Source organism: Typopeltis vanoorti, chromosome 1, assembly GCF_054136105.1.
Source record: "Typopeltis vanoorti isolate ZY-2024b chromosome 1, IOZ_Tvanoo_1.0, whole genome shotgun sequence".
Classification (NCBI taxonomy): domain Eukaryota; kingdom Metazoa; phylum Arthropoda; class Arachnida; order Uropygi; family Thelyphonidae; genus Typopeltis; species Typopeltis vanoorti.
In genome coordinates this window covers 176,317,315-176,389,403 of record NC_143549.1, presented here as the reverse complement: position 1 = coordinate 176,389,403, position 72,089 = coordinate 176,317,315, and positions in this window count along the sequence as shown.

The window sequence follows — 72,089 nt, the reverse complement described above, 5'->3', positions numbered from 1 at the left end:
GTCTGCCAGGGAGAGTCAAATCTCTTAATCTTTCCAAAGTTTGGCGAACTTGGGCAAGATTTTTAGTTTCTTAAAAAAGAAACTGTTTGTATAATCCAAGGGTGCATACAGATATTTCGCATATAAATCTAACAATAATATTATATATTCGAATTCTTTGTTAATTAAAATGCTAGAAAAATCCTTCATCAAAAACAATTCCATATTGTTTCTACTTCAGTAGAAACAATATGGAATTGTTTTTACATATACCTTTATGCTTCATAAAGGTATATGTATATTATATTCAACATTATAGAATGTATCAACAAAATGTTGATTGGACACTGCTTAAATTACCACGACACGTGCCAGTTAAATCGATAGAAAGCAATACCAAACTACTTTCTCCTTTCCACGAAAAACATTCATGTGCACACATGCGCACAATGTACTTTTCTTTATACAGAAGAAAGGTCTTGTTAAGGAAATAAGACTATCCCGCTGCTGACAATGTCGCGAAGTGTTCCTACGAAGATGTCATCCATTTCTCTGTTCAGATGCTTCCACGTCATCGCTTCTTTACATGCATTATCTGGAGTTTCTTTTTTCCAAACGGTATTGCCGAACGATTGCGGCAAGCTCCATAAGAAATTATACTGTTTGCAGGTTACCTACGGTTTTGTCACAATGGTACTTACTTTTCTCCGAATCTGCTTTGTAGCTGGATGTAAGGTCTTTTCCTCGATGCACAAGACAACCATTGATCCAATAGCTTGTATCACCTTTGCTACGTTCTTATTTTTTACCTTCTTTTCGAGATTCTTTATGTATAGAAAGACTTCTAGTTTGAGTTCATTAATCCGTAGATGCAGCGAATTAGAAGCGCATGTTAAAAAATACGACCATTTCAAGGGACCTTACTTGACAACTCTATTTATTGTAACACTCTATATTGGATGTTATTTACTTGGATTCATGTGGACATTAGATCCTATTAAACCATCTTGTGGAGACTATTTCCAACTGTCCCGCTTAAATTCCCTTCAGAAAATATTCTTATTGGTAGTTAGTTCTGGCTTTGCAGAATCGTTTGGTTGGGTGTCATTCACAGTTATTCCGTCGTGGACTGCTTTCCTCTCTTCTTTCTATCAAAGCGTATTCCGAGTTATTAACGAGGAAATAAAAGAAGAGAATGCGTTACGCACACCAATGCAATTGAAACGGATTACGAAACTGATCGATCTCTATGAAGAGTGTATTGTTCTTGTAAAAGAAACAGAAAGAATTCTTTCTTCAGGATTGTTTTTTGTCTTTGCTGTAAATACTGGTTTTTGTTGCTTCTCAACTTATTATATTTTTGCTACGGATGAAAACGCTCCCTTAAATTTGTTTGGGAAGATAATGTTTACAGTATCTGTTACTTTTTCATTTTTGATGATGCTTTTTACTTCCACTGCTGCTGGTGTAATGAAAAATGAGGTATGTAATATTACTATCTTATATTGCTATCTTATATAGTTTAAAAAATGAGTACGTGAGTAAATTGATCATGCACTGTACTATGCAATGTATATGTGCATCATATTTGAACACAGTCCTCCTGCACTGAGTTAACTTTCAATCAGGAATTCCCCCCCCCCCCCCCACACGCACACCGATTTACGTATTCGGAGCGATAACGAAGTGCCACGTGATATCAACGTCACGTTCAGCTACCATAAATGGGCATATCCTCTGTACGTAATCAGCAAACGTTTTCCAGTAATGAGGTATTCTGGTGACTCCATCTGACTGCGGGCAGATAGTTGGAGCCTGGAGGGCAGGTGCTAGTATTTCGAAAAGAGCCGAACTTGTTGGCTGCACTCGTACTACTGTATTAAGGATGTAACAGGACTGGATTAGCCATGAACAGACATCCACCAGAAGGGCTCACATTGGTCTGTCACGCATGGTTGATCCTAGAGGTGACCGTCGGGTGTCACGACTAGTATCTCAGCAACGACCTGCAAGAGTCACCAACCCTAGCTCACCCACCAGTACAACAGCTGGGCAATTTTGCCCATTTCCACTTGCACCATGCGCTGTACCTTGCATCGCCTAGGGCTTCACAGCCAGAGACCAACAAGGATACCCAGGATAACGGGCAACTCATCGCAAACCAGCCTGGCATGGACCAAGGAACGTCGGCAATGGAAATTCCGCAGATGCAGAACGATAATCTGGAGTAATTAGTCCCGTTTCCTGCTGCACCGTACTCTAAAAGGGCATTTTTTCCCAGTCCGATTCAACACTCCACTAAGCAGGGTAAAAATCTCGCGATGGACGATTTTTATCGTCCATCACGAGATTTTAACTAACACATAAATGACTCACAAAGCAATTTGCCATAGTGGGATTTCAATCTACAGCTGTAGTTTGAAATATAGACTATGCACATTAAGCTGCATGATCCTCTTCTTCCTCTCCTTGAATCGCAAAGAGATGATTCAAATTTAGACACTTCACCCGAACGATCATTTGTTGAAGTGTCAAAATTCTCAGTTGTAGTGATGAAACGGCATGCTTTCAAACGAACAATATCGCGTTGTGGCCCTGACTGGGCTACTGAGGCATCACTAGGTGGTTTCTGAAATGTCGTTAATCGTGTTAATCGTATCTCTTTCAGAAATACCATTGCACAATAGTTCAGTTGTTCTTCAGTTGGAAGTCATGCCGCATAGCTCCAACAATTTACTCTCTATTGGCAATACTGTGCTGCCAAATTTTAAAGTATCTGTTCACAAATTCAGTTAAAAATTCTAATGAAAAAAATCTTTATCCTTACAGCTGATCTTCATTTCCTCCTCATTTCTCCCAACCGTAAAATGCAATGAAGTAATAGTAATATAAAAGCAATGCGAAATTAAATGAACACGAGGAAATGGACCCAACTAAATTAAGGTGAGGTAACCTGAATAAATCATAAATTAAAAGAACTCACAAGATAGGCGACTGAAACGTTAGTGATAATTTTGTGTAATTTTTCATAAGTCAAATTTTTTATTAAGTTTCGATAGAAGTATCATAACTCTCTCTCTCTCTCACACACACACACACACACACACACACACACACACACACACACACACACGCACGCACGCACGCACGCACGCACGCACGCACGCACGCACGCACGCACGCACACACACACTCACACACGCACGCACGCACACACACACACACACACACACACACACACACACACACACACACACACACACACACACACACACACACACACACACACACACACACACAAATTTCTCCTCTGGTTAGATGGGAACATGTCAGGGATACTCCAATCGGATCTGAGGTCCTCAGACGAGTGAGTTTATTAAAGCTGTTAATCACATCTGAGCTATGCTTTGTTTTCCGAATTTTTTTATTATGATTTTACGGATGGATTGCACGTTATGTGTGACAATTCTAATCTCTCTTAATTTTTCATACTTTTCTATTTCTTTGGAAATAAATGTTAATACTAATATTGGATATGAGTTCAGCCGTTAGCGCAAAGTATGAGCCTTATATATTATAGATTAACTGCAGTGTTTAAATTTTATTCGGTTAGAAAATAATAAGACGCTGACAGTAATTATATTTCCTGTGCTTGAAGAGCCAAAGCTTAGACTTCGCTCTAGAAATCGATAGTAGGTCAACATTGAACAATAATCGCAACTCGCAAATGACACACACATGCGCATTGCTTATATTACCGATGAAAAAGAAAGAGCACAACTTAAAAATGAAATATTTAAGTTCTGGCACTGGTGGTGTGATGATCTCACTCTCTGTCATTTTGCAGACATGACGTCCAGTCCATTCTTTAGAAAATTTCAAGTGATTGCTTCTTTGTATGCATTTTCTGGATTATCCTTTTTTAAAGGAATTAAATCTAATGATTGTAGTGCGTTAGGCCTAAAGCCGAGCAGTTTATTAACATTTTATTCTTTCGCTATAATGTTAGCTATTTTCGTTCGTTGTGTTGAAGTGTCTATGTGCGATTATTATCCTTTCGGAGAAAATTTTAATGCTTATTTAATTTTCTTCAGTGGTCTTGCTATTTTTGTTTTCTTTGCTATCTTGGGAAGATTTTTAATGTATAGAAAGACCACCGAATTAAGTTTTCTAATTCGTAATTGTTGCGAGTTAGAAGATTCTGTGAAGAAATATGTTCACTTCAAAACATCATACTCCTCGACCATAATCATCATTATAAATCATATTGTATGTTTTGGAGTAGGATTCATGTGGACACTAGCTTTTATCCAAGCACCACCACACGATTGTTTACCCACTTCCGGTTTATCTCGTGTTCCCAGTAAGATATTGTTGATATTTTTTTCAGGATTTGCTGAATCATTTGGGTGCGTGGGCCTCACAGTTTTCTCTAGCTGGACATCTTTTTTCACTTGTTTCTACCAGAGTATATTCCGAATTATTAATAAGGAAATCAAAAAGCAAAGTGCTGATCGTGTATCGATGCATTTAGATTCCACTAAAGAGCTGATCGATCTATACAAAAAATGCTATTTTCTTGTAAAACAAACAGAAATAATTCTATCTTGGGGGATATTTTTCACCTTTGCCAGTAGTACTGGATTTTGTTGCCTTTCTTCTTATTATGTGTTCGTTTTGGATAAAAATCAGTTTTTCCATTCCCATGGTAAAGTGATGCATGCAATGGCTGCTGTTTCCGCGTTCCTGATTATGCTCTTTCCTTCAGCTTTCGTTAGTTATATGAAAGAAGAGGTAAGTGACTCAGTTTCATTGATTAAATGATAAATGATTATTTTCCATATTTTTTTAAATTTTACTAAAAAAAAAATAAAAGTTTTGACCATTATATATATATTAATATTAACTGACTTAAAACCCGAGAATTATAACAAAACGAGATTTATTTGAAAACGCAACATGTTTCGTCGAGAATCTTCACAGGTTTCTCAACCACTTAAACAACCTCCATCAGGATATAAAATTAACCATGGAGATTGAAGAAAATAGTTCCATCTGTTTCCTAGATGTTAAACTCACCAAGACGCCTGAATCAATAAAAGTCTCTATATTTAGAAAGCCAACTCATACAGACAGACATTTGCATGCGTCATCCCATCACCATCCAGCGCAAAAGTTGGGTATTATATCAACTCTTGCGAATTGTGTAAGATCTGTACTGTCAGATGAAGAAGAACTAAAAAAATAACTGCAACATCTTAAATGGACCTTTAAAAACAATGGCTACTTTTTAAAAAGTATTAATAACTAATTATCCCACCGTCAACGTAGCAACGTAGAGACACAGGACGACTCCAAAGGTCATATCGTCTTGCCATATATCAGCACACCATCCAAAAAGCTGAGTAGAATCCCAAAGAAGTTTAACATACAAACGTGCTTCTCGACTCTGCCAAAAATAAGATCACGTTTCAACAACTATAAACAATCTCACAACCTTCTACAATTCTCAGGTGTATACAAGGTCACATGTGAGTGCGGAAAGCCTTACTATGGGCAAACGGAGAAATCTATCCTACTGCGACTCGAGGAGCACCAGAGAGACATTGCTTATAAGAGAACCAGAGTAACTGCTCTGTCGGGCCATGTCCTATTTTCAATAAACACAAACAACGAAAGCCGCCAACATGAGATAAATTGGACATCAACTTCAAACCTACACATTTGCCATGATGAGGTGGAACGCCGCATTGTGGAGTCAAAAGAAATCACCTTGGACCCGCTTCATATGAACAATAATCTCAGCTATAATTTGCCTGACTCTTTCAGCTCTACTATCAGATACTGGAGATCGCGTTGTTCCACACACGCACAAGTGTACAACAATAGAACTTTAACACGGACTATAGCTCAAGTTCAGAATAACTGTAATTCACAGTCGAATATTATAACTTTATAATTGTATAGCTTTAGAGTGTCTCAATGTTATTTTCAGTGTCTTTTAATATCTTTCTATGTTCTTTACGCCTGATGAAGTCAATCTCGACGAAACATGTTGCGTTTTCAAATAAATCTCATTTTGTTGTAATTATCGGGTTTTAAGTCAGTTAATATTAAAAATTAATATCTCTCTCTCTCTCTCTCTTTCTCTCTCTCTCTCTTTCTCTCTCTCTCTCTCTCTCTCTCTCTATATATATATATAGATATATATATATCTATATCTATCTATATATATATATATATATATATCTATATCTATATATATATCTATATATATATATATCTATATATATATCTGCGTATATATATATATACGCAGAGAGAGAGAGAGAGAGAGAGAGAGAGAGGGAGGAGGCCAGGGAAAATTCATTCAAAATAGAGCACTTAAAAATTCCACTAGTAGAACGAAGTAGTGTTTTGATTATTAGGCAGTCATCTGCATGCAGTACAAGGAGGACCACGCAAATTATTCTTTCCACAATTCCTTTCATACTACTTAATGACTTTTTCTCACGGAAACAAAATGAAAACAAAAATGGGTAAAACTGTGACATTCATTGAATTCACACTTAATATGTAATGTAGATGCAATAAAGTTTTAAAGGCTTTGCCGAACTGGACAGCGAAGAATGGAACATGTTTTAGTAAGTGCGGATATCATAGTGATAGATTTTATAATATATCATTGATGTTCAGAACATAGCATTAGAATTCTTCTACGAGATAAATTTAATGACTTAGAGAACTTCGCATTTTTTAAGCAAAATTCCTTTCCACAAGAATGAATAAGCAGTGATACATTGGTGTCCAAAACCTAAGGACAAGTTACATTTTTATCAATATATGAAAAAATGACTACAGCCAATTGTGGACATAAATCTGCTGCCGGTAGGCTAATAAATTATATTACACAAAAATGCGTTTCAAATGTCGTACAAATTAAAGTGCAATACGTTTTTAGCAAAAGTTACAAATTTTCTAATGATATAGTTAAGGGATTAATGTACAGTGCTTACAGAAACCTATACAGGAGACATTTCAGTATGGAATAACGTAGTTCTCACAACGTTGTACCATGCTTAGCACCGAGTGATGCAGGAGTCCTTTTGGCAAACTGGCCCACTCCTCCTTCAGTGCAAGGATAAGATTTTTCTGGAGGGGAATTTCGAGTAGTAGTGCATCTCACTATTGCGGCCCAAACGTGTTTTTATGGGGTGGAGATCTGGGAGCGTGCTGGCTTTTTTGATTAACATCCTCGCTGTCTAGAAGTATCTCCACTACTTGTGTACGATGTGGTGTAGCATGATTTCTTCGCCTACAGCGCCAAGGAACAATCGAACGTGACGTTGAAAAACTTTTTTGCAATATCGTTCACCAGCACTTGTAGCTCGGTGCATCATTCGGCATAATGCCTCCCCACACCATGATCCCCAGCACCGCTGTATCTATCCCTATTAAAAACATTCTCGCAATGGTAAGCAGTATCACTTTCAAGCCACATCAAGTATTGTCTAGAATCGTAAAGACTAAAACGACTCTCATGGTATAAAGATTACATTAGCCCATTGGTATCTCGTCCAATTTTGATGGATACAACACCTCAGAAATGTGCTATATAATGAGCTGTGAATAAAGGGATGCAGACTACAGACCTTCGGGAGTATAGGCGCACTTATCATGACGTCTCTGTCACAGTTTTTCGAGATATCCGCGTACTTGTACGTCAATGGAGCGGTCTTGCCGTGGTGCATCGATTACATTTTGCTGTTATAATCAAACATCTGTCTTCATGCTCGGTGGTAGAGCGAGGGCGACCTCTTAACAAATGCATGGAATACATTGCATTGGTTTGAAACGTTGCCCTGAGCCTGGATACAACTCTATGTGAGATTTCAAACTCTCCGGCAGTGTCAGTAATTCTGCGGCCTTCTTCAAGCTTTCCAAAGAGTCTTCCCACGCGTGAAATCGTCAAAATGACGTCTTTGAGATATTACAAGACATCCAAGTTTGCAACTTTATTCCTTCACGAAAAGTGCTTCCTACAAACAGAATTCTCTTAGCACAGCCTTTTGCCTATTATACTGTTGAGTGCTACCACGTGACCCTTTTGTGTGCGATTCGAAAATTTGAACCTGTACACGCTTTTTACTCGAAATCACTCAGTTATACAAACTGCCACAAGCTGATTCGTCTGAATTTTCGGTTGGAATCTTCAGAAATAATGTTTCTCCTTTGGGTTTTTAGACTCTGTCTTTAATGAGCTACATGTGATTGTATGAGAAACTTTTCGGATAATCGACTGCTTTCATTGGTTCCGGTTAATAGTATCACTGATGGAATCTTCGTTTACGCCTCATTTCAGAGGCGTGCAGTTTACTCTGTTGTTTTATTTATTTGTCTAGGACAAAATACTAAATTCATGATATTCTAAAGATCCGAATGTTTAACTCATTGATAATTAATTTTGTGGTGCCAGTAACCATTCTTTGCAGTGTTCAACTTCCGAGATTTCTCTACTGTTATAAAATAAAGAATGCCGTAATTTGTTATTATAGATATTTCCCGCTGTTTTTTAATCATATTCAACGAATAAAAGTCCACAGTGAGAAATAGTTGATTAGAATATCAAGCATAATGAAATAATAAAATTTTTCTTAGATTCCATAAGCTGCTTTAGTTTTTAATGCACGCTTATCTGAAACTTGGAAGCTTTCACACGAAGAAAAATAAAATAAAGAGAAAGGTTGGAGTATACAAAGAATTTTTTGGGGAGGCTCGAGGGTCTAAACTTGTCCGAAACTTGAAGTGTACTTGGAATATCCCTGGAAGTTGCAATTGTAGAGAATTTTTAACTAGAACTTCGAGTAACCTTGAATTCATTGTCCTTTCATTATTACTATCGTATGAAATTAACCATAATTTCATATGCATATTACAAGCAAACGTCGCCAATGTTGATTCTTTGTCATTTTATGAAATTCAGCTGATCCATAGGGTTTTATTTCTTAAAACAATCTCAAAAGTATCTCAATACTTTTTTTATTTTTATTTTATTCTTTTCTTTTTCTTTTTCTTTTTTTTTTTAATTCTAAGTAACGAATGTTATACTTAGAACGAGCAAAATAATTCAAGGCAAATCGCGACACCCGAACTGATGCGCATGCGCCATTTTGCTTATTACATAAAAGTAGAACGCATTTAATTTTTTGAGATAACTTCATTGGCTGGTGCATAGGTGATCATTTCTCTCTCTCCCTGCCCAGGGTAGTTAACATGTCTTCTAGTTCCTTCTTCAAAGGTTTTCGACTTATTGCTTTTCTGCATGCATTTTCTGGAGTATCGTTTTTCAAAGGAATTATATCCAATGATTGTAGTACATTAGAAGTGAAAACATGCAGTTTACAAACGCTTTATTGCTTTGCCACGATGGTATTGATTTTTCTTCGTGTCGTTTTTATTGCCCACTGTAAATCTTATTTTGGCTTACAGAATTCATATATTTATCTCATGGTTTGCATTCATCTGGCGAATTTCACCTTTATAACGTTCCAAGCGAGATTTTCGATGTTCAGGAAGACTTTAAAATTGATTTTCCTGATCCGAAAGTGTTGCAATTTAGAAGAATCTGTGAAAAAATACAGCCAGTTTAAGGCATCGAACAAAGCTATCATAACAATTGCATTAATAAATATTATGTGTTTCTTACTTGGATTTCTTTGTATTCAGGATATTGTCAAAAATTCTGTCAACTATTGTTACTCAGTTGCAGGAGTGTTTTCTGTACAGCAAACATTACTTTGGCTGTTATTTTCAGTTGCTTCTGGTTTTGCAGAGTCGTTCGGATGGGTTTCCTTCACAGTTTTCTCGTGCTGGATAGCTTTCTTTGTGTCTTTTTACCAAAGCGTATTCCGACTTATTAATACGAAAATAAAAGAACAAATTTACTTAAACCAACCACTGCGATTGGAATCCATCAAAGAGTCGATCGTTCTTTACAAAGAATGCATTAGTCTTATCAATGAGACAAACAAAATTCTCTCCTCAGGAGTATTTTTTGTCTTTGCGACTAACACTGGATTTTGCTGCTTTTCCTTTTATTATATATTTACTGGTGATGAACATCAAGGTTTATATTATGAAAAAATTATGCACACGGGGTTCATCCTCTTCTTATTTTTCGTGATGCTTTTTCCATCAGCTATTACTACTGACATGAAACAAGAGGTAAGAATATTATAAGACTTTTAAAAATGTAAATAATATGTAAGAAAATATTTTGGTTGTTATTAATAGCATCATGGCTTCTTAATTTAGCTGTAAATATGTACGTAATGAGAATTTTAATAAAATTTAAAAGCGTATTCTTTATATTAGAAGAAAGAGAATGAAAATAGTGACATCATAGACGGAAGACCGATTCACTGGGAGATAAATTAGCTTTTTACTGGACAGCAAGCTTTTAAAAGCAGAAACTAGCAAACTGGAGGTCTGTAACTTGAGCATAAGTTAAATACCAAGTATTTAACTTATTTATGATATAACAATTTTTTGAAACACGGATGCATTCTATAGGAAAACAGACTGTAATTGTTAACAGACAATGAGTGCGATATTGTCCAATATTGTTAAGCTTAATAATCAGTACTTTGGAGATTAGAAATAAATGAATATGCTAGCTTGGTGAAACTTTATAGCAAAAAAATAAAGGTGAAATGGAAATCGACTTATTAGATAACTCTTGTTCTGGGACATAGCAAGAGCGGTGAATAAAACGTAGAAGGCAGGTACGGTAATGATGAAAGAATATTGTAAATAATTTTATTTTTTATTCACAAGTGGTGCTAGTGAATAAAAAATAGGTTAATAGGTTAATATACACAGGAAAGATCTGAATTTGAAGAAATAAAGCATCAGGCTATCATAATTATGGGTTTACCTTCTTCATTTTGCATCTAAAGTACAATACGTTACGGATGATGTGCTTGAGTAGAATGAAGCTGTTTAAGACAAATTATATACTATGATGGATCGAGCGGACACTTCGAGGTACACCTTTTGATTTCAGGGAGGGGGAAAGAAAATCAGATTCATAATTATCACTTCAGGGTTAAAAATTGTTCGTAGTCATAAAAGTTGAAAAGAGATATTATCTCCAAAACCCCCAGCTGTTCTGTAGTCGAAGTAATGTCGAGATCTGCAATTTAATATAGGAAGAAGAAACTATTCAGAAGCTAACTTATTGAGCGAGTCATAATGATAGACCAAGATAATACAGATGGACTAAGTTTTGGAGAATTTATTAACATGCTCTTTTTTTTTTTTTCTTTTTTATAAATCAATAAAAGTAAGGAAAACTTAGTTACATATTTAATTAGTCTTAATGCTTCCTAGGAGTGCTGGAACAAAAAACCCTGCATACTGAAGTATTTTTTCCTCAGCATGGTACCGCTGAAGGAAATGAATCCTTAATATTTAGGATTTCAGATTGTACGATGATGGAAACATGTGAATCCTCTTTCGCATTTTAATGGGTTTTCCCTTCAGTTCTTACTGTAATGAAATGCAAAATAAGTGATTGAAATTAACTTATTTTTAATGAAAAATATCAACGGAAAGCTTTTTCATTACTTGGCTTCTGGCTGTATTTTGAAGTATTGGTATTGGTATAGCTTTTGGATGGATGCTACAACAGAAACACACTCTGTATGGAGTGGATTAAAAAACCGCACAGTTTCATAGAAAAATGGAATAGCCTGTGAAGTGGGAAAGATTGCTTTAGACGAGTTCTCTTCTCCATGCTGTCTACTTCGACTGGTACATGTTACTTTCAACTGACGATATTCATTGTCAGTAAGAAGAAAGATATTCCAAGTAACAATCGTGAGTGATTTGATTTCTTTTAATTTTATGTGCAGTGACCTAATTTTCGGTTATGAGTATTAATATGTTCTTTATGTTGAGAACTATTTCGAATAACGTAATAGTTGTTACTGTAATAGTAACAACTATTACGTTATTCTGTTCAAGGATCAGTATATCCTCTCCTCTGCTTGTGAGTTATTTAGAGGAAAAAATGAGACATTTTTGGGGAGTCAATTGTAGGAAAAGGCACTCAGTCCATGTAATGCTGATTTTAGGAAAAACACACAAACACATGGGTACGAGGGATCTTCATTCCAAGCGTTTTTTTAATCTCATGAATGATCAGAAGTTATTCTCATCTGGAATGTGGCGCAGTCGGATTTTAGTTTGCTGATGAAATTTTCTGCAGTAATGTAAACAGATATTCAGGGATTAAAATAATAACATTTGGAAAGAAACTATACTGCAACCTGGAGTTCAACTTATAGAAATAGCCAAAAGGAACTCCTTGGCCTCTGAAGATATTCATCTTAGAAAACCGATAGTTCTTTTAGGATGTAAAAAAAAAACAACAACACAAAACAGCATTTTTTCATGGCTTTTTCAATAAAAGGTCGATCTTCCACGAGGTACTGCTCTTCGTAGTTCCTTCTCCAAAGAATTTCTAATAGAGTAATCAACATAGCATTTGAACAATCTGCTTTTACAGATTGTTCAAGTGCTGTACAAATAATAGCTAAATTGATATATCGTGTCTTAAAAGAATAAAGGGTTGTAAAAGGTACTACCCACAAAGAATACAAACTCCTTCTCTTAGCAGTCGAAAACATTCATGTGTTTGTTTTGCAACGAAGAGGTAATGGCGCTGTCTGTTTGAACTGCAATGACCTACACTTCAGCATTAAAAACAATATGATTCGGTGTCATTTTAACGACAAACAAACTGCGTTTTGTTTTTCATTTGATTTAGTGTCTTGTATTGCTGATGCCACGACAAAGTTTATCATTTCAAATTATATCAGAACGCTATTGAAAAAAAAAACAAAAGAGAGATGAAGAATTAGTAAAGATGGGGGTGAATTATGAATTGATAAGTTTCTCAAGAAAATGCATAATTAGTGAAAGAAAGAAAAAAAACAACAAGAAAGCAATTCCTTGAGAGGGATGCACGAGCAGTTTATTTAATAATCGTTAAGGAACCTTCATTAGAAAAAGCCCGCATTAATACTCCTGTTGGGATTCAATTCAGTTTTTGCATTGATCTTTTGTTCTACGTCTGGAAAGAAAAAAGAGAGCGGGGACTAATAGTGGCGAAGCAGAATGTTTGCTCTTTACGCAAAATTAGAAAGATGCTGATTTAACAAGAATTTCATGTAGAAGGGATCGATTTACAAATATTTACCAAAACAAGCAGAATAGTTTAAAGCATTTAATTTAAAAAAGTGGCCAATTAAAATAATTAAAGATGCGCTGAATAGCATAAAAATGAATTAAAAGATGAATTTGTGACAACCACTCTCTCCTAAATTTATGTAATCGTCTTGAGTGGTAAGATGTTAATTAAACACTTGAGACATGTACTTTGTGTCTCCTAAAGTAACGTTTCTATGTGCTGAGTGCATCGATGATATTTGTCCATATGGGTTACTTCAGACTTTCTGATAATCAGTTTCGATGCTAGCGGAAAGTTTCTACTTTTTCTGAACTCTGTTTGGCAGGGTCATATTCTTGTTACATAACTAGCGAATGTATTTTGAGCAAATGTGCATCTGCATAACTTTACTGAATGTTAGTTGACTATCAGGTGATACACTCAGAAACTAAGAAAAAGACTAGTTTGAATTCTATGTAAGATGCAAGTAACGTTTATTTTCGACTGGAGAAGCGTTCAAGTTTCATATGGAAGTAATGATTTATCACAGAAATTCAAGTGTTTCATCCTGAAAATCAGGCAAATAGGCCGAGGAATACACACAATTAACCCAATACAATGACTCTACGGACATCGTTTGCTTTCATTCGCAATTCCAACGAACTTACCTGAACTCTCAAATGCTAGTAATGAAGTTGTTCGAGGAAACCATTTGCCAAAAGTGCCTTTTCAGGTTATGTACTTAAACAGACATTTTATAAGTTACTGTGTTATGTTATTATTATCATTATTATTATTACTTTCTATATTAGCTTGTGGTTGTATTTGTTTGTTCTGATTGTACAAGAAAGTAATTTGCCTGGAAATCAATACATATCAAGCCAACTAATATTCTCGATGTCACGTGTCACTCATGCGCTTCAGACTTTTGTACAAGTTGGAAGCAAAAATATAATCCCCAAGGAAAAATTTCTATCGGCTTCTTAGATACGCGCTAGTCTCGGTGAAGAAACAATTTTGTCAAAATGCCCTCCAGTCCTTTCTTCAGAAATTTTCAAGTTATTGCTTTTTTGCATGCTTTTAATGGCGTTTTCTTTTTCAAAGGGCCTGCACTGAGTGACATCACTTTACTGCGATGGACGTCGTTCAATTTACAAAGAGGTTACTGTTTTCTGATTATCTTATTCACTGGTGCATATTCCTTTTCGATTATTCATTGTGAACTTCACTGGCTAAGTGAAAGTAGTGATGCTAATTTCATAAATGCCATAAGTTACTGTAATTTCGTAATCTTTTCGGTATTTGTGAGAATTTATATGTACAAGAAGACTCCGAGACTTGTTTCACTCTTTCGTAGATGTCGCAAATTAGAATCGAAAATTAAGGAATATTCTCACTTCAGTAGATTGCCCATGAGTACCAGCATTACTGTCTTTATTTATATACTATGTTTCTTATTAGGATTCCTGTGGACTTTCGAATATATTGAAAGTGAAATAATTGAATGTATGTTGTTATCATCCTTCCCTCCTCTTTTACAAAGGCTTATACTGATACTTTTATATGGTTTCGCAGAGTCATTTGGGATAATATCCATTACGATTTTCCCATCGTGGACGGCCTTTTACTTGCATTTCGTTCAAAATGCACTGAAGATTATTAATAAACAAATAAAGGTAATTAGTGTTTCAAAAAAATTCTCTCACCTGAAAAAACTGATTGTGCTTTACAATGAATGCATTTGTCTTGTAAAAGAAACGGAATGTATTTTTTCTGTAGGAATATTTCTTGTTTTTTCTATCAGTACTGGAAGTTGTTGTTTTTCTACTTATTTTTTCTTTACCGTTGGCCGAAACGAAAGTTATATTTCATATTCAAACGCAAAATATGCAGTGTTCAGTCTTTTTCTCTTTACTGTGATGTTTTTTGTATCAGTTATTTCCACTAAATTAAAACAGGAGGTAAGCTATTATTTATATTTTAATCTATTAATTTTATCGCGTATACAATTCTAATTAATAATTTTAATCATTTGTTTTCTTGTTTACATGTTAATATACATGTTTTAACATGTAAATTTGTTTTCTTGTGACTGTATTTTTCGTGTAATGTCTTTGATTTTGTTACTAGTTTAAAATAAAATTTTTTTGCAGTCAAAAGAGAAAGAAACAAACCCAATAAATAAATCTCGAAATATAAATTGGTTTTTGTAAATGCAGACGAAATGTTAGAAAGAACAGAAATTCATTTAAAACGTTTCCAACAGTCCACAATAATATGCTAATAAAAACAACGGCCCTTTCTCTGCATTTATGAACTGTGTATAAATTACACACAATAAGTATTTGAAGAGAATGAGTGAGGAAAGATAAGGCAGAACTGATGAACTGTTTTTTCGGGTATTACTTCAAAACAGTTTCAATAATAAACTACTACAATTCTCAACAAGCAGAAACGGATAGGAAATTATTTATCCCCTTGAATATAAACCATATCAATTCCGTTTTGCCTTTAACTTCAAGCACAATCAGGTGTTATATTAACGAATTATGGAGTGTTGTTGATTTTGAAAACTTCTTATGTATGTATACAGTGTAGACTGAGAATTCTATGGAGTAATCTCGTTAATGACATTCATCTACGTCAGCACATAAATGGCGTTTAGCCTTCAACAGCGTAGTTTTGTAAACTGAACTGCATAAACATATTCTAAGCTGAACAGTATATTGGAAATGGATGTGAGTGGAATCAATACTGACACAAATTTCTTTCAAATTATAAGAGGAATCACACTTTTTTATATGTTTTTGTTTTGCATCACATAAAATTCTAATGCATGTATCCGTCATTTGATGAGAATTGAACGGAAAATATTTCACAAATAATTCCTGATTCAAATGTTTTCTGAAACATCACATATGCGTTTAAAAGTCAATATGATTTTGTGACTGCTTCAGCGACTATTGAAGACACATCATGTAGGAACAATTAAAATCAGGAACATTATCGACAGGCCATAATTTGTGGCCTGACTTTATGACAAAAAAAGGGAACCATTCCATAGATACGTGCTGTCGATGAGGACCAGGAATGCTTAGGATACTGAGAGTCGAAAGTTAGAAACTAATAGTAAAATTTAACTAGTTAATAGTCTATATTTTATTTGTGATTTGTGATTGCGTTTCATAAATTATCATTACTGGTTGCCACATTGTTTGGCATAACGAACAACATCTCTCTCAAGCCAAACTTCTATAATTTCGGATCTAATTGTGGCAGGGATCAGGGGTCTTCAACCTTTCAGACAGTGCGGGCCGCATTAAAAATTTCAGTGAAGCCAGCGGACCACTAAGCTATACTGCGGCATTTAGATTGTAAGATGCTTTCCAGATTCATAAGTGCATTTGATACTTTGCATAAAATCCTATAAAAAAACACGCTCGGCTTTAAGAGCGTAGGTAGGAGTCGGGTTCATGATAAGTAAATACAATCAATACTTTGAAAAAGATAATTTAATGAAGAAAACATTCATTTACAATGTCAATGGACAACTTGGCAATGTTTTTCCTTGACCAGCTTGTCGATGTTGTATCAATCTTGGAAGTCGTTATAAGCAGAGTATTCTCGAGATGTTGGTCCGTAATCTGAATTCTTGTCTTGAACTTCACATGCTACATTCTGGAGAAGAGCTGCTCACATAAGTATGTCTTCCTAACAAAGTGCACATCTTCAAAGCATGCCGGCGAAGGTTAGGGAATGCGTCCTCAGAAATGTAGTCTTTGTAAAATGTAAGCAAGGGCACATTGAATAATTTTTCTCTCAAAGAAGAGTTGTTTTGGAGTTCAAGCAGCTCCATTTGTACTGTGCCTGGCATTTCGCCAGCATTGACACTGAATGGCATTGAAAATAAATGTAAAGTAGACTGTTGGTTACGAAAATCACTAAATCTCTCTTCGAACTCACTTCGCAACACGGATAATTTTATAGCTTATTCATCAAGTGACGAACAGTTGGTCTCAGCGAGAAGCTAAAAATGAGTTAAGGCTTTTTTTGCGAGTTGTGCCTCTCAAAGTTTGAGTTTGACAGTTAGGTCATTCATATAGAACGAGATGTCGGCCACAAAGGCAAAGTCTGTCATCCACTTCGGATCTTTAAATTTCGCAATCGGATTCCCCTTGGTTTGCATGAACTACTGTATTTCTCTCCTTAAGTCAAAGACTCTTTTAAGAACCTTCCCTCTGCTCAACCAACGCACACCACTATAATAAACAACATCGTCATGATCCGCATCGCACTCTTGGGTGAAAAACTCTTGACCCAAGAGTTTTGGAATTGACGATGATTCAATCCTCTTGCCCTAATAATGTTGACGACAGTCACAAAAACTTTGATGACATTCTCAAATCCAATAGTTTTCGCGCACAAATTCTCTTGGTGGATTAAACAGTGGTAATGGACGAAATCATTTCCTTCCAGTTCCAGTTCTTTCCATAGCAGCGCAACAAACCTTCCGTTCTTTCCAACTACAGCAGGGGGAACCAACAGTTACCATACCTTCGAGGTTGATTAAGCTGAGGTCGAAACGTTGGAGCGTTTTTCTTGGCGGCTTCAAGAAGATCAGTGCCTTTCGTCGTTCCCTTCATATGTACGAGCGCTAACAGTTTTTCTGTCACACTGAATTGAGGATAAATGCCACGGACAAAGATAGCCAGTTGTGCTGTGACCTTCACATCTGTGCTCTCATCTAAAGCAAATGAATATGACATAAATTCTGTCGACTGTTTTTTTAAAATTCCTTCAATCATTGTCAAGTTCTTGCTACAGTTACTCCAGACAAACTCGGTTTTTTAAACACTTCCCTATTCTTTGGGCACAGAATATCCCCAGCAGCGATGAGATATTCTTTCACAAACTCGCCGTCCAAGAAGGCTTTTGATTTTTTAGCAATTTTTATGCTATTACATAACTTACTTTGACGCACGCTTCGCTCTTTTCCCTCTGCCTTTTAAACGTACCCTGCTGGCATTTTAAATCAATTTGAGACGGTTCACTTTGTCTACATGAAGCAGCTCTTGAAGGTGATCGAAATTGGATGCATGCTTTGTCTCATAGTGTCGTTGTATATTGTATTCTTTTGATACTGATACTGACTCACGACAAATTAAACACACTGACTTATCGTCGATCGGTACAAAAAAGTACGAATTGGTCCACTTTTCAGTAAAAATCCGACAAGAATCACTTGATTTAGATTTTTACTCGTAGACCCCATAGCGATGGAAGGTGAACCCAAAAAATGATCCAAAATGGCCGTGTAACGGTTATTATCCACTGAATATGTTTCACAATAATGAAAAAAGTCTGGCAATATAAAACCACAATAGGCTATATGCCATAGCCTATGGCTAACACGACGAACCTCTGTGCGCTTATACACGAATATCACACTGTTCACGACTGACTGACTGACTGTGGATGAGATCCTCATGTATTTATATGAAAATAACGAGATATCGAGAACCTTCGAGGTGTTTCTGGAAGGCACTAGACAGCGGACTTGAACGAACTACTGCTTCAGTCATCTACCTGCGACGTTAGTACTAGTACTTAAGTACCGCTTGGCGCTGGTAGGTGGCTGAAGAAGCATGTCTATTTAATATTTATTTTTATAGGATTTTATGTATCAAATGCACAGCGTTTCTTGTGAATCTGGAAAGCATCTTACGATTCTAAATACCGCAGTATAGCTTAGTGGCCCGCGGGCTTCATTGAATTCATTTTTTATTTAATTACGTTTTAATGTTAAGCAGTTATTTTTTCGAAATGGCTGGCGGGCCATGCTTTGAAGACCCCTGGCATAGATGTTCACAGCCCCTTACATGGGCGAAATTGAGACAAAATTTTGTAAGTTTTTCAAAATTTTTCAAAATTTTGAAAAACTGAAAAAAAAAAAAACATGTTAAATGTTTTTTTTTTCAGTTTTTCTTCTGAAGGATACTTTATTTTAAATAAATTTTACAATCACTTTTCTGTACCCTTTTTTTGTTTAAGAATATGAAATCTGGCAAAACGTAGCCAAGTTTAGTGTCGAAAAATGTTTCGTGTTATAATAGCTTTTATTGGTTTATTTTCAGAAGCAATGCATTTCAAATTTTACATACATATCTCAATGTATTTACCATGAATGGAAATATTGTTATTGATAATAGTTTATAAAAAATTCCTTTAGCCCTACCATTAAACTGCACATTTTTTCTTTTAAATTGTGATGCAATAACGCAATAGCGATAGATGGTTTCATACTACCTGTGATATTGTATCAAATATACAAGCTCAGCTGCTATAATATATAAGCTTGTCTGGTTGGGGAATCCGCTTTCCAACCAGCAGATCGCGGCTTCGAATCCCGCCGTGGGCATGGATGTTTGTGATTGTCTTTAGATGAGATATGAAATTCATCGCCAGGTGTGAGACCACCTTCCCGCTTATTGGAGATTTGAAGTGGCTTAAAAAATTCCATGTTTGGTGTCAAGAGCAAAATTTCCGGACCAAGTAAAAAATAAAATAAAAATACAAAAATGTATAAAATGAATAAAAATATAAAAACACGCTCAGTGGCGGTGTGAATGTACTATAGGTTCACCAAAGTAAAAATAAATAAATAAACGAAAAACCTTTTGTGGGTGGAGCCATATAAAAACGACCTAAAGGCCTCAGTTGATAGCATTATTGAATATATAGATTTGCTATGAAATGATTTACGCATTACATCGCACTCGCTCTTCATGAGAAGCAATATTCACTGAAGATATTAACAAAATTAGATAAATCAGTGTTCAAAAAGATAACTAAACGTTATTTTTGGAAACTGATACCTGGATAACAAACGATTTGTACATTATTCGTGATGCAAACATCTGCACATTATACGATTGGTTTTATAAAGCCTACACAGCTTCACTTTTTCGTAAAGGGATAAAACCCATGAGTTGAATTTTCAGTAGCATCTGTATCATTAAACAGATACAGATTTGGTGGATTTAGTTTAGCTTCCATCTATCAATATAGATCTCCTTCTCCTCCTCGTATTTTTTCATTCATTTACTTAAAAACATACACTCAGCCTGCTTGAGGTGCTAATCAGACTGCACGGTTAGCCGGAAATAAACCAGTGGTGGCGATATCCTGGTATAAAGATTGCCCTCATGGATATCACTCGATTATCTTATCCCCATTTAACACGCCTTAACCGCTAACACTTACCTAGGGATTGTTTCCGACCAAGTAATTCCCTACATGTTAACAATTTCGTCCGATCTCCACTCTACAGAAAGACAACGTTCGTGTCTCAAGGTCGCATTAGCAGCTATGGTTCGAAGAGTATATCCAAGCATTCTGGGTGACAATTTTTTGCATACAATCCGTTCAGGTAGTTCATTAGGGAAGAAGCAGAAGAATTTCCCTCACAGAAGGTAAAGCGGGGGAAGCCGCTTTACCTTCTGTGAGGTAAATTTTCTTTAAGAAAGAGGATAAGGAATACTTACTTTTTGCGTGACTAAAAATTATTAATGACGTCGCACTTTTTTTGTAGAATCCAGCCACCTTTTCAGAGGTCATGGTTATACAGTCTGTGCTGTCTTACAGAAGAAAGAAGGAAGGTGGAAGTAGACACGTGGAGGATATTATTATTATTATTTTGCTATGGTGAGAGTTGAGTAATGGCTAATGACTTTTTTTTGTTTCCTGTCTCAGTCTTCTTTATTATGTAGTATCCAAGTGCAAGCACTAATCATATTCATATATATTGTTACCTTATAAGGTCACTTTAATTGACAAAATAGAGGATTAATTAAAGTTTTTAATTAATTAGTAATTATTTTTTATTTTTTTATTTCTTTATTTATCCAATACCTTGTCATCCGAATCTTACAAATGTCATGATGAATGACATTCAGTGTTTTCATGCAAGACTTTAGAGTCGTTTATAAAAAAAGACGCCAATGAATTCAAAATGTCAAAGAGTGGGTGGGAACTTGGCCATTTTTACAGCCTATAATAACACTTCATGTATCTCTTTTGCTTTTCTTGGCATTTTCTTGGCACACTTTCATAAGAATAACAGCAACTTTACCTCTTCTTAGAAAAGGGTGTAACATAAAAATTTCGAAATAGTAAAAAAAAAAAAATAATAATAGCGAACGCTGGCTGCTCTTTGTGATATTAAGAAAGCCACGTCGAAATAATTATCCATGGGAGGGGAACCAATTTGGAGTTTCAATTATGCTGGTTGGAAAATGACACAAATAAACCACACCAGGTATATTAGATGTTCATGAAAAGCGTACATTAACGAACAGTTTATTCCTTCCTAATAAACAAGAAATGAGTTAAATTACTACCTCAAAATAAGATCAGCAAATGACGAATGACACCAATTATATTTTATTACATAATTGTATGTAATTTGTAAATAAATTTTTTTTTCGAATTTTCTATATTATAAAACGTATTTCCGCATAAAGCATAAGGAAACGTATATCATCAAAATCATATTTACGCTGTGTACTTTTAATCGATGAACTGTGATAATAACACATAATAAAGAATAATAATTATTATGCTTTTTTATTTTTTATTATGCATAAGTATTAGTCATTATCAACAATTTTCCTTGAGCTTAATCTGCGTTTTGTCAGATTAAGCTACACCGATATTCTCATATTCTATTCCACTTCTAACTGCATCTATCCAGCTAGATCTTGGGCTTCATCCTGGCAAAGAACACTTGTTTTGCTTTCTTTTCTCAACATTTTGTTCAAGTGACCACGCTACTTGCGATTAGCTCTGTTGATATATTCCTGAATACGAAAAATATCAAGTTTCTTTCTAATATCTCACCTTTTAAATATGATGCTGATGTCATCGATGCTATTTGTTCCCTCTAATTTTTCTCAAAACTCTCACACTGGTTCACTGCTTAATTTGTTATCATATATTCGATAATATTTCTGGAACTGTGAAAAAATGGCTCTGTATGAGTAATGTATGAGTGCAATCATAACATTCGTAGTTCTCATAAAAGTGAGAGTAATCCGAAGAACAAAGTTAAATTTCTATCTGATTATTTTAACCTGAGCACAAAAGAAACACTACGGAATGTATTCGAGAACGGAATTTAACATAATGAAGGATGGGTTGAATAGAATAGAATAGCAAAGAGATTACAGTAAATGGAGGCTGCTTTGAAGGGTATAACTTCGCATTTTTTAAGTTTTTAATAATCAGATATTTATTGACATAATATAATTTATTATTTTTTTGTTACATAAAGTATTATATAATCACATTCGTTCATAATCTCTTATTCAGATTCAATGTATATTTACTCTTGATTCCATTTATAGGCCGAGAAAACGACATTTTTGCTGTCGCAAATGACGACGGAAAATTCCACTTTACAGGATCAGATCCAGGTGAAATTCAGATTATTGTTTCAATTGGAAAACAAATTTATTAATTATAGATCTTCAGTAATAATAACTTAATAGTAAAACTTTTTCCCTGAAGTGCACAATACACCCGTCGGTTTTGTAGCCAGAAAAAAAAAGCCATGGCTTGAAAACACTTCTTTCCATACGATTAAAATTACAGGGTTTTTCAAATGAGCGTAAGCGAGTTTGTTTCATACAGAAGTAGAAAGGTTTTAATTCCCAGATAGTGATTTTCCTCCTCCAAATGCAGACATGTCAGAAAATATGCATTGTAAGATTAAGAAGTGTAAATATACCACTAACTGGTTTATCATTACCAAAATTAGTTGAAAGAAAAAGCCGAGTTACCTGACCATAATAGAACAGTGAGTTTAATATGTAAAGAATGACTCGATTGTTATTAAAATTTGTCGATTCATCTTAATTTTCGTTTAATTTAGCCATATTAGATAAACCATTCTATACAATCATCAGTGGCATACCCAGAGAGGGGGAGGGCCTGGCACCCTCAAAGAAAAAGAAATAAAAAACACTAGAAACTTTTCCAAACATCTTTTCCTAATTAAAATTCATTTTTTTATTAATGTTGTGTCATTTCTTCTATTTCTATACTACTTATGAATTAGCGGTAAGGTGGTAATACCCTATAGCTCTCGGGAATCACGGTCGCTGTGAACACAAGGCGAACGAAGTAGTGTTCAGGCGGACCGAGCTACTTTGTTCGCCCGAGCCGGACCAGAAGAGATCACGGGTATCATGTATTGGCGATCATCGCAGATGCTCAGTCATAAGTCGTATGCGATGCGTAGTGAGTATTCTCAAATCGTCTACTGAACCCCCCCCCCCACCAAAGATTAAATCCTGAGTGCGCTATTGGATACAATACAGAAATATGGTAAAATTAGGGTTGCATTAATGTGGTAATAAATGCAATAATGCTATAGCAAAAGAAAGATTTTTTTTTTTTCATCGGCTGTTCTCTACCATTCAGTACTTGCTATAAATTTGAGATAAAAGTTATAAACCCGACTAAACTTATATCTTTAAGAAAACATTTCTGTGTCCGTTATTAATAAAATATGTTTTCTCTTACATGTACTATAAATTATTAATATAACTGTTTTACAACATGGGAAGGATAGACTTACATTTTTTGTATTTTTCTCTTCTATTAAAACTGAACTCACTCTCATAAAAATAGAAGAGTTCTTCGTGAAATTTTAGACAGAACCAGGTAAGAGGAAAATGTAGTTTTTGATCATAATTTAACAATTAATTTTCTCTATTGGAAAGCAGGTTAAATAAGTTATGGTTACTGTGACGTTCAATTAGTTTACAGGTTTTTATACGCTCTTTGCTTCTTCTACTACAGACATTTAAATTTTTTTCATGATAAAATTTTGATCACTGCTTTGTCATCCCTGCTAAGTGTCGTTTTATTTCCATTTCAGATTCTGACATTTATTTCAAGTTGTCGTGAACAGAAACCAAACATATCAGGACTTGGATTTTTTGATGTAGATCTTGCGCTTATGAAAACAGTAAGTTAACCAAACAGGTTTAGGTTCTACACTTACTACCTTAATTATGAATACTATATAAACTTGGCTATAAACAGTATTTATAAAACAGTATACAGTTTAGAGTAGTCCTTAGAGTAGAATAGAGTAGTTTAGAGCTTAATTTGTAAAATAAGATTATAGAACTATCAAAATTCCACAAAAGTAAAGAGAGTGTTTCAAAAAAATAAGGTAACAGCACATCGCACGTGAAAACTTGAGCGAAGGGAGGAAAGCTGAATATGAAGAAAAAGCTTCTTTTTCCTCATAAGAACACAGATGGAACCGTATTCTCATACGTCAGTAGTATTCAACCGAATTATGACAGTACGACTGGAAACATGGTCATATGTAGAAGTGCACGATCGAATATCTGAATATTATAGCTCCAGCATAAATCTGTCAGTTGGTAGAAACTGACGAAACAAGCATCATGTCACGGAATCAGATATGGTCATCATCATCATTATCATCATACCTATCGAGGATTTTGGGCAAACCTAGAGTGGCCTGTTCCGGCCTTAGAAGTCATCGTTCAATCTCTTAAGAGGACGTCCTGGTTTTCTTTTTCCTAATGGTTTGTAATGTTTGTAATTTAAGGCTTGTTTTGGTAATCTTTCCGTTTTCATTCTTTCAACGTGTTCCATCTATTTATGTTTATATTTTTTAATTTTTTCTATTACTGGTTATTGGTTTAATTCTTTCATAATTTCTACGTTTGTTTTGTGATCAAATAGAGTATACTTTGCAGTTTTTCTCATAAACTTCATTTCTGCTGTTATTAACCTTTGTTTGTCTTTTTGTTTTATTGTCCAGATTTCACTTCCATACAATAGGATTGGTAGGGCTAATGTATTGTATACTTTTAGCCTGGTTTGTTTTTGAACTAGGTTTGGTTTAAATATAGAGTTAGTAATACCTGTTATTTTTAAATATTTCGCAATTTTTAGATTTATATCTTTTTAATTTTCATATATAATCATACGTCCTAGGTAGATAAATGAATTCATGTGTTCTAAAATCTTCTTATCAATTACTATTTTAGTCCATGCTGAATCTTGTCTTTTAAAGGCCATCGTTTTTGATTTTTCTGTTGATAGTATCATCACGCAACATTTGGTTATCTCATTTGAATTTAAAATATCTTTCTGTAAGTTATCTTCAGATTTTGTAATTATTATTTGGTCATCAGCAAAAACGAGAGTGTTTATGCTCACAGTAGGAGAAAGTTTAATACTTGATGGAATTTGTTTTCCATTTTACTATAATTTCATTTAGATAAATACTAAAAAGAGTTGCTGAAGGGGAACATCCATGTCGGACTCGTTTTATCCCATCCCTCTCGTACACGATAGTTCATAATTTATCTTATTTGTATTTGATGATTTTCATAAGTATATATGATAGCTTTCAGAATATTATTTGGTATTTGTCTTTATTTTAGTATGTTAAATAAAATGCTTCTTTTAATTTTTTTCAAAAGCTTTTTCGAAGTCAATAAATGCAATATGTGTTTCTAAATTTATTCTATTTTTTTCTCTATTATTAATTTTAGGTAGAAGGTTGTGTCTATACATCATCGCCCTTTTCTAAATCCATTCTGTACTTCTAAAATAAAGTTTTCAGAACATTTTATTACTTTGTTATTTAAAATTATGCTATATATTTTGTAACAGCAATTTAGAATACTTATACCTCTATAATTTTTACGGTCATCTCTACTATCTTTTTTAAAGACAGGGATCACAACTGCTATTTTTCCATTCTATTGGTGAGTTACTTGTTGAACAAATTTTATTTAAAAATAATAGGAATCTTTCGTTGAACCTTATTCCTGCATATTTATATAATAATTCTGAACGTAACTTATATTATGGAACGTAACTCCAGGTGATTTTACAGTTCTTGTTTCTTTCAGGATTATTTCTAATTCTTCTTTAGTTATTTCCTTTCCATTTTCATTAAATGTCTTCCAGTTATCTTTTATAAATATTTATCTGTCCACAAGTCTGTATAGAAATTTAGAAATTCTTCTCATTTTAATTCGGTGTTTAGTTTTACGTTTTCTTTAGTATCCGTACTTAAATGTTTCAAAATCTTATATAGATTAGGTCTTATTTTACATAATTCATGTTCTAAATTAGAAACAAATTTGTTCCATGGTTCTCTATGTCTTTTTCTGACTTCTCTTTTAGCTAAGACTCTTATTCTTTTATATTCTATTTCATCTTCTAATCTTTTACTGCCTAACCGTTTATGATAGGCTTCTGTTTTCATTTTCATTATATCATCCCATATCTTCTGTTGTTTTCCTTTTATTGAATTTTTTGTTCTTTCCTAAGCTTTCATTTGTTGCTGCATTTAGTATCGTTTTTATATTAAGCCATTCCATTTTTTCATTTCGTTTTATTTTATCTAAATATTGGTTAATTCTTCGTTCATATAGCCATTGTATATTTGTGTCATTTAATAATCTAGTTTTATAAACAAATGTTTTAAATTTTCTTTCTGTTCTTGTTATTTGTAGCCATTTAGGTGGTAATCTCAATTTTATTTTAATGAGGAAGTGGTCACTACTTATTTCATATCGTCTTTGAACTCTAACATCTAAAGAGAACTTTGATGTCCTTTCATTTAAGATAAAGTAATCTAATATTGATTTTCATTCTCTTGCTGCCCAAGTATATTTATGTATGTCTTTATGTTTATAGAAAGAATTCATTATTTTAAGGTTATTATAAACTACAAAGTGGATCAATTTTTTTACGATTCCTGTTTAAAGTATGTTCTCCATATATTATTATTAATTTTGGTGTTTCCAATTCTTGCAAGGTAATGCCTTTATATTGGTGTAATGCCTTTATATTGGGAGATTCTGGTTCTACCCGCCTATTCACAGATAGAGATTATTGAGTGATCCCGATGTCGCATCTAGCCATTTTCATATTTTTGTACTATTAAACGAACACAATTGGAAAGCGACTTGCAACCACTTAATGCGAAGAACGCTTCGTTTCGTATAGTTGCCTTGAAAGTGGAGTAGAAGGCAAACGCATAAATGTATTCAGCAAGTATGTGGAAAAGTAATGTGCACAAAAGCCGTCATGTGGTATGCATATATCTTTGTTAAAATGAAGTGCTTTCACACAACCGTGCTTGCCACTTTATTTGACATACACTGGAGCGTGCACATTTTCAACAGTGTGAGTAATTAATGAATGTTAATAATAAATCCTTGCTGTTATCGTTTAGAGATGCAATACAGAAACAGTAGCCTAGGTATTTTTTTGTTAAAATTCAATATCTTCTCTTATGAGACCTCACTTACCTGCAATCAAAGCAAGATGTTAGACGATCTCTTAGATGATAGAATCCTGCTGAACTTTCTTTGTAAATTTTTGACAATTAATTCTTTCTTTCTCCTAAAATTACGGTTTCTAATTTCATTACTGAAAGCAAAACAACTGGTTTAGCCTTTGGTTCGATGACATCTGCTGTTAGAAAGACTGAAGAAAAATTTATATTTATTTGATATGTGGGTAAGTGTTTCCTTTTAATAAATAGTGCTATAATTAATTAAAGGATTGTATAGAAAGAAATTAAGTAATTACCTTTTAAACTACAATTTCATCTACAATAACATCAGAAATCACAATTATAATTGCAAAAATAGTTACAAATAAATAAGTGATGACTACTAATTAATGATTAAAAGGTATTAATTGTACTTATTAAAATAAACTATTTATATTAATTAAAATTGCTAATAGTAATTACTTCATATTGAATAGATAATGATCATAATTAGTAAATAAGAATTATTAATTACTTATAAATGACACAATTAGCAATTGAGGTTAATTTCTAATTGGTAATCAAGGGTGATTAATAATGATACTTAAATTTAATATATATTAATATGCGTTATATATTATATTTAATAATACATGTTTCATTATTATTATTATTATTGTACGGAAACCTTTATGGAATCCGCACACTCATCTATCATATCTCTCCTTGAACCAATTAACAGACAAAGCATGTACAACTGACATTAATAACCTATTTCATCTATTCACAACCTTCCAAGCGAAAATTCTAGCCCTTGCTTCCCATACTAATCACGCATTTAATCAGCTTCCAGGGAAGACCTCTTTTTTACATTCTCCAGACAAGTGTCGAAACATTTCCCCTACATCAATCCTATAAAACCTTTTAAGTAACTTAAATCTTTCTATCATGTCCTATCTTTTTCTCCAATCAATCAACTTCTGCATTCCACACAGCCACAGTCTATCCTCATAGGGAACGTTCCACAGACCACTTACCATTTTGGTCACTGGCCTCTCCACCGCTTCAAAATCCCCAAGAAACCCAGGAGACCAGACCCGATCACAGTAATCCAGATGTGGATGTATCAAGGCCTTATAAAGAGGAATAATAACTTCTTTATCTCTATTCGTGAATGTGTCCTTCAATAACCAAGTAATTTTATAAGCTACATTAGTAACTTTAGCAAATCTGCCTCTAAACTTCAACTCTCTATCTACCACCATTGCTAAATCCCTAGCTTCATCTATTTCCTAGAGCAACAGTTCCATTAGTGTAGTACTCAGCTTGAATTGTAATCGGAATTAGAATTGATAGAGGTACAGGAAGATGTTTTGATCTTAAATTAGGTAAGAGAAAAGGGTGCATGTTATCTGCCCTGTTTTTCATGAATTATATGGATCACTTTACGAAGAAAAGTGGTATTAAACCTAATATCAAAATTGTAGATATTCAACTCCCCTCTTTTGTTTATGCAGATTATATTATATTCTTAAATTAATGCATTATACATTTATTCTGCAGGATTTCCTAACAAAACTGAATAACTTCTGTAATAAAATTACGAAACATTTATTAAGAAAATAGGCAAAAACATTAGAAAAAATTAATTAATTTAATCACATTTTTGTGTGAAGATGGCAAATGAAGTAGGGGATAAATAGACAAGAGAATGAGCAAAGATGGTAGGGTAGGGAATCAATAAACTTGTATGGATAAGAGAGAAATTAGTCGAAGCACTAAACTAGCCGTATACAAGGCAGTGTTCAAACCAATTTAAAATTATGGCCCTTCCTCAGATATAAGTTCTGAGAATAATTAAATCGAGGATTTTATGAAGGAACGTGGTATTGTTAGCACTCAGGACTTTGGGAACAAAGTTGCTCAGGTAGTACGACTAGTTAAAGGGAATGGAAGAGGAAATATTAGAAAAAGGTGTTCTAGGGCGTCAGGAAAAAAAGACTTAGAGGAAGATTACGATCTAGGCGGATTGAAACGCTTAGAAATGCCTCAGAAGACTGAAATATAACAGATTGATTAGAAGGAAAATGGCGCAGGAAGTTAGCAGTGATGAATAGTCCCTAAGGGTACATATCAGAAATTCTGATGATGATGATGAGAAAGTATCTTAAAATATATTTCACATTTCGCTATGCTAAGCCGTAAACATCTAGCACGAATTAACAGTTCTTAATATTAAAATCCAACAATAATATGTCTTGCAGTTAGTGTTAGATCGACCCACAGGGAATGATGCTCTGCAAAAATAACCGGTACAAAGGTTATTTTTGCAGAGCTAAAATAACTGGTACAAAGCATATGCCTTCTGAAATACGAGGTTATTAAAAAAAACATATGTTAAAACGGTCATTACCATTTCGTCATTTTTGCTGTACACTTGTAACACATCATTCAAAAGTCGGTGCAAGAATGTAAGAGAACTGTGACAAATGACTGGCTAACTGCAGATGCATCAAAAACTAGCAATTTATACCTTTATCATCATAAGTAAATTAAATTACATTAGATTACACCATACTACGTTTTCTTATTCATTTAATACTTATCAAAAGGATGATAAATAAGTGATAACTGAAAAGATTCATTCACGTTCTGAATTCATCTTTTCATTTTATTCTCAGAATTTTTTCTGGTTTCTGTTTCTATTTATCTCTTTTACACTTATTATCCTTTTTCACTTTAAAAATAATTAATGCTTATTTTTAAAGAATTGTATTGATTTTTTTAGAATAATCAGAATGCACAGAACACTAAGCGTACACAACAGCCATTTGTCCTGTGTCCTGTTTATTTCAATGCTAAAAATTATTTTGCATTGGAATAAATTATTTCAGGACACATGGTCGTTCTGTTGCAGTTTTTTAAAACAAAAATATATAGTTATCCGAATGGAGAATTTTGCTGTGTATTCTTGAATGACTTAATTACTAATCCTTAACCACGCTACCGGCCAAGACTACCGGCCAATATACGTCCAAGTTTACCATGGATGCGAAGTGCATCTTAAAATTGTAATACCATTGATATTACATTGAAATATATGATGAATAAGAAGCGTATGAGTATGCGTATTTGATCCATAATGGCCGATAAGGTGGTTTTAAAACAAAAGATATATTATAAGCCTGGAATTTTAGTCCGTTCCATACAGCTGACACAAGCCATCGATGACCATGTAAATTTTAAAGTTAATCTTTTCAGTTCGTTTCAAACATTTTGGATGTAACTTTTTACAATCCTCCATTGTTCCGTAGGGTTGGAGGATGAATTCAGGTTGAATTCTGCCTGAGACTCGAAAACCCATTAACAGAACTTTACAACCGAAGATGATCAGCGGGTCTTACGGAGATGAAAGGGTACGTTTTCCGAAAACTCGAGTTTTCTTTCGTAAAACATGTAAAAGAATGATTGATAAGAAAAAAAGAATTCATACTTGTCAAAAAAATTAACATTTTTGATTTATATTTTCTGGATTATCACTTTTATAATAAAATCATTTTCAATGAACAAAGGGCCAAAAAATGAAAACCCACTTCAACTTGGAAATAAGACCTATTCATTCCTTGAATGAGTCGACTTGAAGTTACACTACAATGCCGGAGAGTCAGTATATTCGTCCTTCACTTCCGAATAAAACTTTCACTGAGTTAAAAATCGATTCATTTTTCTCAGAGATCAACCAGAAATCAAAAATGAAAGCTTGCTTGGTATAATATAACGATGGATATTTATTATCCTTTAATTAATTTTCAATGCAAAGTGAAAGAGTTAGATAACTCTTTTCTTCATTATTTTGACTTACTCACACCAACTGAGAGTTTATTCACTAAGTACGCAATTTTCAATGATCTACTGAGTTGCATTGTGGGTTTTCACTTCGTTTCTCGTGATGAAAAAAAAAACCGTTTCGAAATGGCTGTCGCACCACAGAAACATTTAACCAAAACTATCCATAACATATTTTAACTACAGTAGGACAGAGTTCACATTTTTACATAGTGCAATATCAAAACAACATATGATCAAGGTTTGTGTTTTGTAAGTTCTCAGTCGCTATCAAAAGTGCTTAAGATGTCCCTCACAAGCATTTTTTCTATCTTTGTATAAAATAATGATGGCCATTCCTTATTGTATTATTTAATTAAAATATATTTTATCTTTTCAGATTTTTGGTACCATCATCACCTACACAATCATCCTAGTGCAGACAGTCCCTTCACATAATTAATGTAGTTCAAGAAATCAGTCCACTAAGAATAAATTCGATGAAAGTGACATTTTAGAATTTTATTTTCAGTTGAAATGAACAGAACATATATTGGAGGAAATAAACGGATATATATTGAGAAAATTTTGAATTGTTTTTGGTAATGATGCATGTCTTCAGTGATTAAACTGTTTCATTATAATGAAGAACGACTTGCTAAAATTGTTAAGAGAACTTCGAACCCGAAAAGAAATAGAAATATGATGTATTATGTAAATTGCATCTAAGAATCAAGTGTTCTTGATGTCAGTAAAAATTCAAATATAGCAAATACACTCTATTTCAAATGTATTGTTTTAGTGTCTAACTTTTTCTATTTTTTAAATTCTTGTATGATTAAACATTACATAAACGAGCGTTTTACTTATATAATGCAGGTCAAATTTTCCCTTTCCTCAGGTCTTCTCTTGATAATATTTGGTTTATGTGGTTGCTCAAAATAAAAAGTGATGGGGAGGAGTGATTTATTTTTATTAATATATTTTTTATAGTTTTTGAGAAAGAAAATACACCCGATTCAAAATGTTAGTCCCATAAGTAGCTGTTATGTTCATTTTTTGCATGTTTACATTCATTTTTTGAAAATTTATGGCACAACTGAGAAAATGGAGCTTTTCTGTCAATAAACTATAAAAACTGCGGCTGTACTTCTATGTATTCTAAATTAAAATAAAAGGGTTATTTGGTGATGCATTCTGTAACATTTACGACAAACTCAAATAATTTATTCTCTGAACTTTAATTATGTTTACATTCATAAAAATGCTGATCAGTCCATAACGCACGCATCACCATCTAACAAAGGTTCAATAAAATTTTTGGAATTTGCGTGATATCCTCTTAATATCCTTGTGCAACATAATAATCGTAGATTGCTATTTGCACCATACGCAAGAGTGTATGACTGTTATCTAATATTATGAGAAAGCAGTGAATCCCTGTAGCCCGTGGGTATCGGCGACAGGGAATCCTGCTACTTCCATACGATATTGAATAACTCAATTTCTTTTGAAAATCCGTTATAAATGTTTACGGCACATTGAAATTCGAACACTTTCTTTCCAACCAAACAACACCTTGGCTTTAATTCTTCCAAGTGAGGAGGATTAAGATGTTATATAATTATATTACATTAGGCATGCACATTAAGAAGAATTAAGACTCAGACGAAGACTGTGAAGATTTTGAAAAGTACATAAATGAAATAAAATGAGAGACTCTCAAAACTAAGGGAATTATTTTCATCACAATAAAAAACGAGGTAAATTAATACAACGATGAAAAATCTCTTATTCTGTTATTTTACAATAAAATAATCAAACATTTATATATATATCGTTACTCGTTTATAAAAATAAAACAAATGAATTCTCCTTTTAGTATGTTCATCGTATTTTTCCTCGAATACTCTACCTACTACTGTTTTAAAAATATTCAACTAAAATTAAGATATGCTTCTATTTTTTTTTTTTTTTTACTTTTATTAGTCATGACCTTTGCATACCTACGCACTTCTGCAGTGTAAAAATAACCATTAGTGTAGGAATTTCTTTAGAAATTTAATTAGTCTTGGAAATTTTTTTATGAATGATATGCTCTCTGTTTACTAAGGGGAGGTGTGTTAAGATCCTTTAGTGATGAACCGTGGATAATTAAAAAAAACAAACAAAACAAAACAGAAAATCGCTGCTGGTCACCAATGTTGCAGGTAAGTAACTGGAGTGCGTCTCGTGACAAGAAGCAGAAATATCCCGAAAATGAAAGAAAACCGTTTTATGTGTGTGTGTGTGTGTGAGAGAGAGAGAGAGAGAGAAAGAGAAATAACCGCTTTTTATACAAATTTTTCAACGAAAATTGAAAAATTCATGTTGCTAATGTTAGCTCTAAGTTTATATTAACATGGGTGTAACTTGTAAAAGATACGATAAACGTTTGAAAATATTAAAATTTAAGCGCCAATTATATGCTAGTCTAAGATATCAATCTTTAATATATCTTGATAATTCCCTCCCCCTTTTTATTTAATCGGAATATGACTTCTTCCAATCTTAATAAAGTTACAAATCAAGTTAGCTCTGAAAATAATTTGGTATGTTTTTTGCTTTACAAATTTGGTCTAGATTACATGATTTTTTAAGACTTTGAAACAATATAAAAGATAGAAAAAATGAAAATTAGTTCAAGCAGGATCGACGTCAAAACAAAACCAAGAAAGTCAGAACCCTACGCGCATAATTTTTAAAATAATATTGATTTGCTTATGCTTGTGATACTGGTTTTGATATAAACTATAAAAGATTATCAAATATATGATAATCTTGAAATGTTATTGATATGCTAATTTGAAAGCAAACACAACAGCTGCAAGACAAGGGCTGTGCTCACAAAATATGATATTGCCAGTATGCTAGAACACTAAAACTGTTTCGTAGAAAGATAAATCCAAATTGTGATACAGCTCATATAGTTTGAAAGAAATAACATATCATAAAACTGTTTACTAAGACAGGCTTCAACGAACAAATCGCTGGTTAAATGAGGTCGTAACAGCGCATGAAATTAAAAACAAGAATTTTATACTGCAAAACTTGAATTCCTGCATGACTAAAAGATCGCACATGTCTAGCATTTCAAATCTATGGGTAAATGAGCAAGTAATTTCAAAATACATATTTTCTAATCTTTGAGACAAAATACTCCCATTTCGTTACAAAGGTTATTAAAACATCAAACTTAAGCCTAATTCAAGTCAGGGGAATAGTCTTTAAATAAACTCCTTTCACACAGATCAAACAACATATTTATTAAGATAGTTACTTACCGATTCATTAAACTATCTTTTATACATATCGAACTGAAGCGATTTATCGAAATTTATTTAAAACTCCACATATATTAGTCAAAACGAATAATATTACTAGTTTACTAGTCATCCATCGCAAAAAATAAATTTCATCAATTACAAGGTGGACCTTACTCTAACACCAGCACATTAAAAATAAAATATACAGAAGTATTTAATTAAAAATAAAATCTTGTTTTTTGCGCTTGTTTTTGCACCAATGTTGTTCATAGCTTACATTATGAAAATTAATTTGGAGATCGTCTGTTATGACACTAGTTGGACAGTTCTCGTATAGCTAATACTTTCAAAACAAAGGATAAACAAAAAATTTCTTGCTATTCTGAAGAATCGCTAAAAATAGAAACAATCAACTCAAAATAATTAATTAGCCCTGAAACTCACTGCACTGTAACACCACCTTCCAGTTTTTTTCTTCTTCTATTTCGTAAACAAACAAACGAAATTCAAAATATGATAAGTTCGCACCTCAAGCAAAACATTTGTGAATAGGGTCTACCCCTTAAGTCTTGGAAGTACAGTATTAAGAGTCATTTTTGTATGTTATTAACCCTTTAACTGCTACTACGGTCGAGTTAACTCGAGCGCGGAAAAAAATGACGCCCTCAGGTGGACACCCTTTGCAGATTATGTAAATTTTATAAAACATTATTATTCCCATTTTTGTGAGTGAACAAGTGTATATCAAGAATGCATGACGCTGTCCGGACTTCTTACTTTTAAGGATTTTAATTCATTTTATTTGGCAAAATTAATTCAGAACAATGGCAGTAGAATATAAAATTAGCAGTTAAAGGGTTAAGAACTGCGTCCGAAGCAGCCAAGTTATTAAGTCCATTATATTATTTCCGTATAGGATAGCTTAAAACATCTCCTTATAGAATCGCTAAATCACTCCAGTCGAAAAATCCCATGGCAAGGCATTCGAGGTCCAGGAACCCGAACCCTTGTATTTCCGATAATTAAATGACGACCTAATTGCAAAAAAAAAAGTTAAGGCTGTTAGATGTTGACTAGCTGCGAAGACGTTTTTGCTAAACCTCATCAAATACTGGAAATGAGTTTCTGATAATCGTTCAGTAAGACTTATTGAAAAAGTGAGATATTAAATAAAAATACCATACATAATGAAACGATTAAGTATGGAAGTATGGTATTTTTATATTAACGACAGTGCGTCCGTGTGTGTGTGTGTGTGTGTGTGTGTGTGTGTGTGTGCGCGCGTGTGTGTGTGTGAGAAAGAAAGAGAGAGAGAGAGAGAGAGTGTGAGAGAGAGAGATTTAATGAGAGTTTTAATGTGCTTTCAATTTATGCTAATTCACATATGACTCTTAAGGTTTGATTTCCTCATAATTCTATAAATGATAAGCCTACACCTATAACTTATAGAATCTTGCATCTATAAACATCCAAATATGTTCATAGTATGATGAGCTTATACATTTTAAGTGCCCGTTAGACAGCAGAATAGAGTACTTGTTTGCTTCGTTGACAATTATCTTCGTGAATTCCTGAACTGTGGTCAACATCTGCATCTACATTATGTCACTTCATCATTCGCTTAGGTAATAACGCTCATTGTATTAGAATTATATCCGAACTTCAAATGATTCCATTAGAAACCCAGGCCGCAGACTCAAATAGTTACAATCTTAAATTGCACAAAATGTGACTCATTTCTAAAGGCTGTCTTGTGGTCTCATATGAAAATATTACGACGTAACACCTCCAAGAGAGAGAGAGCACTTTGCTTCACACAAAACCCACCACCTGTACTACTTAATTTTCTATCTACAAGAACGCAACGACATCTGTCCTCCACTAATAGAATTTCTGTTTGAAAATTGCTTGTGTTTTTCTCTTGGCCTATTTGTCTGCTCGAGTTTCTTGGAAGAAAATGGCCTGAGATCGACTAACTCACCTTTAACTGAAAACGAAAGGAATCTTTAACTTTAAAGATTCCTTTCGCCATCACGAGAATCGATCTTGAGTATTTTCCGGGCGAAGAAGCCTAATATTCCGTCATTCTTCCAAGTACATTATTGTTTTGCAACGAAACCGAATGTTCTGTTACAACTAAAGAATATAAAGATTGCTTTCAATGAGAAACAGTTCATTTTCTGTAGGGTAAAAAAGAGAAGCTGCGACCATAGCTGAATATAAAGAAATTATTAGTTTCTTTATATCATTGTATAAATATTTATAAATAAATTGTATAAAAAGTATAAATAAATTAAGAAAAACAATTTACGGAATTGTGTTTCACTGGCTCGTTAATCAATATGTCGGCATCACTGTGAAAACAAATCCATTTGAAATGTCATTGATTGAAAGCAGGGTTGCTCAGCCTAGTCGATATAATTTTTAGTATTTTTACTTTATGATCGATATACTTGAAAGAATATATTCTAAGGGATAGAATGGGAATTGACAAGCAAATTATTATTATTATTATTATTAGATAGATAGATATACAGTATATTTTCTTGAAATAAAGAAACTGTTAACAAAAAATGAATGAAATCTAAAAACACGTGGTTTACTTGGCTAATATATATTCGAAGTTTAACGATATTCGAACAAGACTACACTGCTAAAACACCAATACCAATATAATTCATGTTTGGACAATTTTTCTAGGATTTTGATAAGAAATGAACCTATTAATAGCTACTTTAAATCGAAGAGATTTCAGCTAATTTGCTAACTTGCTAATTTACCTGCCAATTATGGAAAAAAAGATACAATTTCAGACGACTATTTGATATTGTATTGTACATGAAAAATAAGAAATTAAAAGGTAACTAGCTTTCAATTTAAAGATGAGAAGGAATTTTACAATACCTTTGAATGTCTTGTATCTAAAGTTGAATTTATTTTACAAGAAGAGTTAAATGAGATTGCAGAAGATTTGAGATCAAAACAGAAGATTTCCAATCTTCTGGTTTTTATGTAAATGCGTTTATGGGTTGTAATTGACATTCTTCACAAATCTCTTCGTTTCTTACATTATCAAATTTTTGCTTAATGTTTTCATTTCTCGCGTTATTTTTGATGTTCGTATTCTTCTTTCACATGCATGCATGCGCCACTATTGGTTGAACTACTGATTCATGTATTCTTACTTTTGTTTCTTTTGTTAACTCTTTATTTTCCCATATAGTTGAATTTAGACATCCTGACATTTTATTGGCCTTCAGGAAAATCTTCTTTTACTTCATTCTGTGTCATATGTTTCTATTCACATTTATTCCTAGCTATTTAAATTTCATTACTTGTTCCAGTATTTTTATATTTAGTTTTAATTTACATCTGAATGGTTCTTTTGCAGTTGCCATTGTTTTGGATTTCATTGTTGCTATTTGCATTTTAAAACTGTTTCATATCTGTTGGAGTTTGAATAATTGCTTTTGAAGATCGTCTTCGTTTTCTGCAAGGAATGCTATATCATCTTGAAATATATCATCATCTATATCATATATCATCTATATATTCTATATCACATACATATATATATCAATGTTAATTGATATATCACCTATATCATCCTGGTGACATGAAAGCGAGGATTTGAAGTGTGTCTCAGGTCACGAGATTGATGTAGATAGTGCGATATATTATAATACGATAGAAAATAGTGATGTAGCACCAGATAGCATTGAGAGTGGTGTTGAAAGTGAAAGTAAAAGAGAGAGTGAAAGCAAAAGTATAGAGCGAGAGAATCGTTTGACTGATAAAAATAATGAAGAGTTAGTTGCAATGAGGAAGATTGAACGGTTGCACGGAGTGATACATTGGGCGAAGCAGCAGCTGGAGCGATTACAAAATTGTCTACCGACTGCATCGCGTGATCGGGAGTGAAAGACAAATTAAGGAGCGAGTGTTGTACTAATTCAGTAGTAAAAGGTGTAATAGATGAGAGTTTGATAAAATCGTGCTTTCCGGGTGCGAAAATTAATCATGTAAGTGAGGCTATTAGAGCACAAAAGCATAGAGTGAAAGAAATGATAGTAGTGGCAGCAACGAATGATTTAAAAGGTGAAAAATTTACTATGAGAGAGGATTTGAAGAATTACTAGAGGTAGCAAAAGAAAAGAGTGAGAGAGTTAAGATAGCGAGTCTATTGCCGCGGTATGACAGAGTAGAGTTGAGAAGGAGGGCCATAATAGCGAATGACCCTATGCGAAGGTTATGCAGGAGGAGTGATATGGAGTTTGTGGATATGTGGAGTGAGTTTGATGGGCAAAAAGGCTTATACAAGAAGGATGGTTTGCATCTGAATGGATTTGGTATGCGGAGACTGGAAAAAGTGTTGCTGAATGAAGTGAAAGTGGATGTGCAGAATCAGGGAAACTAGAGCTATTAGGAGGTGGGAAGGAGAAGTGGATATGCAGATATCAATGAGGCAGTTGAGTGTAAGAATGTGTATAATATGCATGAGTTAGTACGTAAGACAACAAACTAGAATGGGATAGTTAGTAGAAGATATCAAGTTAAGGGTGAGACAAGAGTATTCGGAATAAGGAGGAGGAATATTTGGCCTTGGTTGGCTCTTCCTGGCCACAGGTTATTGGTATTAGTGAGACATGGCTGACAGAAGATGATATAACTAGTAGGATAGAATGTGAAGGGTATAGTGTGTTCAGGAGGGACAGAGAGAAAAGAATGGGGGGAGGAATGTTATTGATGATAGCTGATGAACTTCAGCCAGGGGGAATTAAAGATGAACTACAGGATAGTGGAAAGAGCACATTTGAGCTATTTGGTGTGAGATCAAGGCTAGCAGAACAAAATATACAGTTGGGTGCTTCTATAGACCAGGTGATGGAATAAATGATGGAGTAGTATGAATAGTCAAATAGACTCAATGAGTGGAAGACGGGTAATTATTATGGGGGATTTCAACTATGGTAACACTGATCGGAAGGAGGAGAGGACACATGGGAGGAAGGAATTGAATTTTATGCAGTTACTAAGGGATAACTACCTGAGATAGCATGTAATGAAATATACTAGGGGTTCGAGAGTGCTTGATCTAGTAATTGCATCTGAGAATTTGACTGTAATGAATATGACCATGTTGTCACCAATTGGTGACAGTGATCATAAGGTTCGGAGGTGACTAAATGTGTGGAATTTTCAATTAAGACAGGGTACGTGGGAATTACCGGGCTGGTACGTATGACAAACTCAGGAGATTGCTTGGTTCAGTGCCATGGCATATAAAATTGCAGGGGATGGAGGTTGATAGTGCATGGGAAGTGGTTAAGTAGCGTTTGCTGGAGGTAATGGCTGACTGCATACCTAGAGTCCGGATAAATCAAGTGGGGGTTAAATGGATTAATAACACCATTAAACTTGAGCTGCAAAGAAAGAAACAACTGTGGAGGGAATTTAAGGAGAAAGGTGACCTACAGGCACGAAAAGCATAAATCACAGGCCAGAAGGTTAACTAGTGTGGTAAAACAAAGCAAAAACAGATTATGAAAGGAAATTAGCAACGCAAGCTAAAGAGAATCCCAAACAGTTTTTCGATATGCTGCAAGTAAAACAAAAAATGTATACGGCAGAATGATTTTAAGGAATGCCGATGGTAGGGAGTAAACTGCAGCATATGGAGATGGATATAGGGTTGGTGAGATGGATAGGTGGGTGGTTGATGGAGAGATATCAGAGAGTAGTTTATCCAGGAGTAGAGTCCAAAAGATGGCCTGTGACTAGTGGTGTGCGCAGGGTTCTGTTCTTGGACCACTGCTGTTTAATTTGTTCATTAACGATGTAGGAAAGGATCTGAGAGGAACTGTCCATTTTTTGCTGATGATGCAAAGTTGTGTAGAGCAATAGCGAATGCACATGATGTCAAAATTTTGCAGGATGATTTGGATATTTTGGAGGACTGAGCTAAGGAGAATGGATGTCAGTTTAATGTGGCAAAGTAGAAGGTCATGCATTTTGGGGTGAAACGAATGCAGCAGTATATCACCCTGGTTGAACTGTACTCCAGAAGATTGACGAGGTCAGGGATTTGAGAGTGTTGGTGGAGAGGGAGTTGACGTTTAGGGGGAAGATTGTAAAAGTGGCTAAATCAGCTCGTCAGATCACTTGGTTACTAAAGAATACTTTAACGAGCAGAGACAAGCAAGTTATTGTTCCTCTTTATCAAGCCTTGCTAAGACCCTATCTTGACTACTGTGCTCAGATCTTCTTTATAGGGAGGAGGTAGAAAGGATCCAGAATCAAGTGACCAAGATGATAGCAGGTCTATGGAATGTGTACCAAATATGACGTATATGGCATGCGTATATATTATGTCAGAAGCCTTTTCAAATAACACGTTTGCCACTTTTGAAATACTCTCTAACATGTTATTTAGTGGTATAATGCAGTAGTGGTGGTCTAGACATTGTTTCTGTTTAATAACTTTTTTATATATCACTTCCCTGTCATCATAGCAAGTAAGTGAACAGTTGATAGAAAGCTCAAACTTCAAGAAAGTGAATCACATTGTAATTGAATTTTCTGTATCGCATCCTTCAGAAGTTTCGTCGTAAATTTTTGATAGTTAATTCGTTTTTCTCCTAATATGATGGTTTCTCATTTCATTGCTGGATTATCCTTTGATTCGGTTACATCTTCTGTTAGAAAGATTAAAGGGAAATTTATATTTATTTGGCATGCGAGTAAGTACTGTTTACACTTAAAAATAATGCATTGATCAAACTATTCCGAATGAAGAAATAAAGATATAAAATTGACACGTAGTTAAAAATGCCGTAAGCATTTAACATGAATTAACTAGTTCTTCATATTAAAATCCAACAGTAAAGATAATATTTCTCGATATTACCGTTAGATGGAGCCACCATTTAAACTCTGAAAAACTCATGGAAAGACTCCGCATCGATGTCCTACTAACAAACCACGTGTCTTCTCAAATACGAAGCAATCTAAAAATAAATCAGATGTGTAAAATCAGTCATTATTATTTCGCCAGTGGCGCTGTATAGTAGGAGAATATCATTTAGACATGCATGCACATGCAAACACAAAAGAAACAGTGTCAAATGCAGTGACATATACTATCTAATTGCAGTTGCACAAAAATCACGCGTTATGGCGTTTATCATAATAATTAAATTAGATTAAATCAAATCGCACTACATTTTTTCTTGTTCAACATTCATATATTGGATGATAAATAACAAGTAGATGAATCCGTTCTGAATCCTTCTTTTCATATTTATTCTCAGAGTTGTAGGTTGATCTTTCAGATTAATCAGAAAAGACCTCAGATTCATGTGTATTAGAATTAACTATCACAGAAGACAGTTTTTCAGTAACAGATTTTTTAAGAATAAAAACTAAAATTATCTCAATGGGGAATTTTCGTGTCTTCTGAAATGAATAGTTTAAGTAATCTCGAAAACAAAAGAGATAGTTCGAAACTGGAATTTGAGCCCTTCTATGCGGAAGGCTCAAGCCATTATTGATTAAACATTGAAGATCTCTTATTTGTATAAAATACTGTGGTATCTCTGTTTTTCCTTAATCTTATTGTACTGAAATTTCATTACGAAAAGCGATTTAGAGTTAAACTGATTTCTCAGTATTGTAGATCAGAAACCATTCAGTGGTTGAATGAACAGTTCAATCACTAAAGAACCTCAGACTGGAAATTTAGGTTACGAATGTTGATACTAATCAGTTTTGTTATGAAAAAGGAAACTTTTCCTGTATTTATTGAGATGCAGTTCTACCCTTATCTAGAGATGAGGCCATTCTGGTTTCATCCTCAGCTTTGAGTTTTGTGCAAGCAGAACCCGCTGGGATCCAAAACGTACTGTTCATCTCGAATGAATTCGATAAAGTAATATACTCGTAAGTTATATATTTTTTAAACTATCTTTCTAATATTTCAGTTAAAGAGAATGATTCATACGAGAAAATGTCATATCTGTTATAAAATTTAGCATTTTAGTTATATATATATATATATATATATATATATATATATATATATATATATATATATATATATATATATATATATATATATATATATATATATATATATATATATATATATATATATATATATATATATATATATATATATTGATTATCTGTTTCTAACAGCAACATTAATTTTATGAATAAAACAATAATAAAAAGCTTTAACTTGGCAGTGAAAATTATTTAAGATTATTGAAAGAAAGGAGTAGGCAAAAATGCTTGCCTTTGAAACTTCTTTTAACACTAGTTTGCCTTGATATTGGGCTACTATGGAAGACAACCCGTTTCATTTTCTTTAGAGACTAGCCAGAAATAAAAAAATAAACATGATCCGTTGAGATATACTATGGGTTTTTGTCGAGACTCCTATGAGAAATAACATTTCGAAACAGCTTTATCATGTCCGTGAAACCTTTAATCAAAAAATGACCAACTAAAGACGAATACACGGGCTACAGGGTATAGTTTTGACATAGTATAATATGAAGGCAAATTTTGACGAAGATTGCATTTTCATAAGCTCCAGATAACTTTTGTGACTTTTTAAGATTTCAGTGGTAAACATTTCTTGCTACTTTGTATAAAATACTAATGGACATTCCTTATCTTTTTATTTAATTAACTAAATTCTCCACTTGGTTAGACTATAATAAATTTAGTTTAATCCTTTACCCAAGTGTAAGCAAACAAAGTTTGCGCCTGACGTATCTTCAGGACTGAGGCAACTCGTGGTAAAGGTGGACAAGCTCTCATCACTTGTCTTGGTATCTCCCATAACGCAAAGCACATCTCCTTGCGGACATGTATAATGCTATGCATTAAGGGAAGGGCCACTACCCATACCGATTCCGACCTTTATTGAGGTCTCGTCAGTGGGAGCCAGACCCAGAGGTGGTGATACTAAAAAAAAAAAATCATTTTGTAGATTTTCGGTAAGATCATCGCCTACAGAATCATTTAAGTTCAGACAGTGCCTTCACTTAATGGAAATAATTAAAGAAATACGTCCAGCTGATAGGATTAATTTTATTTAAAATTTTATTTTCAGGTAAGACACATAATGAAAAATTTGAAGTGTTTTAGACAAAGGTACAATTGTGTAGTGATTATGTTAAAATTCACTGTTATTAATAGTTTCATTGCGGATATGGTGTAAGAGAACTTTTTTGTTCTCTTACACCATTAGGTGTAAGAGAGTTTTTTATAGACATCTATTGATGTCTGTAAAAAAAAGTCAAATATTGTAACCACACACTATATATATATATATATATATATATATAATATTCATCAAAGCTTGATTTGCTTCCTCAGTCTTAAGTAAAAGGCTAGTTATATTCCACTAATTCAAGCCCTACCCAAGGGCCTCTGAGTTGTGGAAATACTTTCTGAAAATGAAAGCTGTGCCGAACAAAGCGGCCTTTTGCAGCTTCCCAATTTTTAATCCATCTAACTCGAGTGCTTCTAGATGTTTTTTCAATGTTTTTGGGATGGCGCCTAAAGCACCTATTATTATGGGAAGAACTTTCGTCTTCTTTTGCCGGATTCGTTCAATTTCGATTTGCAAATCGCGATATTTTGTCATTTTTTCATTTTCTTTGTCGTCAATCCGACTATCTCCTGATACTGATATTTCGATATTTCAATATTTCGATATATATATATATATATATATATATATATATATATCACTTGTCTTGTGCTCGAATTTGTAGGTGCTGGGTAGAAATGGTTTATTTTAATTAATTTTGGAATGCTATTCACACAAAGCGCAGAAGTGTTATGCCTGTGAGTTGTATGTATTGTCGGGACTTGTCTGGAGAGATAAACAAAAATTTTATTTAGAAATATCTTGCCACCTCTGTTTAGGACCAGTTAACTGAATACCTCTTGAAATTGTGTCCTACAAAAACACTTTCTTTTGAACATTGGAATCTTCTATTTTGAAAAAAAAAAGTATTTATCCGTGCAGGCTGCGTTTTTATTTCTTCTTCATAAAGGAGCGTCACGTCTTCTCCAGTGCACGCACGCACGCGCGCGCACACACACACACACACACACACACACACACACACACACACACACACACACACACACACACACACACACACACACACACACACACACACACACACACACACACACACACACACAAAATACCGACGAAGGGTAGAAGCTAAAAAGTTCTGATAAACATCTAGAACATGGTTTTATCTCAGTTCCTTCATCCGTACACGCTGCGTTTTTTTTCTTATACATAATGAGAGTCATCTTCTACGGATAGAAAATATTTTTACAATTAAAATGAATATGTGTCCGATAAAGTAGTCATTTGAGAAATAAATGCATACGTTGTTTTGAAGGTTAATCTTTGAAAGATTGATGATGACTGGCGACTTTCTCAAGTGAATGATCCTGTCTGTCAAGTGTCATCTCCATATGAGGTTGACTCTTACAGATCTCTACTTGGGATCCGTAATGTGCAGTGGAAAGTTAACATGGTGAGGCTATAATGATTTCCATCTCGCAATTAGTATCCCATGTTTATAGATATGTGCGTTCAAGGGAGGGTGGCTTACCTGCTCGAGGGACGAAAATCCGAGTTTTCAGGAGAAAAATCTCTCCATCTCCATATAAGACTGGCTAACTCACCTTTTGAATGAAAATCTTGATAATGTTTCCCTCTCGTCATAGACGAGATTCGAACCCTGGTATTTCCAACCAAAGAGCTCCCTTTGGATGGAGAGACTTGGATCCGAATCCAATTGAATGACATTAAGAACCTTCATACGTTTTTTGCCCAACGAAGGTATTTTCGATGGTCTCATACGGAGAGAGGAATGTCCCAATCTTAGAAATTCTGGATTTGTTTAATCCTACAATTTAGGTAAATCAACCGAACCGCTTAAGGCAATGTGAGAAAGATAATATGCCTGTCATGTGTGCCATTCTCCAGCAGCCTGGTTGGTTCGAGGAAGGTAAATCCTGCTACTCCCATACGATGTCGAATAAGTCAATTTCAGTGTGTGTGTGTGAGAGAGAGAGAGAGAGAGAGTCATGCTTCGTTTTTTATTTTAATATTTTACATTAATAAACTTACTCTTTTGCCATTAAAACGAATATTGAAGGTTTCGTCTCTCGAATGCGAGTCTACTTCATGGAATAAATTGTAAAAGATAAACTTTTGAAAATATTAAAATTTATTCTCTGAATACATTCTAATCAACGATGTCTCTCTTTAATAAACGTTGACTATTTTTCCTATTTTTTTAAAACAACAAAAAGCGAGCATGGATATTTATGAAAAACGAAACTTCCAGTATTTTCTATTGAACAGTAAAGTTTCAATTGTACACATGTAAATATTCTTTACGATATTAATATTAAGTATTTCGCATTGTTATTAATCTGTACATAATAATTAATCTTTGTAATACAAGTGGACGGGATTAGAACTCATGTCTTTCTAACCTATAGGCATAGTCATACCAACTGAGCCAGAGAAGCGCGCTCTCGGGTTCGCAGTGAACATATTTTAATATACAGCGAGTTTGAAAATTCTCTCTCTCTCTCTCTGTCTGTCTGTCTTTGAAACTGTCTGTCTTTGAAACTTTGAAACTACAAAAGCCAACATATTATTATGGGGGATACAAGCTAGGTTAGGATCATTGAAACAAATATTACTGGTAATATGATTCGTTCTAATTCATTTTTTAAAAAATAACTCTCCATTTCTGACGAGAGTGATTTTAAAGTAATAATATTCAGGAAAAGGCGCGTGTGCTCAGTATGATACGATGCCGGATTCTCGTTCCACAATAAAAGGGCATTAGTTGATTATACTCGATTTAGAAGAAACGCTGGATTATTTGTCACTCAACATGATTAATAAATTTTTGTTTTTATACACAAGGACATCCAAAAACTGATAATTTTTTTTTTAAAACCTACAAGACATTTATGGAGCCTCCGTAACTCAGTCAGTATAGACGAAGCCCTTTAGTCAGAAAGACTTGGGTTCGATTCCCGTCACTGACGACGTGAGGAACCTTTATCTCTTCTCTTTCGACGAAAGGTGAGTTATCCGGAGTTGGAGGGTTTTTCTCGCTGTAACTCGGGTTTTTCAACCTTCAAAACAGCCAAACTGGTGCGGTGAACACACACATGGCTACAGTCGTAAAATATACTACGGCAAGGAAGGCAACGGGAACCACCTTGCTCATATGAATCTCCCTAATATGGTAGCAAACAGCTATCCCCATCAGCAGTATGGCGGAGGGAAAAGGATAGGATAGGAAAGCATTTATATTATTTAATTTACTTTTTATTTATATATTAAAATTGTGGCTCAACAGGTTTTTTCCGACTGTGACTGAAGAACTGTGACTGAGAGCCTGTGTAGCTCAGTGGATGTGGCGTTTGCACACCACCGCGCTAGGCCGCACGAAGGAAGTCTTGGTTTCGAGTCTAGTCGGCGACTAGAGGAAATTTTTCTAAGCCTTTTTTCGACCGGTTCCCGAGTTAGTCGATCTCTGGCACGAGCAAGCAGGTTTTTCCTCCCGGAAACTCGGGTTTTTCGTCCTGTAAACTCAAGAAAATCGACCGTAGAACCCACATTATTTCAGACATTAAATATATTGTGTTAGGGTTAGAGACCACGAGATGGCGGCACATTTGAGCCGTCTCTCTTCACTGCGTACCGCTTAATTAGTGATAGCCTTGGGCCATCTGTCTCTGATTGGGTACCAGTGGAGATTGAACTGCCCACTCAGTCTCCAAAAGTTAGATAGGGCTAAATGGCCTCGCCTACTCCCGTATATACGGGAATAAAAAGGCGTTAGCTGATTTTTTTTTTTTTTATGTGACTGAAGAATAGTATGGAATACAATTGAAGGTGTAAATAAAATTTGCATTATCATTACGAAATGCTTTTTTTTTTAAAAAAAAAACAATGAATATTTATTATCTTCCCTTTTTAAAATTCAGGAATATAGATTTAGAATATAGAATAAGGGTTTGTAAAGACTTTCGTTACCAAGCATGACGGCAGAACAATATTCGACTGTGTGTGGTGCACATCCACAGAATACCAATATCATCGATATTACTTACGTGTTCATTTATTCTCGTTAAAGACTCCCTTTATTGTTTCTTGGCTTCGCGTGGTTTCTAAAATGCATTACACTATACTATTGCTTCATGAAGAGGACAGTTTTCGACGAGTAAACATTTTTAATAGCGCGGCTGTGCGGACACAAATACACACACCTTTGAGCCGTTTGAACAGCTTACAAATGGAGCAGCGGGTCACATTCTTAGCGTTCTAATAGTTTTAAACCGCCCAGAAGGTGAATTCATTCATACACTAAAGCTCGAGTACCTCTAAATACAATGGCATAGTTAGTGAAAAATGATTTGATAGATAGGAGAGAATTATTACGTTTGCTATAAATTATTATGCATGTGATTGCAGTTTTCAGTTGTGGAAAACGCTGATGAGGGAAGCGTATTTCACAGAGCGAGAAAGAGAGCTGCAGAATGAACGGATGAAGAGGTTGAGTTAATATGGTAAGTTAATTGAGTTTCCTGCCTCTGCTTTGACTTTAATGCGAAGTACGAGGAAACAACACTTGAACTCTATTAATATAGTTAGAAAAATATATTCCTTCGATTCTATTCTGTGGAATTAATGATGAAATGATGATGAAAAAATTAGTTTGTCTCTTACAGAAGCTAAAGAATATCGCTCTTTGAACTAATATTTTTAATTTCCACAGATACACAGACGAGCAGATTTGAGAGCTCACCATAAAGATATCGTGAATATCGAGAAACAAAATAGGAACTAGTTGAGGCGCCTTTATCGAAACTGACGTTCTCATTGTGCAACCTAGCAAGCCCTCAAGCAATTAACAGATACAGAAAGCAATTTACTGACATAACAGCCCTAGCCTTAGTTACTTAATCCAAAGAAACTAAACGTGTATAACTAATAAAAATGGAATTTTAACGAAAACAAATAAATAATACAAATAACAATAATTATCGATTCACCGTGACCCCAAGAATGTTAAATTAAGAACAGAAACTGATACACTGAAGTGCATCCAACAGATAAAACAGATATCGGAACAGTGGGCTCTTACAGTTATAAATTTTCCTGAGTTATATATTCAAAAAACATTACGCTGCTTTGTAAATATTCAGATTAGAATAAGCGCAGGATAGCTGAGCATGTTTTCGTAGATTCCAAACACTAAATTTTGAGAACAAAATTCCTAGAATAATTTGCATGTTAGTTTTGCGAAACACACTTAAAACGGTCCAAATAGGGTTGAATTTCAACAATTTAACCAATTCCACCAGTGGAATTTAACCAATTCCACCAATTCCACCAGCTTTTTCCCCCCGGGGCGGTTCCTGAGTTGCCGTCCTACTCAATACACGCCAAAAATCCAACGAAAGGTCAAAACGACATATAGGGAAATAAATTAAAGAATTGTGGAAAAATAAAATTGTGTCTCACGTGAAAAGTGCCGCCCGGGGCGGACCTGTGCCTCTTTCCCCCCAGCTATGCCAGTGCATTCCACATTAGTCTGTACATTTACCGACTAAACGAAGGCCATACCCATTTAAATGCAAAAAGAAGAGCAAAGTATTCTTTTACAACTTAATAAATGAATCAATCGTTTGCGAGCCTTTGCTCACCTTATTATTTCAGCACTTTAATTCTAGGAACTGAGATTGGCTTCTATCGACCTGCTTTCGGTATTCCTTTTTGTCATTAGCTTCTATTCCAAATCACAAAAGATCTTTTCAATGAAACTACTTTTGTTCGTTGATAAAGCAAAGGTTGGTCGATTGGTAGAGCCTTTGCTGCTAATGGTTCGTAAAAAGTTAAGCAAGTTTGAGCGCAGTTAGTAGTGGGGATCAATCGTTCGATGCTGTTGGCACACTCTCCCTCGATTAGTCTTTGAACTCGCTGGAGGTAACAGCAAATTTAAAATGCGTCAAATTAGCTGCAGTTTCGTTTCGTCGGTGACGTCCAATACATTAGCGCCATCTTCTGATAGAAAAGTGAATGCAAAATAGTACATGGATGGAAATCTTCGTTTAGATTATACTGCACACAACTGTCTAGAAACCAAACAAGAACTGAAATAAATTAAAAAAAAAAAGGTTGGAATCGTTTTATCAAAGGTTTTGAGTTATTGAATTGTGGTATACACTTTTAGGAACATTATTTCTAAATGGAAATGTCTATAATGTTTCTTCTAAAATCAATGAAAAAAGAGTAAGTGGAGTAACAGTTTACGGAATTCTCATGTTACGTTTCTTATGCATTTTTATAGGCGATTTTACATTTACCACCACGAGTTTTCTCATCAGCACCAGAAAGAATTTTGACAGAATCGTTAATTTTACAATGAACCTCTTCGTTTTTAGTAGCGTTACATTTACATTCTTAGAGTGCTGATGTTCTTCAAAGCTCGGAGAACAAAGCTGATAATTCTTAAATGCTGTTTCCTGGAAAAGGTCACAATATTAACATCTTCTTGGCTATATTTGCCACTTTCTTTAGTTGTATTTTTCAATATACTTCATGGTTCAATTAAACTTGCCACTTTGCTCTTAGATAACACCAAAGAGATGACTGCAAACATGATTTTATCAAATTTAATTGCCGAATATCCACTATATGTTTGCATTTTGGCTTCTTATTTAATAAGGGAACTATCATCATTTCAGACAGTAACATATCTTGTTAGGGTAGCTACCTAGAGATGGCTGCACTTGTTTGCGTCTCTTCATGGGTGCTGCCAATAATTAGTGATAGACATGAGCCAGCCATTTCTGATTGGCCACCAGTGGAGATTGAACTGCCTACTCAGTCTCCAAAAGCTAGACAAGGTTTAAAGACCTCGCCTAATACCTATAAGGGAATAAAAGGCATTAGCTGATTTTTTTTCAATATTTTAGCTCCAAAAATGCTGAAATATAATAAAACTAGACATAAATTAATTTTAAGTTCATGAAGATTTCATGAATTTTACAGAGAATGCTAAACTACGTTAACAATTGTCAAGTTCTTTCGGATGGATTGGTTTGATTTATGGCCATAGCAACTCGGCCCTCAAAGACAGTATATTATGTTTATTACTTTCGTGCATTCTACGGAAGGTTTGTCTGTTTTGTGAAATTGAAATCCAAGATTCTAATAAAAATAATTATGTCACCTCAACATGGGACTGGTTAACTCACATTCAGTTGAAAAGTCTCAAGTAAAGGTTTTTCGCTTCCTAGACGGGGATTCCAAAGTTGATCTTTTAACCAACGGGCTTTGTCATTCCGACTGTAGTGGGGAGTGTTCAGAAGCAGATGAATATTGAAAATCTTACTGCAAATGTAGATTGAACTGTCATATTGCACGGGTTGATAGTTTCAAGGGCTTTTGTATCATTTACTTTGACAAGCTTAAAGAGTATATCAAGGATAATTAATTACTAATAATTAATATTATTACAGAAGTTAAACTACTGATGTCATTTTCTTCCTACTTTCGAAAATGGACTATTTAAAAGAAAAATTCTGTATGATTGAGACTTTGTGTCAGCGCTATAGCATTAAAGTTCCTTCCTTCCTGCTTTTCCCTTACATGTAAACCAACATCCAGCTGACTTTTGAAATCAAATCTAACGGAATAGGGTGGTTAATCCTTATTCGTGTTTATCCCATGTCTATATATTGCATGCACTTCTTCTGGATGGTTTACCTCTTTCTGTGAGATGAAAAACTGAGTTTTCGAGAGAAAATATCATTTCGCCTCTGTAGGAGACTGGCTAATTCATTTCAGATAAAAAAGTACTGATACAAGTTCTTCGAGAGTCGAACTCAGGCCTTTTCAACCAAATAGCATAATCGAAATTGACTGAGCTAAAGAGGTTCAAAATTATCCTATAAAATTACTTGAATGGGTTTATATTCGATTACCTTTTGTGATGTATATTTCCCGAATTTCGTCTGCCTAATAATGTATTATTTTGAAGTTTTACATTTTTCTAATCGGGTTATCCGTTGATTTCAGTATTCATTCTGATGACACATAATTCTTGCCAGGTAAGATAAACAATTTAGTAAAAAATTTCACACGTGAAGTAATTTCTCTATTTATTCCATAACATTGACTTAGATAATTTTAATTTAATTTAATTTTCGCTTATGTGTTTTTCACTATTATATACTGTATGTTTCTCTTTCTTATCCAGACATAAGAAACAAGTTTTTTGCTTTCCAGTATCTCCACAGAAGAATTATCTGCAAGAGAGCGGATTGAGGTAACCAAATTATATCGAAAATAATTAAATAAAATTACAGATAAAATATTAGTTTGGAAGTTTATGCCCTTTTCATTGCCTTGAAAGAGATTCAAGCATAAAACTCAACAATGCCTGTGTTTTAAAGATTCGGAGATGGAGGGGGGGGGTGAAATATTCTACAAAATTCGAAAGCAAGCTATTTACTTTTTTTCTTAAATATTTTTTCTTGAAAAGGAAAGTAACCACTAATCTAATTCAGAAGCTTATTTTTATTCTTGCAATTATGAAGAATTTTTCTAGCATTTTTGCTTAGAAGCATCGGTATCGGTCCAGGTTGAGTTGTTGAGAAGGAAGGTTGTTATTTAAGCACTATATATATTCCACCTATTAAAATTTATATATTTATATAAATACGAGCTAATAAATTGTGTTATGTATTTCATATATCTATAAAATAAAATGCTGTAAAACAATTTGTAGAGAATCAGTTTATAGTCCCGTAACGATGTTTACAAATTAACCCTTTCTTTATTAAAACTTTTAATAAAGGTTTAAAGTTTCTAACATCACATCTTGCCTTAATCTTAACCTCCCATTATGCCTTAATCTTCATTTAAAGCTCTAAAATTCTATAAATTGCCGGCCTGATTGACCGAGCGGTTAGCGTATCTTCTCTCCAGCCAAAAGGTTGCGGATTCGAATCCCTCCGTGGGCATGAATATCTGTGATTGTCTGTGGGAATACTAGTGGTGTGGGCGGGAGGTAGATGGCTTTGTTTTAGTTGGTGGATTGAGTGGCGAAGACAGAGAGATGCAGAGTAGGTATCCTCCCTCGATGAGTCTTTGGATTCCCTGGAGGTGTCATGTAATAGTAATAATAAAATGTAATAACAATTTTATTTTTGGAGTATATGCCACCAAAGTGTAATGTTGGTTTGAGAAATTAACTAGCATTTTATGATTTTTGTTCTCTTTTCGTGCGTAGAATGCAGATTGCTTTGTTGTGGTGAATGGAGGGAAGAATTTAAGCAACAACTCAAATAAATATGCTCTGCGAGTTTGTTCATCAACATATCAAAGAAACCATTCATAAATAATATTAGTAATTATGCTATGCTGGTAAGTCATGTGTAGTATCAACGAGGAAATGTGCAGAATCGACTGAAATAGAATGTTTTACCACAGTTGGGGTGGAACCATCATGTGTATTCTTTCCTTAGAAAGAACTTTCATTCTAAATCGCTCTGTTATTTTTAAAGAACAAGATAGTCGTTGCATTAATTTACAATTATCCGTCATGTTCTTGTAAACTAAAAATTCAACAAACATAAATATAACTTAAGATTAATCGTTACGAATTTCGTTTTAATGAATTAATTTTACATAATTTACAGACGCTTTTATTTTCAATAACTACCCAGAAGGAGAAGCCATCGTTTCTTGGATCAGGATTCTTTAATGTTGATCTGTTTCTTATGACGTCTGCAAGCATTAAGTTGTTTATTGTGAATTTTTCTTTCAATATTTAGCATTAAACAAAATGGTCGACCGAACATAGTTACATAGAAATATACTGAAACTGGTGTATAAACATATATTAATCCTGAGAATTGGAGTTGATTTCTTTTATCATTTCCTGTGAAATGTTTTGTGACTGAGCAAGTGAGAAAAAATTAACTTCGTGAGTTAATTAGAAAAAATCTACCTTAAATCATTGTTCCATCTTTAACGAAAATGAGAGAGAAAGGTCATCAAATTTAATGTAATAATTCCAGAATACTTGTATACTATCTATTCAGACATTTTAAGTTCTCAATCTGGATATTTAAATATATATTCTTTTCTTTAAGCGAAAAAAAGATATCTAGAAGTACTTCATGACATCTTACTTATATATTTTTTCCACTCATTATGACTGCCTACCAGTTTTCTTTATCGAATGAACTGCCTATGATTTCCTGGAATAAGTCTGAGAAAAACGTAGATCAGGATCACCAATGTTGATATAAGGTTTAATACCACTTTCCTTCATAATGTAAAGAATAACAGTGGAGATAATATCGCACACTTAGTAGCACACCTGATGTTACTTCAAGTCATCTTCCCGTAACGCCTTCAATTCTAACTGCTGACTTACATAAATAAATAAAGCTTAAATAATGATTATATATTTCTTGATATGATGTCAAATTTACACCATATGATTATAACGTTTTGAAGAGCTTTTCTTTTGGCACCTTGTAATAGGCTTTTTCCAGATCAACAAAACTAACATACGAATGCTTGCTATAATCCCAAGATTTCTCAACTTTTTGTATTAACGTGAATATATCATTCTGAAAACCTCTATTTGACCTGAATCCATCTTGTTCTTCACCTTGCTTCCCTTCTACAATTTTTCTTACACGTTTCTCAAATACCCTTGCATAAATGTTACCAGGAACTCAGTACGAAAATACCTCGGTATTTCTCACATTCAGTTTTCTTTCCCTTTTTATAGATCATCGGTTCCCAACCAGTGGTACGCGTACCCTCGGGGGTACGTGCTGGCCGCTCAGGGGTACACGAAAAATAATCACGATAAATTAATGGTGGAAAAACAAGTAAAGTAAACAAAATGCAAAACGTTAGTTATGGAACAATAAATGTTAGTTATTTAAAAACAGCTATTTTAAAAACAAGAGGAACAATTTATAGAAATGGATTTAAAACGGGTACACAAGCGGAAAAGGTTTGGGAACCACTGTTATAGATGATTACTATGAGAACTCTATTTCGATCCTCTGGAATTCGACCCGCTGACCAGGCTTTCTGAATTATGCAATGGAGCCACTGCAGAAATTGTATACCTCCATATTTGAGCATTTCTGGCCGAATTTCATCTACCCCAGCTGCCTTCGCGCATTTCAAGTTTTTGATGACTTTTTCTACTTCAAGGATGGATGTGTATTCCTGATTACCTTTCTTTTTTAGAGTTTTCTACCATCATGCTGACACTGCTTGTTTCGTTTAGCAGTCTTTCGACGTAATTCCTCCAGCATCTAGAATATTGCTATCTTCAGTTTTCCTGTCACCTTTATCATTCAGGATGTACCATGGAATCTTTAAGGTTTGGTTCTTGTTTTCAATTTTTTAAATTTGTTCTTCAATGTTTTTTGTGTATCTGAGTCTACGGTTCCCCTCTGAAAGCTGCTCAATTTGTTTTAAATCTTTCTTACATCTTCTTCTTTTCAATATGATATTCAATTTTATTCTGCTCAAGACTAAATAGTGATCACTTCCTATTTTAAATCCTCTGTACACTCTTATGAAGCAATGGGAAGACATCGCTATCAAATATAATATACTCGATGAGACTTTTCGCTATTTATTTCCCCTTCTCTCCATGTGAATTTCTTCACAAGTTTTATGTTAGAAAATTGTGTTAGTAATAACTAATCTATGTCCTGAACAAAAATAGAGCAGGAATTTACCATTATTATTAGTTTTGCTCTATTCTCCAATTTTTCTCCTAAACATTTCTATATGTTTGGTAATCATTTCCTACTCTGCTATTTAGATCTCCAACAAGAACCAACTTTTCCGTTTTCGTTGAGCCAGCGGTTTCCTTGGTAGAACCTTCTGTGGGACCATAAGCACAAAAAAATCTCATTGCCCAGTTCGTCATTCTGATTTTTCCCATATTACTCTACTTGATAATTTCTGCCATTCAAGAAGATTAACCCCATATTTAGTGTTGAATATTATAACTACTCCCTCTTTTCCGTGAATGTCTTTGCTTGAATATAACATTTTGTATTTATCGTTTAGAAAGATCTCACAAGTTTGTGTCTTTTTTGTTTCAGTCACATCTATTATGTTGATCTAGTACTTATCCAATTCTTCTGCTAGTTCCGTTTCATTTTCCATTGATGAATTAAATATTTATAAAAAGGTAAGAGAGAGAGAGAGAGAGAGAGAGAGAGAGAGAGAGAGAGAGAGAGAGAGATCGTGTTGTCAGTGAAAAGACGGAAATTTTCTTTAAAATCGACAGCACAACAACAACGTACTGAGTTTTATGTTATTTAATGACACATGCGCATGCGTGTTTCACAGTACGTTTAAAGAATATATCAGTGCGCAGTTGTAAACAAGTTACACAAGAAAGCACATGGTTTGTGTGAGATTTGGCAACAATTTTACATTCTTTTGGATAAGTATTTTATTGATAAAGTATTTTTCTGTGGAAAATACTGGATATCTCTTACCAGTCGTCTTAATCAAGGTTTACACTTTTGCTACCATTTTAAAATATTCATAATGCATAGAAAGGCGTCCTAATTAATTTTCTTTTGCAAAAGTGTTCCGCATTAGTGCAGTGAAGAACATTCAGAAGCTTCGGCATATCACAAGGACAACAATTTGTACTGCACTTTCATGCTCAAAATTTCATTTTATTGGGATTCCTATCATGGAATGGTAAGGGTGAACAATATTCTTCTACGAATTAATTTCCTGTTGACAGTTTCCCAACTGTTTTACCAAAAAAGCACTTTTTAATTTTTCCTTAAGGTTTTGTATATTCGTTTGTGTTGTAATCGATTGCAGTTAACAATTGGGGTTGGCGTATTTCTCATTTTTATGATAAAATATAGTGCAGATAATTTAACGCCGAAATAAATGAAATTGCGCTTTAAAGGAAAAATGTACAGAAGGAATTAGCGGTACAAGAAAATGCGATTTTCTTGTAAAACACGGCAAATATTTTGTCTTCGAAAATCTTTCTATCTTTCTCTGATTTTTCAATCACTAATCCATTTAGCTCAGTTATTACTAAACTTTCTCAGTGGAACAGTGTCAAAGTGCACTTTACAATATGTTAGCTTGATTTCCTTTTTCTATTCTGCATTTCCCATTAACAAACAAACTTAAATACGAGGTAAGTTAGCATACTAATTATTAATTAAAAACAACATACATGTTTTGTATATATAGCGACATTTCTATGTGGTGATTATTTCTGGCTTTATTTCAAAAGAAAATAATATTCAGGATTACAGTTTTCTGGGTGTTACAAATAAATTTAGAATTTCTAGATGAATGAAAGTTAAGTTTTGGGCTTATTTAAGTAGAATGAGGCGCATATGTTGTTATAGAGTAGGTCTTCTATATTTAATTATAACGTCAGAGCTGCACAATTAACAGAGTTAATTTCTTTCAATGGAATTTTTCGAAAAGAATTTATATCATTTAGAAGAAGAAGAACTTTCAAGGAAGAATTTAGAGCTCGGATGAACTGAAAAATTAAACGAAGAACAGCATCATTGATTGGATTGCATAATTCAGATACTGTATCATGATAAATTTTATTCAAAAAAAAAAAAATCAGCTAACGCCTTTTTTATTCCCGTATACGGGAGTAGGCGAGGCCATTTAACCCTATCTAACTTTTGGAGACTGAGTGGGCAGTTCAATCTCCACTGGTACCCAATCAGAGACAGATGGCCCAAGGCTATCACTAATTAAGCGGTACGCAGTGAAGAGAGGCGGCTCAAATGTGCCGCCATCTCGTGGTCCCTAGCCCTAACACAATATATTTAATGTCTGAAAAGATAATGTGGGTTCTACGGTCGATGTTTTGAGTTTACAGGACGAAAAACCCGAGTTTCAGGGAGGAAAAACCTGCTTGCCGGTGCCAGAGATCGACTAACTCGGGAACCGGTCGAAAAAAGGCTTAGAAAAATTTCCTCTAGTCGCCGACTAGACTCGAAACCAAGTCTTCCTTCGTGCGGCCAAGCGTGGCGGTGTGCAAACGCCACATCCGCTGAGCTACACAGGCTCCTATTTATTTATTTATTTTTATTTTATTTTTTATTTATTTATTTTTTTTAGTTAATTTATTTTTAGCTGTTAATCAAATCTTTCGCAAATTGCTGTCTATGATAGACAATAAACTGTAAAAATCGATACAAATCTTAAGAGTGATTCAGGTTTTAATAGATGTTTAATCGAATATCTTTTTTAGAATATCGAATAAATTTCGATATTCTAATTTCGAATACTACTCATTAATGTGAGAACATGCATCATTCGTTTTTAGCTGTTTGTCTTTCTTTTCTACGAGATGAGATTTTAACCATTAGATTTGTAGAATGCATCGAAAATGATCAAGAAACACTTTATCAAAACGTTATTTTCATTAAACAATTAATTACTTTTTTCTCCTTGTACTTAATTATTCTAAGGCCTGGAGTTTGTTGGACGATGTTCTGGCTGGAGCAATCAGTTTTTTATTCTCTCTCTCTCTCTCTGATTTTAAGCAAATATCAAGACTGCTTAAATTTATTTAAATACAACATACATCTTGCAGTTAATTGGGTTCCTTTGAATTGATTTTTTAAACTATAATTCTTTTTTATATCTAAAGCACACACACACACACACACACACACACACACACACACACACACACACACACACACACACACACACACACACACACACACACACACACACACACACACACACACACACACACACACACACACACACACACACACACACACACACACACACACACACACAAATCTTTCTCTACCATTTGTATCAGTAGCTCATTATCAAATTATAAAGTATAATAATGGAAGACCCTATAATTGAAGTTGTCATCCAAACAAGAATAATAAATACAAAGTACGCAGGAAAGCAGTTTAAAAGAAGAATTCATTATTTCATGTACGATTTAACCTGTCACAGGCGGCAATAGCTGTGAGATTGATGTTAGAAACGCGTGAAGAGTTCCGCAGAGTTTAGCATGAATTACCGTATTAAATATTTATAAAGCGCCGATATCATCCAACAGAAAATTCTCTCATTCAAGAAGAATACGGATGTTTAACCGAGCTTGAAAAGAAAAAAAAAATGAATTGAGTGTTCCTGAACTTTTTTAATCAAGTAAGAGAGAGAGAGAGAGATACTAAATAGTGTGAAATACAGTGTTTTAAAATTTTGATAAGTACTAAAGTTCCCTTTAAGATGTATATCTGAAAAGTAGTCACCCTGTTTCTCCTTCAGAAGTGTTCACGACTGCTTATTTACCCACGTTTTCTGTTTTCTGATTTGTTGTTTGAAAGGATTCGTTTAATTTGTGTAGGTTGTGATGGGAAGAATGCAGCCTTCCGAACTCATTAATGTTTAGTTAGATTATTACTTGCGTCTGGAGCAATCCTTTTTCTGCTTAATTTTGCATGATATTTTGCTTTTATTTATTTATTATTTTTAAAACTCCACTCTTACATGGAACCAGGTAATTCTTCCTTGGACTGTTCTTCAAAGAAATTTCGTTTTCGAAACTCTATCTTTGAAATTTCTCCCAGGAATCATATTCTCATTGAAAAATTGTTTTGAGACAACGTAGATCACAGTAGCATATCATGTAGTCGAACCGTTTTACAAAATAATCCGGTGTACTCGTTCACTTTTTTTGTTTCTGGACGAAAACTTAATTTGTCCCGTCTGTTCCTGTTATATACCAGTAGCTTTTCTGATACGCATATCATAGCAAACACAACAATCTGCAACTGAAACTGCTCGAACAGGCAATGCTGTGATTGAATGAGTTAGTGGACAACGCGGACAAATATCACAATAAAACTCATCAAGGAAAAGGTCTTGATCCAGGATTATATTATTTATTGTTTTCCTTCCAAACTATTAACAAACGCGTGATTTTAATTTATTTCAGGGATTGTTGAAAATGAAAACAAGAACAGTATTCAAACATTTTCATTTCATCTAGATTTATTAACCACGTTGTCAAGATTTAGAGCCCTTTCCTGTATTTGGGTATTCTCTCACATTCAATGCGTTACACATCAATTAAAATAAAGTGAATACGTAGCAGTATTTGTGTAATATTATAATGGGTTTTGGTTTTCAAAATTACTTCTAAAAAGTTATAAGAACTTCTTGGTTCTCTAAGCGATTCGAGGATCTCATTTGGGACCATTTTAACCCGAAACAGAACAGTTTTACCAAACAGGAGGAACGTTCGCTTTTTATTTCCCCACTACCCAAATGGTAACGCTTCTTTACGTCCACACTTGAAGCACTAGGCATGAAACTTCACGTGTGATTTCATTACCTAAAATGGAAAATAAGAGTGACGCACTATTAGTCTTAGTTTGGTTTGCATAGAATTAATACATAAAGCAGCTAAGGCAACGAAGTCAGTGCATTACTCTATGTTAACTGCATGCGTTCTCGGCAGGTTTGTCTGTTTCCTGGGGTGAAAACTTATAATTTACAGAAAAACAATGCCAGACACGCATGTATTCAACCAACTAATCCACTTTAGCTGAAAACCAATTCTCATAAAAGTTCGTCTTTCTAGAGGAGATTTGAACTGAATGATAAATGTCGAAATTCCCATGATTTCACTGCGGAGTCGCTACTGTTTGGCAGTGCTGAACCTCATCATAAATAAAGACATATGCTGATCATTCCACTCATTAAATTGATCTTGCACGAAAGTAGACGATTTATCTGGTCAAATGACCTTAGAATCAATAGAATTGGGTTGGAAGAGACTTCACCTCTTCAATTCTATTGATTTTAAGATCATTTGACCAAGAGAGCAGTTCTCAAACAGAACATAAGTACGGCCCAAGCAGGGCCGTACTTATGTACAGGCGCACGAGGCTCTATCTTGGGCCCCCGAAAAATTATGGCCAATTAAGGACCCTAAACAATGAGAGGGACCCCAGAGCACTCTAGGCAACTCGGGTACCGCCAACCTAGAGAACATTGTATACGTCTCTAACTCACGTTTCAGCAATAAAGTTTAATATCGAAGTGTAATATCGTTCTGCAATATTACACTTCGTGTATAATTGCAGACAGAAACAACAGAACAAATTGTAATGAGGTTAAATACTAACTGAATTGTTTTGAGAAATAACAAAAACATAGTGGTGTACGCTGAGGTAATTTATTATAAATGTGATGGAAGCTGCCGATGCTAATATGATCATTCTAGCTATTGAAACTTTGATTTCTTACAGTAAAAATTCTGTTTGTTACAATAACTGCGAAAAGCAATATCTATGTCCCCATTACGTTCGAACGTTGCGATAATACAAAAAAAAAAAAAAAAAAAAGACTGAAAGCAATGTAGATCCTATTCAGATCTCTGTTAATCATTTTGCTAATAACAAAGTGGAGTACGTAGTAACCTCCGATTTTTATTACATTTTCTTTATTCAAACTGTTATTACTCTCCCATCACATTTGCTACAATTTCATAATTATTCATGTGTAGGCTAATGAGGCAGTAAACATAATTTATTTAGTTTATTGTATCATCGTTAACTTGATATTCTTCAGAACAGTATCGCTAGCACGTTACGTAACTGACTTAACAATGCAGTTACACTTACAAACATTTGTCGAGAGGAGCAATATCTATGGGCTTGGAGAGGGGAGCGAGACATTAAACCCTGATCTGAAGATGAAGAACATTTTTATTTCATACAGTTTCAGACATTTAATAAATACAGTAGCAGTGGTATGTCACCAGGCGAAGAAAAACCTGTAACCTAAAAGCATTTATAAGCATCCATATCACTATAGATTCAATTCTGCAGCCTTCCGATGCATAACAGACGATTATTCGCTAGGACACCAAGGCAGAGGAGTAATTTCATTCAAAGTCTGACATTTTCAAATATGCATATCAAATATTACCACTCTTTTTTAAGAAGCTTTACTTTAGAATGAAGTCATATAGTTCAGATCGAAGAACGACAGTAAGGTGAGAGATTAATTTACAAGATACCAAATTAATGTCACACCTAATACGTTGTCAGTTGCGTAGTGTTGTGTGGCATCTGCTAAAACAATCCTAGTGACTGAATATTCTAATATAATGAACTTTACTTATCTAAATTTAGCTCTGTGACTATTTATCATACAGCTGAACTGAAAGAACTACTTACGCTTTTAAAGCTCCATCACTTTGTGATTTCACAGATGACGTAAAGACGATAATTTCAAGCAATTCAATCTTTTTGTCCTTTTTAAATTTTCTATACCGAAGAAAACTTTGGCAAGTGAGATACACGCATATTAGTGATTCGACTTACCTTAGAAGCTAATGTCAGCACTATATTGTAAAACGACGCGATTTTACTACTAAACCACACACACACACACACACACACACACACACACACACACACACACACACACACACACACACACACACACACACACACACACACACACACACACACACACACACACACACACACACACACACACACACACACACATTACGTTTAACAATGGGTGTTAATATACACCCTCTGTCAAAAAAGAAACCGAACTTTTCGAAAATAGAAGAAACTAGTGGCGCCACCTGTTGCATCTTTTTGTTATCGAAAGCAGCTAGCGTCATTAGTGCTGTGTCAACTGTTTATCATATTTGTTTCATTAGAAGCCGGGTTATAGTGCCAAGAGTGACAGTGTGTTTTGACGAACGGTCGGAAAATGAGTTTCAAACAGAGAGCTGCGATTGACTTTTGTGTTAAACTTGGTACAAGTTTTACCGAAACGCATCAAATGCTTCAAAAAGCATACGGTGATGAATGTTTATCCCGTACTCAGGTTTTCGAGTGGTTTAAGCAATTTCAAAGCGGTCGTGAGACGCTTGAGGACGACGAATGTCCAAAATAAACTTTGTACAACATTTTGACCGAGAGTTTGGACCTTCGTAAATTGAAATTGCGATTTGTTCCCCACAAGTTGACCGACGACCAAAAAATGTATCGAATTGAACACTGCAAGGACCTTATTAAAACCGCTCATTTATAAGTGTTGTGTCAACTGTTTATGACATTCGTTTCATTAGAAGCCACATCAGAAGTGGCGCCACTAATTTTTTCTATTTTCGAAAAGTTTGCTTTATTTTTGGACAGAGGGTGTAGTAGCAGAGCGATCCAATAAGTTGGACCATATAACGTGCTAAACGAAATAATTCTGATTACGCTTTTTGCCACACTTTGCTTCTTTAATCACTAATCCTCTGGAGTATGATCTTATTCACTAAAGGAAAGATAATCTACAGTATGTGACAAGTTATGTGAGTAAATTATACTCGTCATTACGTTTTTTTTATAATTTTAAACAAAACCAGTTTTTATTTATATTTCTCGGAAATATCTGCAAGATATCCAGACATCTAAGAACCTATCATTTCTGTGGCGAAGTTGAATTCTTGTCTTGTTAGATTAAATATTTATAGAACATGTTATTGTTCGAAAAATTGTGTTGTCAGACGATTACATTTGTACTTGAGAGAAGTTGAATGAAGATATGAGAATAGTTTACGTAAAATCGATCGTATAACAATACAAAGAAAAAATTGTGCTATGTATCAATTCATACGCATGCGTGTTGCATTCCATTAAATGAATATAATACCTTAGTCCTAAACTAGACATTTTTATCAGTGTTCTGGAAGGATGATAGTATCATCTCGTAAACGTTGTTCAGAAATGTCTAATTTTTTTAAATGTTTCAAAGTTATTGCTTGGTTACATACCTGCTCTGGTTTCTCTTTTGTTAAAGGGATTACGTCGAATGATTGTAATGGTTTATACAAGAAAGCCTGCACTTTGCAAACTCTTTGCTTTCTAATAACGTGTTTACCAATTTGTGGAGAATTCCTTTTCCTTATCCAGTGCTATTCTTTTTTTCAGATTCAGTCCATTAAAGAAGTGGTAGGAGATCTTCTTTTTCTTCATTGCTTCCTCATTATAATTTTTTTGAAATTCTTTATATATAGGAAAACCTCAAGCTTAATTTTTCTCGTCAGAAAGTGCTGCAATTTAGAAGTGGCAACAGAGAAATATGGGAATGTCAAGGAATCTCGTTTTGCTATAATAATAAGTTTACTCTTGTACATCATGAGTTTCTTACTGGGATTTACTAGTTGGTTGTGTAACACTTCAGGATTATCCAATCCTTGTTTACTGGATGCATCGTTTTCTCCTCTTTTGCAAAGAGTGGTGATAATATTTATATATAGTTTTTCGGAATCATTGGGATTTCTCTCAATGACGATTATTCCTTCTTGGACAGCATTTTTTGTCTCTTTCTTGCAGAATGCAATGCGTGTTATTAACAATGCCATAAAAGAAATTTGCATTTCAAAGAAAAAATCGTGTAGAGATGCTTTCTCGTTGAATCGTTTGAAAGAACTGATGGTGCACCACATGGAATGCATTCGTCTTGTTAAAGAAGCAGAAAATATTCTTTCATCGGCAATTTTCGTGGTCTTTGTACTCAACACTGCGGCTTGTTGTATTTTAGCATATTATATTTTCACCGGAGCACTCAGAGAAATTGCATTTCCTGCAATGTGGTTTTTTTTCTTATTTTCAGTAATGTTTTTCCCATCAGCATTTCTGAGCAAATTGAAAGAAGAGGTAAGTCTTTTATGGACTGTTTATTAATTTCGTTAACGTTTATTGTACCATACTTTACAATAAAATTTCGAATTGAATTTGTCAGACTTATTTGTTATCAGCGAGAAACAATATAACACTTTCTGCAGTTAATATATTATTCTTAGATCGAAATAACCATTTTCGAATCCAGGTTAGGAGGAAAAGAACGGGGATTTATAAGGGACTATTCAATTGAGAATGAGTTGACCGGTCTCATACGTGGGATTTTTGATATGTGGGATTTTCGTCTCCGGAATTCGAATTTTTCTTCAAGTCACAATAATTTGTAATTTTAATTTTTTGTTCGCACACATATGCACAGGAGTTTCTTTTTGCAGCGATATTAATTTTGTCAACTATGACGCATTCCTATAGTGGTTTTTTACTGAATACTGGTTACAAGCTGTGCGGTAAACGTTGTTCTTTCTTGGGAATAAAAGATAATTTTGGGTGCATTTTTATTTTATCCGAGCATAAGCAACGAAAAGTTTCACGTGAATATCAAGTGACGACAGATTGCACATGTTTGCGTAACATAAGAATGAAAAGTAGAATACAGTTTTCTGTGTAGTATAATTTGTTTTCTTTCCCATGAAACGAAATCACGTAGCACAGCGCAAATAACGATTACTGCTGGAAAATGTGTGTATCTAAGCCTTTCTGCATACAATATACTGTATTATTCCAGTTCATTATGGATTCTCTTTGGCTAGTTTGCTTGTTTCTTAGAAGGAAATCTCAGTCATCTCCATATGAAACCGAGAAACTCCCTTTCAATTTAAATATTTTTCTTATGATGGTTATTAGTGTTCTACACAGAGAAACTGTATCTATATATAGCAAATAATAATACAACAATTATCCGATAATGAACATACCACTAATTTTTTTTTTTAATTATTTCTATCTTAGCATTGGATCCCGCCATTTTCTTGACACAAAATGGACAGTGAGGGTCCGCTTAAATGCGGACACATGTACTCATGCACGTTACTGAATTAGAAACCTTCATGCAGATAATGTTTTTTTTATCAACGTCTCGCAGCGTATACGCAAAATACTTGGTTATGTGCGTCACCACATGTTCTAGGCAGCTATTTAAGAATGCTGCTGTCGGTAATCCTAATAATGTTGATCCCAACGGGGAAAAAGGATCTTTACAAGTTCACTAAGGGACTGGCTTACTGTGGGTGCCCGTCTGGCTGAAGCCACGATTTTGAAAATACCAGAGCTGACTGGTTTCTCGAAAGGTGAGATATTCTGGGTGTTTGATCAGTGGAAAAATAACCCACTTGCTTATCTTAGAGGGATAACTATGGTACTAACATAGTCTGTTAGGTACGAGATCGTACGTCGATCGTCTGAGAAGGCTTGTATGGACAAACAGAACTTCCTGTGTGCAGCAATTGACCGAAGCATTTAATGAACGCTGCTCCCAAACCATACGCAGGGAATTGAAGAGGATCGGTATTGGTATGGCATGCCTACACGTGAAATAAAAATCTCTAATTTAGTGGAAGGTATGCGTGGAACGCATAATTAATAAAACAATGGAATTCTAATTCTAATTCCATTGTGGATAATAAAGCACGTTATGAAACAGAATGAAGGTAAAAAAAATCACACAGTTAGTGTTCATTAAAATAAACAGGATAGACAGTTTTTCCTGAGGCATTTCAAACTTTTATAACTTTATCTACACTAAGTGTTATGAAGCTGAGAAGTAGTTTATCCAGAATTTGAGATCTTCCAACAATCTCATAAGGTTGAGGTAAGGAAAGTTTGCTGCCCGATAGTACTGAAGGACTCACTTTCCTAATATCAAATTACATCTCGTGGCACCGTTGAATAGATAGTGTTGCTGTTGTTCGTTGTTTGTAGATGACGAGGAGCTGCAGGTTGTTCGTGTTAAAATGGCCACGAGAAAATGCATAATTTTTCTCTTTAGCAAGAGTTTAAGATAATTATCGGGTACTTAAATCATGCAAGCAACACATGCTTAATCAAATGCTCATACGGCTATCTCCACACGTCAGTCACACTGTCTTATGAGGAAGCAACAAAATTTTAATTCGTCGGTGGAGTGGCTATTGGCATTCATAGTTGACTACGATTATTATTCTGTCACTGGTTGATAACTATCAGCTCAAAGCCAAAAAATACCAGGAAATTTGGCATCTTCATAGCATTCATATCATTATTAAATATTTATACACATTTCTATTTGAGGGAGAAATTTTAAATTTGTAGCATAACAATACTTGAAAGCTACTGCTGAACTTGTTTATAATAAATGTACACACATATAATTGGGCTTACAGTGAGTGCTCTCTTCATCATTTCAAGCAACTGTAGAATACTAAATCCGCGTACATGATTTGCCATCTCCATAACACGCAGTTCCAATATTAAATAATAATAATAGTATTTACAACAATTTCAATATTTGCAACAATAATTTCTCTTTGAGTAAGAAATTCTCTTTTTCCTATTCAGAAGACATTTCCTGACGCACAGTTTTAGAAACGAAACAAAAACAGTAATTTTCTCATAAATACAAGTGGTTTCTGCTAAATCAAGTGGTACATGATAAACATGATGTTGTAGGACATTCGTTGAATATTGCCACATATATTTTTTCAGAGGATTTTGGAATATTTATTATTATTATTTAAAAATTCATTTAATGGAGTCACATTTTTCGAGATAATTTTACTTCACCTGATTCTGGTTACAGGTAGGAGTGCAATTTTCGATGTGCATTTCTGTAATCAGTATACATGCTCGGTATTAGTAGCTGAGAAATAATTACTATTTAAACGCAACTCACATTCTTGATTTTGTCAAGTTGCCTAGAACACACGCAATTAACAGAAATAATACATTGGCACTACAACTTAGCTGCTTTGTCCTTAAATCCACAAGCTTGATTTTATATATAATGTTTTGATGAACTAGCAGAACACTTATATGTAGAAATAGAAAGAAATCCCGCTTAAATTATTTTATTCAAAAGTTCTACAGTTCAGAATAGGCAACAGGGAGATACGTAAGAGCGCACGATGTTCAATGGTGTTGTTATTAAATTGTTCTTTCAATTTATTAGCTGCCTATATTCCTCTAACATTACAAAATCCAAAATATAATACTAAAATAAAATTTTGAACTCTTTTATGGAAAGTAAGTATGTAATAGATTATAGTCGGGTTATCAGAAGGAGAGTTATTATCTACAGAATATTTATCAAGAAAATTTGTAACAAGAGATTAAGGATTTGGGATCGAGAGGATTTTTTTGTTTTAGATGAATTGAAAGCAAAATTGTTTGCATGACTTCGGGCTTGATTATTAGGATTGAAGAAAAACTGAGATGTGAACTTTGACTTCATCAAAGAAAACGACTTCACTGTTTGGGTGTTTGGAATGATGATATCAGCAGTCAGATAATGAAAAACATATTAGTGGTTATCAGCACTTTCCAAGAAGAGCATATCATAAAGAATGGATTCAAGTATTTACAATCTCAGACAAGGGATGAGAGATTTAACAAAATCACGGGTTTCTGACTTGTGAAAGATGGAAGTGTTAAATATACTAATTTTAATTTTAACGTCTTATTAAAATCTTTTATTTCTTATTTTCTTTTATTTAAATCTCCCTTTAAAATACTAATTTATCTCACTTAAACTTTCCTTCTTTACCTTGTTATACATCTGACTTATGGCCGCAATTAATAAAGCTCACTTGTGCAAAACTTAAGGAACAAAGTAATCGCCTCAGGACAGAGCCAATCCCTTTGTCTGACCTACTGGTGTTTATTCTCAAATGAAATTGGAAAATTTATTTAGTTTCTAGCTGCGCCACCAATTTCGTGGGTGGGAGTTGAATTTCCCTCCGAAGAAAAACACAGTAAAACGTACCGAACTTTCCTCTCTTATCTATCACTAAATCTATCAACGTATATTTACTAATCTACAGTCGTGGCAAGCTAACGTTAGGACATACAGATTCGAATTAATGAGTGGTACATTGGAAATAGAAATCAGGCAAGTTATTTAAACATGAAAACAATTTATTTATCATCAAAGAAGTGTACAAAAGGTTAAAACTAAAGATTCAAGTAAATCAGGTTCTATGCTTCAAAGACAATTCTCAATGCAATTGCAATTACTACTCTTATGAAGACAATTCACGTAAGACCACGTGTCTATAATATTTCCTTTGTTAACACCTTATCACACTTAGAGCAATCTCACTTAAACAAACTCAGGTATGGCTACTAGCAATAATATTAAACACACAATAGAAAGATCTTACTTTAAAACAGTTGTCTGGTCCTCTCTGATTGATCCTTGGAATCACTTCCTTCTACTACCGTCCGACCTTAAGCAACGAACACGGGTATTTCTCAGAGATTTTTGGGATCTCCTCTTACTTTTTTCAAGCGTCGGGAATTTGGCGGCATTCAACTCCGGTATCTGCTTTCTTCCAGGAACAACTTAAATTAGTTGTTTCGCACTTCTGGCATCTAATGGCTGGAACGCAGATTCTGTTGGCGATTGCAAATCAACTTCTACGATGTTAGCAAAAGTCCGTCGCCGTAACGTACATCTTATCCCGGTAACTACTCGACCCTCGCCTCGCTGACCTTGTCGTCTTCTTGAGCCCGTAACTTAACGTGACCTCATAACTTCTCGGTGACCAAAGAACCACTAAAAGCCCCCGATCGCCGTAGCAAATCCCCTCTTATATCTCTCTGATGACCCTGGTTTCTGCTACATATTAATCCCCTGGGTATTACGTTGTCCTTCACCCGCCACCTTTTTTCGGTCGTTGCCTTAAGGTGGGAAACCCTTGTAATGATGACCTTCCAGGTTGCAGTTGCCCCAGGTTATTAGTTAATACCTTAATCCGTCTAGAATTACTGGTGATTAAGGGGTTTCTTTAGACACAATTTATCTTACACTTATATTACTTATATTCCTCTGTTCTTTTACAAAAACCGTTTGAGGTGACAATATTCAGTAATATACAAAAAATATTATTTCCAAATTAAAAAATATGAAAATTTCTCTATTAACCCACAAGTATTTTAAGTGAATTTTGTTTACCAGTAAAATCGATATGTGACCTCAAGGGCTCACTTTAGTGAGTACGGGCATTGCAAACGCGAGGTACCAGATGCTGGACCATGCCTTACTTCATGTAATATACATCTGTTATATTATTCTGTAGACTGGTCCCTCCCCTTCTTTCTTTGCTTCTTTCTTTTCTCCTTGCTCCTTCCCCCCCTGATGGTATTAGAGTATTCGAGGGCTAGGGGTGAATCTTTCCTATCTTGCTTAGTCATTTCGTCTTATGCAGCCACTGAAGGAGGCAAGCTAGCCTCAATAGGTGCCAGTCCCAAGCCCGGATAAATGGCGAGGGTTGATGTCAGGAAGAGCATCCAGTCATAAAACTTCACTGCCAGCTCTAGCTATGATATGAGTAAAAGATGAAATGATATAAGGGCTAGGGTGTACCCCTTAAGTGACGCGCAGCCACATCGCCCTACAGCTGCGAGAAGTGGACGAGGGCTACCGCATCAAGGGCATGTGCGGTTAAAGAAGCGAGCCCAGCAGGTGGAGAGGATGTTGCGATTGGGAACGCTGAATGACTGGAAGCATGACTGGAAGGGGAAAAGAGGAGGAAGACATGATGAGTAAGAGGAAGTTGGACATTTTATGTGTGCAGGAGACAAGGTGGAAGGGGGGGAAGGCAAAGGAACTGGGAGATGGATATAAATTGTTCTACTCTGGAGCGAATAACGAGGGAAGAAATGGTGCAGGAATTGTGGTGTGTGGCAGAATGAAGGGTGAGGTACTGGAAGTGGGTAGAAGGAACGACAGGATCATGCGAATGAAACTGGGTCATGGAGAAGAGCGGGTGGTCGTATTATGTGTATATGCCCCGCAAGTTGGCTGTACAGCAGAGGAGAAAGATAAGTTCTGGAACGTGTTAGATGAAGAAATGAGGGAACTGGAAGGAAACGAGATGGTGATTGTCGGAGGAGACTTGAACGGACACATAGAGAGGCAGAATAGAGACTGTGAAAGGGTGCATGGTGGCCATGGAGTGGGAATGATGAACCAGGAAGGAGAGAGGGTTGTGGACTTTGCAGTAGCGTTTGATCTGGCAATTGTGAACTCGTTTTTCAACAAGAGGGAAGAATATTTGATAACATTTAGGAGTGGTAAAAACAATTCACAAATTGACTACATTTTGACTAGAAGAAAACATCTTAAGTTTGTGACAATTGTAAAGTAATTCCAACAGATCACGTTGCACAGCAACACCGACTGCTGTGCGAAAACTTTAAAATAAGATCGAAGACAAGAACCTCTGGAAGCCATGGGATGAAGACATTTAAGTGGTTTCGCTTAAAAGAAGAGAGTGTGAGGAATCGATTTAGGGAGAGGGTGTTAGAGAGGATTTCGGATGGACTGGAAAGTGTACAAGATTTGTGGAAATATAATTCAAAAGTAATCCTCAGCTGTGCAATCGAGGTGCTTGGTGAGGAATCTGGAAAGATTAGAGAGCAGAAGAAGGGTTGGTGGTAGAATAATAATCTACAAGTGGCAGTAACAGCTAAGATGAAGACAAGCAGAAGTGGGATGAGTCAAGAGTGGAAGAGGACAGGGCGGTCTACAGAGAGAGAAAGCAAGAAACCAAGAGATTTGTGGCACAGGCAAAGGCCATGGCATATCAAGATCTGTATGATCAATTAGAAACAAAGGAAGGACAGAGAAAAATTTACCAACTAGCGAAATGTAGAAATAAAGCAGCAAAGGACATCTTACATGTGAGGCAGATCAAAGATGCTGAAGGAAGGGTATTATGGGGGGATGTGGACATAAGAAACAGATGGAGAATATACTTTGAGGGACTTTTGAAAGAGGAAAATGCAAGGACTCACAGAGAAGATGGGCAGCCGTCTGAGCGGATGGTGCAAAACATCAGTAGAGTGGAAGTGACAGAGGCCATGAAGAGGATGAGGAATGGAAAATCGGTGGGCCCCGACAGGATTCCAGTGGATGCATGGAAGGCACTGGAGAAGAGGGAATTGACGTGTTGTGGGAGCTGTTCGTGAAAGTTTGCCAACAGGAAAATATACCCGAGGAATTGAGGGAGAGTACTCTTGTCCCCATCTACAAGGGTAAAGGGGATGCACAAGACTGTAAAAGTTACAGAGTAATAAAGTTGATGTCCCACACAATGAAAATCCTAGAAAGGGTTCTTGATGGAAGATTGAGAAGGAGGTGGAGATTGCAAAGGAACAATTTGGCTTCATGCCTGGTAGATCAACAACAGATGCTATCTTTGGGTTACGGCAGATGATGAAAACGTTTCCAGAGAAACAACGGGAGCTACATCTAGATTTATTGATCTGGAGAAAGCATACGATAGAGTGCCAAGGCAAGGTCTGGAGGAGTCTGACGGAGTAGAATGTCCCGGAGAAATATGTCAGGTTGGTGCTGGAGATGTAC